This window comes from Scyliorhinus torazame, chromosome 8 (genome assembly GCF_047496885.1).
Source record: "Scyliorhinus torazame isolate Kashiwa2021f chromosome 8, sScyTor2.1, whole genome shotgun sequence".
Taxonomy (NCBI): domain Eukaryota; kingdom Metazoa; phylum Chordata; class Chondrichthyes; order Carcharhiniformes; family Scyliorhinidae; genus Scyliorhinus; species Scyliorhinus torazame.
The window spans coordinates 57,732,290-57,804,378 of record NC_092714.1 but is presented as its reverse complement, the minus strand read 5'-3'; the positions used below and the strand labels follow the sequence as shown (position 1 = coordinate 57,804,378).

The 72,089-nt window shown below is 47.9% G+C and overlaps 1 protein-coding gene across 1 annotated transcript; it reads left to right on the top strand.

Moving 5' to 3' along the window:
* The first annotated feature begins 17,315 nt into the window (after nucleotides 1–17,315).
* Nucleotides 17,316–69,681, top strand: LOC140427867 (cell surface A33 antigen-like). Its single transcript, XM_072513673.1, has 7 exons — nucleotides 17,316–17,498; nucleotides 28,402–28,574; nucleotides 33,804–34,017; nucleotides 53,002–53,166; nucleotides 58,179–58,295; nucleotides 60,508–60,634; nucleotides 67,571–69,681. The coding sequence occupies exons 1-7, from the start codon at nucleotides 17,444–17,446 to the stop codon at nucleotides 67,794–67,796; spliced, it is 1,077 nt and encodes a 358-aa protein (XP_072369774.1). The 5' UTR covers nucleotides 17,316–17,443; the 3' UTR covers nucleotides 67,797–69,681.
* Nucleotides 69,682–72,089: the final 2,408 nt, after the last annotated feature.

The following is a 72,089-nucleotide window of genomic DNA, read 5'->3' as shown; positions in this document are numbered from 1 at the left end:
ACCTAATACAGGTGCAACAGTGGTTTACCACAAAGACTATGAAAGGCAGTCAGTGGGTGTAGGTGGAGAAGTTCATGTGAAGTTTAAGATTAAGTGATATGAAGAGAGGAGAGACAGGGCATCTTATTGAGATGTCACCAAGAGATTTGGTCAGGCAGTAGACAAAACCAAGAGTCTGGAAAAGGATAGTCTGACAGAAAATGTACATGTTGGAATCTATAAAAATGCACCAATAATTGAGTTATTCCTTTTTTTGCCTGTTAGAATAACAATTGAATATTAAATAATATTCTAGTCTTAATATCAAGCAAAGTATCTACCTTCATTAAAACACCATGGGCCAGATTTTTCAATAGATATAATGGAGATTATCAGCACTCGCCGTCATTGAAGAACAGATCAGACACCATTTCCTGTGACTGTACAAACACAGCTAAACACACAAATCAGGAATACACCGTTATATCACAGAAATCCGGAAGATGCAGGGCACAAATTTATGGCCTCGTTATGCTCTCTCTCTCTCTTCAGTGAAAGGAGGCCGGTGAGCGGGAGAGGCCAAAAACGATAACCGTGCCAGGCGGCAAACAGTTTGTGATGCAACCGGCCCGCTCCTGTAGGCGAAATCAGGATCACGCCATAGCGTGGCGAGAAACCAATTATCACCACTTAAGCCCTATTTCCATACAGTTAATGAGAGCCACCCCATACCAACGGCCTCCCGCCATTCAGCGGCCTCCCCAGCAAGTGCTCACACTGGTGCTGATTAGTACTCCTGGCGGAAAACGTGAACCTGGCGGAAGAGGTTCTGCAGGGAGCCAAGGAGATGAGTAGTCATCTTTGGTCACTTTTGTAAGGGCCACGAAGAATCCAGCATGAGTTTAAGGATACAAAGTAATGACATTTATTTACTATAACATATATACATAACAGTAGCAGCAACTTCCCTTGCTACATACTCCTTCCTGCTGGTTCCTGAACTGGCCAGCTTATTTATACTAGGAGTTTACTAGTGGTTTCTCCGCCCCCCTCATTGGGGAAGCTCATACTCCCACAGGATTGTGGGATAGTCATTAGTCCCCAGCCAATGGTAAGTAGGCAGGTTAGAACATCCCTCCCCCCCAAAGTCCAAGGAATCCACCAAAGACCCTGGCGAAGGAGGGCGTCGGACTCGTTTGGCAATAGGCCGGACACCATTTGCACGCGGCGCTGGATCAGGCGGCGTGTAACGAGACGGAGACCGGCGCTTCCGTGATGAACGGCGCGGTTGTACATCCACGGCCCGTAGACCCGAGGATTCCCACTCTGATGCATCCTGTGTCTCCATCTCAGAGTCAGAGTCTGCTGCCTCCGTCATGTCAGCGTCTCTATCTCCATTCGGTCCTGTAACGACCTGCGCAGGCTTCGAGTGAGGCACCAGTGGAAGATTGTGAGGACTACCTTCCCTTGTCTCTGCGGCTGTTGAAATGAGCTCCGGGGGCGGGGAATCTTTTCAGGGGTGGTCTTCTGGACCGAACGTGGTCTACATGTTTTCACTGGAGACGACCCTGGGCTTGCACTTGGTAAGATATAGGGCCCGTTTGGCGAAATATTACACCAGGAACCCATTGGGCACCACCAGCAAAATTCCGCACGAATACTGGGTCACCAGGCGCAAACTGTCGAATCGGCCGATGCTGAGAAAACCCCTGTCCCTGCTGTTCTTGTGTGCGGAGTACTTTTGCGCCAATGTCCGGGAAAACCATACTAAGGCGGGTGCAAAGTCTCCGGCCCATTAGGAGTGCTGTGGGAGCTACCCCAGTCACTGCATGGGGGGGGGGTCCTGTAGGTAAACAAAAAGCGAGCCAGTCTCGTGTCCATTGATCCGGAAGACTGCTTCTTTTGGCCTCTTTTGAATGTCTGCACTGCGCGCTCTGCCAACCCATTTGAAGCCGGGTGGTAAGGGGCAGTGCGGATATGGCGTATGCCGTTCATCTTCGTGAACCTTGCAAACTCCTCACTCGTGAATGGAGTGCCGTTATCCGTGACCAGCACTTTGGGGAGGCCATGTGTACTAAACGATAAACGCATCTTTTAATTGTTGCGCAGGACGTTGTCCCCTACATCTTATGCTCCTCTCGCCATTTGGACTGGGCGTCAATTAGTAGAAGGAACATGGATCCTTGAAAAGGGCCTGCGAAATCTGCATGCAAGCGTGCCCAAGGCCGCCCTGGCCATTCCCAGTGATGTAGGGGCGCGGCCGGCGGAAGCTTCTGATGCTCCTGGCAAATGGAGCAGTTTTGGGCCACCTTCTCAATGTCGGTGTCGAGGCCTGGCCACCAGACATAACTCCGGGCCAACATTTTCATTTTGGTCACGCCTGGATGCCCATTGCGCAAGTCTGATAGTATCAGCTCCTGGCCTTTTTCCGGGACAATCACACGCGTCCCCCACAAGAGGATGCCGTCTTCCACGCTTAATTCTGACAGCTTGGAGGAAAATGCCCGCAACTCGCCTGGGAGCTGTCTATGCTGCCCACCATACAGGACTATGTGCCGAACCTTTGACAGGACTGGCTCCGTCTGGGTCCACTCACGGATCTGTGATGCCGTGACAGGCAAGGTGTCCATAAAATTTAGGGTTGCGACCACCTCACCGGTCGTGGGTGTCGACATGGGGCCGGTCGATAAAGGCAATCGGCTCAGTGCGTCGGCATTTGCTATCTGCGTACCTGGTTTGTGCTCCAGAGAATACTCGTATGCAGCAAGCAACAAAGCCCAGCGCTGGATCCGTGCGGAAGCAATGGGCGGTATTGGCTTATCCTCTCTGAAAAGTCCCAGCAGAGGCTTATGATCAGTCACGATAGTGAAATGGCAGCCATACACGTACTGGTGGAAGCGTTTCACCGCAAAAACCACTGCCAGGCCCTCCTTCTCGATCTGCGCGTACTTTTTCTCCGCTGCAGTCAATGTATCCCAGACGACGACAATTGTTGCTTTACCCGCCGGAAAGCGGTTTCTTGCGGCTGACCCCAAACCCAGGTGTGATTTTTCTTTAGCAGAAGGTGCAAAGGGGCCAGTGTAGTTGCCAGATTGAGGAGGAACTTCCCGTAATAGTTTACGAGACCGAGAAAAGAACAAAGATGCAAAGTGTCAGTCGGGGCGGGGGCATGTTGAATTGCACGCACCTTCTCTGCGACGGGGTGCAGACCTTGGCGGTCCACCCGGTAACCTAGGTAGACTACTTCCTTTGCCTGAAATACGCACTTTGTGCGACGTAAACGGACTCCAGCCTCCGAAAGGCGTCTAAGGACAGCCTCCAGATTTTCCAAATGTTCCTGCTCCGACATCCCTGTAATCAAAATGTCATCTAGGTAGACAGCCACACGTGGTAAACCTCTCAAAATGCCATCCATAACACGTTGAAAAATTGCGCAGGCAGAGGATACTCCAAAGGGCAACCGTGTATATTCATACAGGCCCCAGTGTGTATTAATCGTTACATATGGTCGGGAGGCAGGGTCCAGCTCCAACTGCAGGTAGACGTGACTCATATCTAATTTTGTGAACGAGAGTCCACCTGCAAGTTTCGCGGAGAGAGCCTCTATGCGGTGCATTGGATATCGGTCGAGTTGGGAAACCGTATTCACTGTAAGTTTATAGTCGCCACACAAGCGAACTGTGGCATCTGGCTTCATTACAGGTACAATTGGTGCTGCCCAGTCAGCAAAACGGACGGGCCTGATAATACCCAAACGAGTGAGTTCCCCTTCTACCTTCTCGAGCAAGGCGTAAGGCACTGGGCGCGCCCAGAAATAGCGCGGCGTGGCTCCTGGTTCAACTTGGATACGGGCTACGGCCCCTTTTATTTTCCCCAAACCAGGCTGGAATACATCTGGGTATCGTCCTAGCACCTCAGTGAACCCTTCAGAAACTGTTTGGAGGATGTGCTGCCATTGCAACCGCAAATGGCGCAACCAGTCCCGACCCAACAGGCTGGGCCCATGGCCGCGCACCACGATAAGTGGGAAACGCCCCTCCTGGCGTCCATAGACAACAGGGGTCATTGTAGTTCCTGCAATGTCCAGTGGTTCCCCCGTGTAGGTGGCCAACCTGGCCTGTGAGTCGGTTAATGTAAGGGTCTGTATACCCTGCTTGATGCGGTCGAATGTCCTCTGAGCGATCACGGAGACCACTGCGCCAGTGTCCAACTCCATCTCAAGCGGGTGGCCATTGACTCGTATTGTCACCTTAATGGGGGCCACACGGGGAGCTGCCACACAATGCAGCTGCAGGCAGTCGTCCTCCGTCTCCACGTCCTCAGGAGTAGTCGCCGCAGGTTCATCCACATGGAAGGTACAGCCTCTGGGCTGGTCCCAGTTACGGCCCCTGAGCTGGTCCCAGTTTCGGTCGGAACGACGGCACCTCTGGCACCCCCAGGACTGCCGTCCGCGACGGGGTCGGCGCCTACAAGTCTGACATGGACATGGCTCCTCATCCATTGGCTCTGGAGAAGGCTCCCTTCGGGAAGGAATGTCCGACGGCCACTGGCGTCGGTCCGGACGTTGCCTCGCCCAAGGTACCGCAGGAGTGTGGGGGGACGTTTTCGGACGGAAGGGGTTGCGCCCCAAGGCATGCACTTCCATTCCCTGTAGCTCCTGTACTCCTCGCTCTGCGCTCTCTCGGGACAATACTATTTGAATGGCCTGTTGAAAAGTCAATGTTGGCTCCGCTAACAACTTTCTCTGGGTGGCCGCATTCATAGAATCATAGACGTTTACAGCATGGAAACAGGCCCTTCGGCCCAACCAGTCCATGCCGCCCAGTTTTTTACCATTAAAGCTAGTCCCAGTTGCCCGCACTTGGCCCATAACCCTCTATACCCATCTTACCCATGTAACCATCTAAATGCTTTTTGAAAGTCACAATTGTACCCGCTTCTACTACTACCTCTGGCAGCCCATTCCAGACACTCACGACCCTCTGAGTGAAGAAATTGCCCCTCTGGGCCCTTCTGAATCTCTCCCCTCTCACCTTAAACCTATGCCCTCTAGTTTTAGACTCCCCTACCTTTGGGAAAAGATGTTGACTATCTACCTTATCTATGCCCCTCATTATTTTATAGACCTCTATAAGATCACCCCTAAGCCTCCTACGCTCCAGGGAAAAAAGTCCCAGTCTATCCAGCCTCTCCTTATAACTCAAACCATCAAGTCCCGGCAACATCCTAGTAAATCTTTTCTGCACTCTTTCTAGTTTAATAATATCCTTTCTATAATAGGGTGACCAGAACTGCACACAGTATTCCAAGTGTGGCCGTACCAATGTCTTGTACAACTTCAACAAGACGTCCCAACTCCTATATTCAATGTTCTGACCAATGAAACCAAGCATGCCGAATGCCTTCTTCACCACCCTGTCCACCTGCGACTCCACCTTCAAGGAGCTATGAACCTGTACTCCTAGATCTCTTTGTTCTATAACTCTCCCCAACGCCATACCATTAACTGAGTAGGTCCTGGCCTGATTCGATCTGCCAAAATGCATCACCTCACATTTATCTAAATTAAACTCCATCTGCCATTCGTCGGCCCACTGGCCTAATTGATCAAGATCCCGTTGCAATCCTAGATAACCTTCTTCACTATCCACTATGCCACCAATCTTGGTGTCATCTGCAAACTTACTAACCATGCCTCCTAAATTCTCATCCAAATCATTAATATAAATCACAAATAACAGTGGACCCAGCACCGATCCCTGAGGCACACCACTGGTCACAGGCCTCCAGTTTGAAAAACAACCCTCTACAACCACCCTCTGCCTTCTGTCGTCCAGCCAATTTTGAATCCAATTGGCAACCTCACCCTGGATCCCGTGAGCTTTAACCTTCTGCAACAACCTACCATGCGGTACCTTGTCAAAGGCTTTGCTAAAGTCCATGTAGACAACGTCTACTGCACTACCCTCATCTACCTTCTTGGTCACTCCCTCAAAAAACTCAATCAAATTTGTGAGACATGATTTTCCACGCACAAAGCCATGCTGACTGCCCCGAATCAGTCCTTGCCTCTCTAAATGCTTGTAGATCCTGTCTCTCAGAATACCTTCTAGCAACTTACCTACTACAGACGTTAGGCTCACCGGTCTGTAGTTCCCAGGCTTTTCCCTGCTGCCCTTCTTAAACAAGGGCACAACATTCGCCACTCTCCAATCTTCAGGCACCTCACCTGTGGCTGCCGATGATTCAAATATCTCGGTTAGGGGACCCGCAATTTCCTCCCTAGCCTCCCACAACATCCTGGGATACATTTCATCAGGTCCCGGGGATTTATCTACCTTGATGCGCTTTAAGACTTCCAGCACCTCCTCCTCTGTAATATGCACACTTCTCAAGACATCACTATTTATTTCCCTTAGTTTCCTAACATCCATGCCTTTCTCCACCGTGAATACCGATGAGAAATATTCATTCAGGATCTCACCCAACTCTTGTGGCTCTGCACATAAATGCCCTTGTTGATCCTTAAGAGGCCCTACTCTGTCCCTAGTTACTCTTTTCCCCTTTATGTATCTGTAGAATCTCTTTGGATTCTCCCTTGCATTATTTGCCAAAGCAATTTCATGTCCCCTTTTTGCCCTCCTGATTTCCCTCTTAACTCTATTTCGACAATCTCTATACTCTTCAAGGGATCTACTTGATCCCAGTTGCTTATGTACGTCATATGCCTCCTTCTTCTTTTTGACCAGAGTCTCAATATCTCGAGTCATCCAGGGTTCCCTACTTCTACCAGCCTTGCCCTTCACTCTAAAGGGAATGTGCTTACCCTGCACCCTGGTTAACACATTTTTAAAAGCCTCCCATTTACCAGCCGTCCCTTTGTCTGCCAATAGTCTCCCCCAATCTACCTCTGCAAGTTCCTGTCTGATACCATCAAAATTGGCCTTGCCCCAATTAAGAATTTTAACTCTTGGGCCAGACCTATCATTCTCCATAGCTATCTTAAAACTAATGGAATTATGGTCACTTGTCCCAAAGTGATCCCTCACTAGCACTTCTATCACTTGCCCTTCCTTATTTCCCAAGACGAGGTCAAGTTTTGCCCCCTCTCTAGTCGGTCCATCCACATACTGAATGAGAAATTCCTCCTGAATACACTCAACAAATTTCCCTCCATCCAAGCCCCTAATGCTATGACTGTCCCAGTCAATGTTGGGAAAGTTAAAGTCCCCTACTACTACCACCCTATTATTCTTGCAGCTATCTGTAATCTCCTTACATATTTGCTCCTCAATTTCCCGCTGACTATTTGGGGGCCTGTAGTACAGTCCTACCAAGGTGATCTCTCCCTTCTTATTTTTCAGTTCCACCCATATAGACTCAGTGGGCGAACCCTCGGATATATCCCCTCTAAGTACTGCCGTGATGTTCTCCCTAATCAAAAACGCCACTCCCCCTCCTCTCTTACCTCCTGTTCTATCCTTTCTATAGCATCTGTAGCCCGGAACATTGAGCTGCCAGTCCTGCCCCTCCCTTAGCCATGTTTCAGTCATAGCTATAATATCCCAGTCCCATATGCCCGTCCATGCCCTGAGTTCATCCGCTTTGCCCGTCAGGCCCCTTGCATTGAAATAAATGCAGTTTAATGTAGACCTTCCTTGCTCTCTGCCCTGCTTTCTCTGGTCATGCTTTACACACTCTCCCTTCCTGCCTTTTGTTTCTGTCCCCACTGACTTCCTACATCGGTTCCCATCCCCCTGGCACATTAGTTTAAACCCTCCCCAACTGCACTAGCAAACACCCCCCCGAGAACATTGGTTCCGGTCCCACCCAGATGCAGACCGTCCGATTTGTACAGGTCCCACCTCCCCCAGAATCGGTCCCAATGTCCCAGGAATTTGAAACCCTCCCTCTTGCACCATCTCTCAAGCCACGTATTCATCCTAGCTATCCTGTCATTCCTACTCTGAGTATCACGTGGCACTGGTAGCAATCCTGAGATTACTACCTTTGAGGTCCTACTTTTTAGTTTAACTCCTAACTCCCTAAATTCAGCTTGTAGGACCTCATCCCGTTTTTTACCTATATCGTTGGTGCCTATATGCACCACGACAGCTGGCTGTTCACCCTCCCCCTCCAGAATGCCCTGCAGCCGCTCCGAGACATCCTTGACCCTTGCACCAGGGAGGCAACATACCAACCTGGATTCTCGTTTGCGTCCGCAGAAACGCCTGTCTATTCCCCTTACGATTGAATCCCCTATCACTATAGCTCTGCCACTCTTTTTCCCGCCCTTCTGTGCAGCAGAGCCAGCCACGGTGCCATGAACCTGGCTGCTGCCACCTTCCCCTGGTGAGCCATCTCCCCCAACAGTTTCCAAAACGGTAAATCTGTTTTGGAGGGAGATGACCGCAGGGGATCCCTGCACTGCCTTCCTACTCTTCCTCTGTCTGTTGGTCACCCTTTCCCTATCTGCCTCAGTAATTTTAATCTGCGGTGTGACCAACTCACTGAATGTGCTTTCCACAACTTCCTCAGCATCGCGGATGCTCCAAAGTGAGTCCATCCGCAGCTCCAGAGCCGTCAAGCGGTCTAACAGGAGCTGCAGTTGGACACACTTCTTGCAGATGAAGGAGTCAGGGACACCAGAAGGGTCCCTGACTTGCCACATCTCACAAGAGGAGCATGACACGGGTCTGAGCTCTCCTGCCATGACTTAAACCTGAAGTTAAATTTGAACTACACTACACAGCTAGGAGAAAGTCAAAGAGAGAGAAATCACTTACCAGTTACAAGCCAAACACTTACCTGCTGGCTGTGATGTAGTTGCTCCAGAGACTCCCTCACAGGTCTGCTTCTCTGCACCTCCTTCAGGTGAGCACCAAATTCCCTTAACTAGTTAATTACTTTACTTAATTAACTTGATTTTTTTTTGTCACTCCCCTCTTACCCGAACTCAGCCTTACCCAAACTCAGATACACTCTTGTTAATATACACATTGTTAATACCGCAATCCAAACGGTCGCGTAACATTTCTGACAAGGTCTCACCATAGTCACAGTACTCCGCAATCCTGCATAGCCTGGATAGAAAATCAGCAAGGGATTCGCCAGGTGTCCTCGCAGCGGTATTAAACCGGTAACGCTGGACTATCGTGGACGGGGTTGGGTTAAAATGTTGCCCCACTATATTCACAAGTTCATCAAACGTTTTGGTGTCCGGCGCAGCTGGGTACGTAAGGCTCCTAATCACCCCAAACGTATGCGGGCCGCAGGCGGTGAGCAATATGACCACCCGGCGCTCGTTTTCGGTGATATTGTTTGCCCGGAAATAGTAACGCATCCGTTGTGTGTACTGGTTCCAGCTTTCCAGCGCAGCATCAAAAACATCCAAACGTCCGTACAGAGGCATGGTATAATAGAAAACAACTTCCAACCTGTATCCAACAAAAATCCAGGGAGGTAGCTTCAGCAGTGTAGACGGCTATTCACTTTAACCTTCATCGCCAGTTTTGTAAGGGCCACGAAGAATCCAGCAAGAGTTTAAGGATACAAAGTAATAACATTTATTTACTTTAACATATATACATAACAGTAGCAGTAACTTCCCTTGCTACATACTCCTTCCTGCTGATTCCTGAACTGGCCAGGTTATTTATACAAGGAGTTTACTAGTGGTTTCTCGGCCCCCTCATTGGGGAAGCTCATACTCCCAAAGGATTGTGGGATTGTCATTAGTCCCGAGCCAATGGTAAGTAGGCAGGTTATAACAGTCACAGACTAAAAGCCTGGAGTGCTGGGAATGACACCCCTGGGCTTGGCGGGGGGGGGGGGGGGGGACCCTCGGCTGGGGGTTGGGGACCCTCCGGGGGGGGGGGGGACCCTCGGCTGGGGGTTGGGGACCCTCCGCAGGGGTGGGCCGTTACAGGAGGGAGAGGGGAGGCACTTAGGGGACAACGGGGAGGAGGGGAGGGAACCGCTCACGTCACCGCCATGCCTGGATCGTGTGTACACGTTCCATGGGCAACCCTTGTCCCTGCCCGTCTGCCCCAACGAACATCCATAACCCCCGCCAACTGCTGAGGGGTCTGGCCGTACGGCTGAAGGCTTTTGCTAATAGGGAATTGGCAATCGTGGTTAAGTGAGCACTTCACACATCCCAAGTGGATTCCCGTGGGTGGGCAGTCAATGGAGCATGTGGGACTCATTTTTTCTTTTTTTAAAATATGTTTATTCAAAGTTATTCCAACAAAAATTTTCAACCAATTAAACCCCCCCCCCCGTAACAGAAAAGAAAAAGAGAAAAGAACAGAGCAAAACATAAACATATCTCAAACATAATACAGAACTTATACAATGGGTTTCTCCCGCACATATTAACCCTCCCATATGCTTTTTACAAGTACCCCTGGAGAAAAAACCCTCCCACACCCGCCCAAATACACCCCCCCGAAAGAAACCCCCCCCCTCCCCTCCCCTCCCCCCCCCCCCCCCCCCCCCCCCCCCACTTCCTCCCTGGGTTCCTGCTGCTGCTGACCGACCTCCATCTAACGCTCCGCGAGATAGTCTAGGAACGGTTGCCACCGCCTGAAGAACCCCTGCGCAGACCCTCTCAAGGCAAACTTTATCCTCTCCAGCTTAATGAACCCTGCCATGTCATTTATCCAGGCTTCCACACTGGGGGGCTTCACGTCTTTCCGCATGAGCAAGATCCTCCACCGGGCTACCAGGGGCGCAAAGGCCAGAATACCGGCCTCTTTCGCCTCCTGCACTCCCGGCTCGTCCGCCACTCCAAATAATGCCAGCCCCCAACTTGGTTTGACCTGGACTTTCACCACCTTGGACATAGTCCTCGCGAAACCCCTCCAGAACCCATCCAGTGCCGAGCACGACCAAAACATGTGGACGTGATTCGCCGGGCTTCCCGAGCACCTCCCACATCTGTCCTCCACCCCAAAGAACCTATTCAGCCTCGCCCCTGTCATATGCGCTCTGTGAATAACCTTAAACTGTATCAGGCTGAGCCTGGCACATGAGGAAGAGGAATTAACCCTACTCAGGGTATCCGCCCACAGACCCTCTTCAATCTCCTCCCCCAACTCCTCCTCCCACTTGCCCTTCAGCTCCTCTACCAAAGCCTCCCCCTCTTCTTTCATCTCCTGATATATCGCCGAAACCTTGCCTTCTCTGACCCATACACCCGAAATCACCCTGTCCTGAATCCTCTGTGCAGGGAGCAACGGGAATTCCCTCACCTGCCGCCTCACAAACGCCCTCACTTGCATATACCTGGACGCATTCCCCGGGGGTAACCTGAACTTCTCCTCCAGTGCCCCTAGGCACGCAAACGTCCCGATGCCAGCTCCGAAACCCCCTGTCCATCCTCCCTGGGATGAACCGATGGTTCTCCCGGATCGGGGACAACACCGAGGCTCCCATCTCACCCCTATGTCGTCTCCACTGCCCCCAGATCTTTAGCGTTACTGCCACCACCGGACTCGTGGTGTACCTTGTCGGCGAGAGCGGCAGCGGTGCCGTCACCAGCGCCCTCAGGCTCGTTCCTTTGCAGGACGCCATCTCCAACCTCTTCCATGCCGCCCCTCTCCCTCTATTACCCACTTACGGATCATCACCACGTTGGCTGCCCAATAATAGCCACCCAGATTCGGCAACGCCAGCTCTCATCTGTCCCTACTACGCTCCAGAAACCTCCTCCTTACCCTCAGGGTCTCGTTTGCCCACACAGAACCCATGATGCTCCAACCTACCCGCTTAAAGAAGGCCTTGGTAATCATAATAGGAAGGCACTGGAACACAAAAAGAAACCTCGGGAGGACCACCATTTTAATCGACTGTACCCTGCCCGCTAGCGAGAGTGGCAACACATCCCATCTTTTGAAGTCCTCCACCATCTGCTCCACCAGCCGCGTCAAATTAAGTTTCTGCAGGGCCCCCCAGCTCCCAGCTACCTGGATCCCCAAGTACCGAAAGCTCCTTTCCGCCCTCGTCAACGGTAGGTCGTCTATCCCTCTTGCCTGGTCCCCTGGATGCACCACAAAGAGCTCACTTTTCCCTACATTGAGCTTATAGCCCGAGAAGTCCCCAAACTCCCTTAGGATCCGCATGACCTCCACCATCCCCTCCACTGGATCTGCCACATACAGCAACAGGTCATCCGCATACAGCGACACTCGATGCTCCTCTCCCCCTCGGACCACCCCCCTCCAGTTCCTGGACTCCCTTAATGCAATGGCCAAAGGCTCAATTGCTAATGCAAACAACAGGGGGGACAGGGGGCACCCCTGCCTCGTCCCTCGATACAGCCGAAAATACTCCGACCTCCGCCGATTCGGAGCCACACTCGCCACCGGGGCTCTATATAGGAGCTTAACCCAACTGATAAACCCCTCCCCAAACCCAAACCTCCGCAACACTTCCCAGAGATACTCCCACTCCACCCGGTCAAAGGCCTTCTCCGCGTCCATAGCTGCCACTATCTCCGCCTCACCCTCCACCGATGGCATCATAATCACGTTTAGGAGCCTCCGCACATTGGTGTTTAGCTGCCTGCCCTTTACAAATCCCGTCTGGTCCTCATGAATCCCCCCCGGGACACAGTCCTCAATTTTCGTAGTCAGCACTTTTGCCAGCAACTTAGCATCCAGATTGAGGAGCGAGATCGGTCTATACGACCCACATTGCAGTGGGTCCTTGTCCCGCTTCAGGATCAGAGAGATCAGCACCCCGGACATTGTCGGGGGCAGGGTCCCCCCCCCTCCCGTGCCTCATTGAAAGTCCTCACTAGCAACGGGGCTAACAGGTCCGGATACTTCCTGTAAAACTCAACCGGGAACCCATCTGGCCCCGGGGCCTTCCCCGCCTGCATGCTCCCCAGTCCTTTAACCAGCTCCTCCAACCCAATTGGCGCCCCCAAACCAGCCACCTCCTGCTCCTCCACCCTCGGGAACCTCAGTTGATCTAGAAATCGTCGCATCCCCTCTTCCCCCGCTGGGGGCTGAGATCTGTACAGCTCCTCATAAAAGTCCTTAAATGCCTCATTTACTTTCACCGCACTCCGCACCGTAGTTCCCCTGATATCCTTGACTCCACCTATCTCCCTCGCTGCCATCCTCTTACGGAGCTGACATGCCAGCATCCGGCTCGCCTTCTCCCCATACTCGTACGTCGCCCCCTGTGCTTTCCTCCACTGTGCCTCTGCCTTCCCCGTGGTCAACAGGTCGAATTCCGTCTGGAGACTTCGCCGCTCCCTAAGTAGTCCCTCCTCCGGGGCCTCTGTATATCTCCTGTCTACCCTTACAATCTCCCCCACTAACCTCTCCCTTTCCCTGCCCTCTCGCTTCTCCCTGTGAGCCCTGATGGAGATTAACTCTCCCCTGACCACCGCCTTCAGCGCCTCCCATACTACCCCCACCTGCACCTCCCCGTTGTCATTGGCCTCCAAATACCTTTCAATGCACCCCCCGCACCCTCCCACACACCACCTCATCTGCCAGCAGTCCCACATCCAGACGCCACAGCGGGCGTTGGTCCCTCTCCTCTCCTAACTCCAGCTCCAGCCAGTGCGGGGCGTGGTCTGAGATGGCTATGGCCGAGTACTCCGTTCCTTCCACTTTCGGGATCAGTGCCCTGCTCAAAACAAAAAAATCTATCCGGGAGTAGGCTCTGTGTACGTGAGAAAAAAAAGAAAATTCCCTGGCCAGGGGCCTGCATGTGGGACTCATTGCCTAGCAACCTAATCACACCTCGATGCGTGGACACTGTGCTTGAACACTGCTGGAGGCAACACCACACACGCAGCAGCCAACATCCAAACACCCAGAGGATGGGACACAGCTCCGGGGACATGCCCACAGCCGGAGGGTGGGTGGGCGCTACGGGGAGGGGGAGATGCCTGAGGAGATGAGCCAAGGGTTCGGAGGTTGGCACGCATTATGGAGGAAAGGGACAGGGGAAACATATTGGTTGTGCACAAGGGTGTTTAATGTGTAATACAAGTCCCCACACTCCCGATGGTGCCACCCCCCCAACCCACACCCTCCCTCTCCACCCTCTACCTACCCCCCCCCCCACCACCCCTGACCCCCCACCCCCAATGCCCTCAATGATCCTCAACGTGCTTTGCACTCCCAGCTCAACCACTACGTCTATGTGTCTCCCCAGGATGTACATCTGAGATGGAAGCAGCCAGCTGCTTACCTCGTCCTGTGGCCTTCTATGCCCCCTGGCGGCATCCTCTGAGGGCCCTGGCTCACTGCCGTGCTGCCCTGTTCCGTGTGCTGACTTCGAGACGCGGTCTGATCAGAGGGGTGGAACTCGGGGGAGCTGGTGGCCACCATCCCCACTCCATGGGACAAGTCCAGGTTGGCACTCAGCACCCCCTCCTCCTGCTCGGTGTCCATAAAGCCCTGGGGTTCACCTTAGAATGGAGGGTCAGCTGGTTCGAGCCCCGGCTAATGCTGCATCATTTGGCTCTGCCAGCCCTGGCAATTCCCCCATGGTCTGCACCATTGTGTCGACGCCCTCGACGATGCTCCTCAGAGACAGGGACAAGCTCCGCAGCACCTCGGCCATTCCCATCTGAGAGCAGGAAATGTCCCACAGAACCTCATCAAGGTCAGTCTGCTACTGGGTAACATCCCCCAGCGAGGCAGACATTCTGCTGAGACCCTCAGCCATGGCCGTCACTGACTGCACGACGCCTTGGACACCTTAATTCATGGTGCCGAGATCGTGCACCAGGCTCTCAACTGCGGTCGCCACCCTAGCAGTGTTGGCCTTGGTGCCACACATTGCTGACGACATCTCCTGCACCTGTCGCCTCTGGGACTCCTCCAATCAGCTATGGATCTGCTAGAATGACGCTGACAACTCCCTCTACATGTCCCAGCTGCTCCCTATCATTTCCAGTTCCAGGTAACCCTGTTCCATAGGCTCAGCATTCGGCTGGGACACAGCTGGGGCCTGGGATCCAGCAGCCGACCAACTGCTGTCTTGCCTGAGGGTTCCTGCCTCCACGTGATGTACATCAGTAGCAGTGTGGTGCTCACCAGATTGTGCCCAGAAGACAATCCAGTAACATGTTCCATCGAGGTGTGTGTATCTGCGCTGGTGGACAGATAATCTTTATTATTGTCACAAGTAGGCTTACATTAACACTGCAATGAAGTTACTGTGAAAATCCCCTAGTCGCCACATTCCGGCGCCCGTTTGGGTACACGGAGGGAGAATTTAGAATGTCCAATTCACCTAACAGGCACGTCTTTCAGGACTTGTGGGAGGAAACTGGAGCGCTCGGCGGAAACCCACGCAAACACGGAGAGAACATGCAGACTCTGCACAGACAGTGACCCAAGCCGGGAATCGAACCTGGGTCCCTGGCGCGGTGAAACAACAGTGCTAACCACTGTGCTACCATGCACCTCATAGCTCTTCTCTGAGGTGGTTTCCTGGGAGTCAGGGGAATGGTGCCACCCAAGATGGGCCAGTGCCGTCGGCTGGAGGACCAACGGCGAATGGGCATGTGGTCAGTGGGAGGGATGGCTCAGTCAGTCAGGCAATAGCAACTCATGTTTGACAGGTCCCACGGGTGGAGGCCGGTGGTTCCTCGCGTCTGTAGTATCCGCCAGCCTCTGCTTGGGTGACCGATCTGTCCTCGGCCACCCCGGTCACCTCCAGGATACGGTCCTTGAAGGAGGTGAGGATTCTTAAATCTGCCACCCCTCTGCCCTCTCCCAACGGTTATCGGAGAGTTTTTGCTGGGGAGACACAGAGGGGCATCATTAGCCACACGCATGGTTCACAGTGGTGGGAAGTGTTGGGGTGGGTTGAAGGGGGTGAAGGGTTGGAGGGAGGGTTGGGGTTGCATGGAGAGTTGGGGGATGGATGCTACCTTGGGATGGGGGGGGGGTGGTTGAGGACGTTGGTGTCTACTCAGTCGTGCTGCTCGGTTTAGGTCGTTATCCTTTTTCCAGCATGGAGGCCTGTCCTCCTGGTCACACTCCCCGAGCTGACAGCTGCCGTCACCTCATTCCAGGCAACACCGGCTGCCCTATGGCTCACCCTCTGGGGCCCTCGGGGGAACAGGAAATCCCTGCTGGCCTCCACTGCATCTTGGGACCGGTCTCCTCGCTGCCATTATTAAGAGCTGGCTGGGGTTGGCTGAGCAAGTGCACCTTAAGTGTTGCTCGACCTTGTTCGTGGTGGGCTGGCGAGCGCGGTCCCGGCGAATCAGCTGGTGAGCCCTCATTTGGGGCGAGAAGCCTGTGAGGCCTTGTTAAGTGGACCAATTAACGTTGAATAGCATTGCCGGCCTCGGGGGGCCGAGCGCCGGGAAACTTGCGTCAATTCCGCTCACTATGACACTTAAAATCTTTCCGGAGAATCATGCCCGCTGTCTTTAAGAAGCTTCACTAGTATCTTGCCAAGGAACACCGCAGTGAAGTACATGGAATTGTAGACTTTGAAGTATTAACATAATATATACTAACTAAGTTCTCCAGGAAAATATAGGGATTGTCTATTTAATTAAGTACTTTTGTATTGGCATGTTAAATTTTAATTATTGCCAAACAACCACTCTGGTACTGAAAATTTACATTTGAAGGTGCTGTGTCTCATTCCTTCAGATTTTATTGTTGGAGATTTTGTTAAAAAAAAACTTTTTCCTAGTCTCTTTTATCTGTCCATCTTAATCCCATTTCTTTCACTTCCTGTGCCTGATTTGACATAGAATTAAATATTCTAGTTTACCCTCCCAGGATTCCACACTGCCGATGAACAATTCCTCAATTCGTTTAAGGTGCACAGTTGCTTGTACTATTCAGACTTGTCCCAGGTCTGAAATTGTTCTCTAATTATAGATAACCCCCTCTGCAAAATTCCAACAGAAATTGTTGTGTGGGTAAATGCAACGAATGGGTTGCTGGCTGATAAAAGTCGTCTCATTTACCTGACTTAAAAAGCAAGTCAGGTACCGTACGGTACAGTGGGGACATTCTTCGGCACTTTGATCATTCAATTAGATTAGCTTCGAAACTCCATGAACGCCCACCAGTCAAAAAAAACTGGTTTCAAAGAAACTTGCACCCGAATATTATTAGCTTGTAGGAAATGCAACAATCATTTAGAGGTGAATCATTTTAGGAAACCGTGATTGACGAGGGTACAAAATATTTTGTACGTATTGAAATTAGACTTTTTTTTTGCTGTCACGAATGTTTACTTTTGCTCCCCCAGCACCTAGTCCAACCAAAATCAAGGAGCTGTGGAGTGCTCCAATGAGACACTCCCTTCAATGATTGACATGTCACCAGTCTTCCGGGAGTAATCTATCTGGCAGAGAACAGGCAGGTAACAAGAGCAAGGTGGAAGGTTATCGCTAAACCAAGACCTTCCCTTTACACTTGTTTCGAGGACGGAATCGCCTCTTTTAAACAACTTTGGAATGCTAAAACTTGACAGAAGAATGTTTGTTGAAGTTGGATTGACCCTATTTTCTGGTAGGTGTTTAAATTAATGAGTATTTTCGGAATCATGGCTGCTCGCCACACCTTACACAAGTTGCAAGGGGGGGGAAAACCTGGGTTTCGAATTTACTGGAGTATGGAGTTTGGTCACATAGCGTGCATTGCATTTATCGTATTGGTTAATTGTGAGGGCGGAATAACTGTGCTCCGATCGCTTTGTTTTTGCTCGAATTTGCCTTCCCCACAATAAATGGGGAATTGGATTATTTTTGTTACTATTCAGCGCTTTTTTTTCTTTCACTACTTCCTCATTCGGAGAAGCTGCCAAACCAGCGCAGACTTAATTACTAAACTGCCTGGAGAAAGAGAGAGCGAGCGACAGAGAGCGTTATCCAAATACTTTACTGTTCATTAAGAATGGCTAAGGAAGATCATTAAGGAAGTGTTGCAGTGTAACAGATACAGTAAAAAGGGTATTTCGATAGCTAATATTTAGACATGGCAGTGAGATCAGGTGTTGATGCCAGCTCGGATCTAGTATGTCTCTTATGGGGACCCCGAATTGGATTCCATTTGAATTGGTTTTTGAAGCAGGCAAGGAGATGGATTAAAGGCCTACCCCGTTTGTAACTCTGAGAAAGGAACAACATTAAATTATAAAAATGAGCTTTTGTCTAAATTTGTGCAACAATCTAATTTCTTGCTTGGAGTGGATGTGGGTGACAATCTTGTGTACGAAGTGCCACATTTAAAAAAAAACATACATTTCAAACCATTGCCTCACTGGAGTATCATTCGCAAGATCGCTGAGGCAGGAGTTCCTCTCATGCCCACTTGTCCTTAAAAATTACAACTTCCCTTCGGAAGTTCAATAATTTGATTAACATGCCTGATCGATACATATGAATTAGGAGCAGGAGTAAGCCACTTGGCCCTTTGAGCCTGCTCCGCCATTCAATAAGATCATGGCTGATCTGATTGTAACTTCAAACCCACGTTCCCGCCTACTCCCCGATAACCTTTCATCCCCTTGTTACTCCAGCTCTGCCTCAACAATATTCAAAGACTCTGCTTCCACTGCCTTTTGAGGAAGAGAAGACCAAAGACTCACGACCCTCAAGAGAAAAAAGTTCTCTTCATCTCGGTCTTAAATTAACAATCTTTTATTTTAAAAGTGACCCCGTGTTCTCAATTCTCTGATACAGGAAATATCCTCTCCACATGCACCCTGTCAATACCTCTCAGGATCTTAAAGGATTTTATCAATTCACCTCTTACTCTTCTAAACTCTAGTGGATACAAACCTTACTTCTCCAATCTTTCTTGATAAGACAAACTGCCCATTCCTGGTATTAGTCCAGTAAACCGTCTCTGAACTGCTTCTAACATATTTACATCTTACCTTAAATAAAGTACACAATACCCCAGATGTGGTCTCACCAATGCCCTGTACAACTAAAGCCGAACTTCCATTTGTTGTGAGGGAATTAATCACATTTCATTAGCTTTCCTAATTACTTGCTATACCTGTTTACTATGACTCAATCATGTAATTGTAATAGTAACATAGTTAATCAGATGTTTGTACATTAAGGTTGGGGATGGCAGGGTGAGGCGGACTTGCAACAAAAGGAAGGGCAAACTTGAATTCAAATAATGTCTTTCACCATCTCGCGGCATCCCCAAAACGCTTTGCAATGAGGTTCTATCAAGGTGGAGCCACTGTCATAACATGGGGAAGGTTGGTAATTAATTTCCTCCCAGTAAGGTCCCACAAACCGCAATGAGATAGTTGACCAGAAAATTGGTTCCTTCTGGGGTTAATAGAGGATGAATGTTGGCCTGAACATTGGGAGAACCTTTCTGCTTCACTCAATAGGGCAAAGGAACTATACCCTCCCCTTGAGCAGGTTGATGGGACATTTGTCTCAACTCAAAAATGTCACCTCCCACAATGCAGGACTCCTTCAGCACTCTACAAGAATGTTTCTTTGCAATTTCATTTTGTTCTTGTTGCCACTGACAAGTGTACTACAATGTGTCCGTGGTGGAATGAAATAAGATGATGCCAGAAACTGGGTGTGACTGAAACTTGTGGTATGATTACATAATTGTTTTATATATTTGTTTCCCATAATCTTACACCTAAGAAATTAAAAACCTGGTGACTTAAATACAGCTTATTTTACCACTGTGTCTAAACATTAGTTGACAATTTATTATTTAAGGGGAAAAAATTGTTTAAAATCATAAAATGCCACAGAACAGAAGGAATTGTAGATGGGCTAGCTCCTTGAAATTAACGATCTGATTAGTCTGATATATCTATCTTTCCCTAATAACCATGCGTTTATATTTCTTTTGAAAGTTATTAAATCTGCTTCCATCACCTTTTCGGCAATGCATTCCACATAATATCATTGCCTAAAAAGGGTTTTCTTCATGTCACTTCTGGTTCTTTTGCCAATGACTTTGAATGGGTATCCTCTTGTTACCGATCCTTCAAGCAGAGTGCAAACAACATTTTCCTTAGTTGCTCTATCAAAACTTTTTAAAGACTTTGAACACCTCTATCAGATCTCCCCTTAACTCCCTCTGTTCTAAGCAGAACAATCCCAATTTCTATCGTTACTATTTTAAAATAAATTTAGAGTACCCAATTATTTTTATTCGAATTAAGAGGTAATGGGGCAATTTAGCATGGCCAATCCACCTAACCTGCACATCTTTGGGTTGTGGGGATGAAGCCCACGCAGACATGGGGAGAATGTGCAAACGCCACACGGACAGTGACCTGGGCCAGGATCGAACCTGGGTCCTCGGCTATCTATTACGCCACCCTGCTGCCCAAGTTAGATTTGCAATCGTTAGCACTGCTGCTTCATGACACTGAGGACCAGGTTCGATCCCGGGCCCTGGTGACTATCCATGTGGAGTTGAGAGGGCAGCACGGTAACACCGTGGTTAGCACTGTTGCTTCACAGCGCCAGGGTCCCAGGTTCGATTCCTGGCTTGGGTCACTGTCTGTGCGGAGTCTGCACATTCTCTCCGTGTCTGCATGGGTTTCCTCTGGGTTCTCCAGTTTCCTCCCACTAGTCCTGAAAGACGTGCTTGTTGGGTGAATTGGACATTCTGAATTCTCCCTCAATGTACCCGAACAGGCGCCAGAATGTGGCAACTAGGGGATTTTCACAAGTAACTTCATTGCAGTGTTAATGTAAGCCTACGTGTGACACTAATGAAGATTATTATTATTATTATATTAATAGTTTCCGGGCCTTCACCACAGCTCCACAGGGCTCAGTTCCTTTTATCTCGGGTCAGAATGGTTATAGCACAAAGAGACCATTCAACTCATTGTGTCTGCGTTGGCTTTCCAAAGGTGCATTTACCTAGTGCCACTCCCTGGCCTTCTCCTTATGGCCCTTCCTTTCCAGAAAATAGTTTTAAATACCTTGTTGAATCTGCCACCACATTCTCTGCCAGTGCATTCCGAATCCCAATTATTCCTCAGGCCCATTGTTTCTCTTGCCACTTACCTTAAATCTGTTCCCTCTTGTTCTCAATCCTACCACCAATGGGAACAATTCTTTCCTGTCTACTCTGTCTGGATCTCGTGATTTTGAATACCTTTATCAAGTCTCTTCTCGACCTTCTCGAAGGAAATCCCAACCTCTCCAATCTATCTATGCAATCAAAGTTCCTCAAGCCTGGAACCATTTTTGTGGATCTGTTGGATTGGATTGGATTGGATTTGTTTATTGTCACGTGTACCGAGGTACAGTGAAAAGTATTTTTCTGCGAGCAGCTCAACAGATCATTAAGTACATGAGAAGAAAAGGGAATAAAAGAAAATACATAATAGGGCAACACAACATATACAATGTAACTACATAAACACTGGCATCAGATGAAGCATACAGGGTGTAGTGTTAATGAAGTCAGTCCATAAGGGGGTCTTTTAGGATCTGGTGACAGTGGGGAAGAAGCTGTTTTTGAGTCTGCTCATGCGTGTTCTCAGACTTCTGTATCTCCTGCCCGATGGAAGAAGTTGGAAGAGTGAGTAAGCCGGGTGGGAGGGATCTTTGATTATACTGCCCGCTTTCCCCAGGCAGCGAGAGGTGTAGATGGAGTCAATGGATGGGAGGCAGGTTCGTGTGATGGACTGGGCGGTGTTCACGACTCTGAAGTTTCTTGCGGTCCTGGGCCGTGCAGTTGCCATACCAGGCTGTGAAGCAGCCTGATAGGATGCTTTCTATGGTGCATCTGTAATTCTCTAATACTTTCACACATCTCCTAAAGTGTAGCCACCAGGATTGTTTTTACAGGTTTAACAAGACTTCCTTGCTTTTTTATTCTATGCCTCTATTAATAAATCCAAGAGGCCGCACCCATTATTAACGCTACAAACCTGCCTACCACCTTCAGTGACTTTTCTGCACATAAACCCCAAGCCCCTTTGTTCCCTTTTAGCATTTTACCCATTTTAGAATTCTACACTTTAATTTATAATGCATTTCTATGTTCTTTCTACCAAAATGAATCACCTCACACTTTCTACATTGAATTTCACCTGCCAGTTGCCCACCCATTCCACTAACCCGCCTTTCCTTTTAATGTTTAATGTGATCTTCCTCACTGTCCACAATGCTTCCAACTTTTGTGAATCTGCAAATTTTGAATGGTCAAATTGTCCAAAAGAAAACTAAAACATGTGAAATTGCTGTTTGCAGAAACACAGGTCTGAATCTTGTGCTGTAACAATTCTGTTGTTTGATTATCATTCTTCACATTTCCTTGTGAATTGTGAGCTTACAAATATCAATGAACTCTCTACCTGTTTATTACACGTTAATTAAGAGGCCTCGAACACTAATGTGCAACTTTGAACACTCGAATATTATTTATTATTGTAAGTCACAAAACAACTGTCCGAGTCCTGGATTGTAGTATACTGTAGTGGAACATTTTAAATTAAATAAACCTCATTCTCTACTAATTCCACAGCACTGCAAACGGTTACCTGTATAAATCCAATTCATATATGCAAACCAGCACCGTATGTTTTTAAAAGTCAATTACAGCTGAACTTTGGAAAATTAACTTTCACATTAACTGTCAAGAAATGGTTCTTCAGATAATTCCAATGTTCTTGACTTTTGTCCTTTCAGGAGTTTGTTTAGTGAACTGACCATACTTTCTGAAGAATCGCTCATTGATCTTAAATTTGTCCTTTACTGGTCTGAATCTGGGTAACCTTGATCTTACTTTTGGTTGAAACTCATCTTCTGAGTAATTTTTCTATTCTATTTACTATCATATGCACCTTTAAAATCATAAGATTTAGGAGCTGCAGTAGACCTTTCGGCCCATTGAGTCTGTTCCATCATTCGGTGAAATCATGACTGATCTGATATAAAAATTCTCAACTCCACTTTCCCACTTTATCCCCATAACATATGATTCCCTTACTGATTTGGAAATCTGCCTATTCTCGGCCTTGAACATACTTAATGACCCAGCTTCAACAGCCCTCTGTGGTAAAGAATTCCATAGATTCACTACCCTCGGAAGAAATTCCTCCTCACCGCGGTTTTCAATGGATGACCCTTTATTCTGAGATTATGCCTTTGGTCCTTGACTCTCCCACAAGAGACAACATCCTCTCAGCATCTACCCTTTACAGTCCCCTGAGAATCCTCTATGTCTCAATAAGATCACCTCATTCTTCTGAACTCAAAATGTGTACAGGCCCAACCTACTCAACTCTCCTCATCAGAAAATTCCTCCATACCGGGTATCAACGTAGTGAGCCTTCTCTGGACTGCTTCCAATGTCAGCATATCTTTTCTTGGATACGGAGACCTAAACTATTCACAGTATCCAGGTGTGGTCTAATTAGTACCTTGTATAGTCTTATTCTACATTGTTTACCTGTCTCCTTCCAACTGTAAGGGCCCTTCCTGTTGATTCTTTATTTCCTATTTTATTTTGTTATAATTTTTGATCCATGGATCTTTCATGGATTATACCTTTTAAGTTGAGCAGAGAAAGTGAGGAACTTAAAAGTTTCAAAATAGTACACTGTGCTATGAAGTTTTAGAGTTTGAACAGCAGAACCCAGACTTTATGGCACCCGAAAGATTGGAGAGATTTGGTTTGATTTGTTGGCTGGTGGCCAATGGATTGGCCAGGGACATTACTCTGCCCGGCAACAGACAGCGTTAAGATCCTGACCGGTGGGGTTTTCAGAGGACCCGGGAGAAAGCTTCTGGACTCCAAAAGGGGAAGCTGTGTTGCTCTTTTTCTCTCCAATGTTGGCTCCTTGCTGGTGCTGTGAATTTACAGAGAAGTCGCTGGACCCTCCAGGTGGAAGCAGCTCTCTCTCTCTCTGCTCTGCTGCCTACTGGCTAAAGGAATAAATCTCTAAATCCTGATGAGTCTACAGTGAAAACCATTATAGACTGAAGGCAAAGACATCATCCAACTGGAGGCCTAGACTGAAACAGACTTTTATCATTCTTAATATTTTTTTACACCCCTCTTTCCCCTTGTTTGTTTGTGTGTAGAGCATGGGATGAGTTAAAATGGTGGGATATAAATTAGATGGCAGTTAACCAGTTGTATTTGTTGCCTATTTATTTATAGTTGCTGTTTTTTAAATTTTCTTTTTATAAATTTAGAGTACCCAATTATCTTTTTCCAATTAAGAGGCAATTTAGCATGGCCAATCCACCTACCTTGCACAACATTGCATTGTGGGGGTGAAACCGACGCAGACATGGGGAGAATGTGCAAACTCAACAAGGATAGTGACTTGGGGCCAGGACCAAACCTTGGTCTTCAGTGCTGTGAGGCAGCAGTTCTAATCATTGCGCCACGGTTGCCGCCCAGCTGCTAATAAAAGTTAATTTGCGTTTAAATTTACAAACCTGCTATTGGGCAACCAATGACTTGGGGTATTTAAAAAAAAAATTATAAGTTAATTTCAACTGTGTTGTGACTCTGAGTCAAGTGGGGCTGGAAGTAGCACAGTGGTTAGCACTGTGGCTTCACAGTGCCAGGGTCCCAGGTTCAATTTCTGGCTTGGTCACTGTCTGTGCGGAGTCTGCATGTTCTCCCCGTGTCTGCGTGGGTTTCCTCTGGGTGCTCCAGTTTCCTCCCACTAGTCCAGAAAGACGTGCTGTTAGGTAATTTGGATATTCTAAATTCTCCCTCAGTGCACCCGAACAGGCGCCAGAATGTGGCGAATAGGGGCTTTTCACAATAACTTCATTGCAGTGTTAATGTAAGCCTACTTGTGACAATAAATATTATTATTAAGAATTTATCATGCATTAGCTCAGGGTGTCGTAACACAAGGCTGAGAAAACATTTTCAGTTTTCTCTCAAAGTACAAATAATTGACACTGGCTTTGTGCTGTTCTCGGGCGCTGCCTCCAACATTTTGACGTGTGACTTAGTGATCAGACTGGACACAGGTTTAACCAGACTATGATTACATTTGGTCTTTGACTTGCATTTTACTAATCTTGTTAAGTGGTTCAACATTTTACTGCTTTTGTGGATACCAATCAATGTGCGACATTGAGTCCCGGTGTCCACTTCAACGTCATCCCTGTTTGAGCTAATGCAATATACATAGCTGATGAGCACGGCACACTTGTCCATGTTCAATTTAGTTTATCATTAATCCATCCTCCTCAGTGTTGTTTTTTGGATTGTTTCTTCAGTGTCCATTGTTGCTTCTATTTTGGTTTAATTGGGATTTTATACCAGTTTGCATTAAGTATCCCAATGTAAGCTGGTGAGGTAAATCAGAAACATTACAGGTACCAATAACAAACTTACAGAATACAACCGGTATGTAACTAACTTCAACAGACATCTGTTGCTTCCTGATCTTCTGTCATTTTTAAAGATCCATTCCTACAAATGCCAAATGTGAATAGAGGATTTTAGGAAAATTGGATTATTATAAATGTATTGGGAAATTTAAGGGTTAAAAGCCTGGAGTTAGAGTGTGATTGACTGCAGTGGTCCTGTTTTTTGTTTTTTTTTAAAGGATTCTATTTTGCCTGGGAGCTTTTAGCAGCCAGAAGGTGAAATTGACAGAGGAATGTCAGTCTGGGCTAATGCACTGTGGTTTGATTGGGGATAGTCCCTGCAGAGAGACAGTCCCTGAAGGGTTAATGTGCTTTCAGTCCTTGGAAAGTTGTTTTGTCTTTCAGCTTCAGGGGGGGATGATGTCAGTGCTGGATGGAGCTAAGAGAGAGATTTTTGAGAGCATTTGAAGAGGCTTTATCTGGCTACCATAGAGTCTGCAAGTAAAGACCATTTTCTCCCAGTAGGATAGTTTTTTAAAAGTTATATTTTAAAGCAGAGCAGTCTTGATGAAGACAAGAGCGGTTGAAACAGCCCAGTTGTGCTATTTGAAGACATTTAGCCAGAGTCAGCAGGGCTCTAATCGGGGCCAAATCTGTTTTGCAAAGCAAGCAGCACTCTCTGCCCTGCTGAATTTTAAGCTGGATTGAGAGCTGTATATTGCTTTCCTTATTGTTTAATAGGGAATTGAGTAGTAGTGTTAAGGGGTAATTGTGAGCTATTCTTTTCGGGTGTGAAGTTAGAGTTTAATATTGAGGGTGGCCCAGTGGTTAGCACTGCTGCCTCATGGCACTGAGGACCCTGGTTCGATCCCAGTCCCGGTTCACTGTCCGTGTGGAGTTTGCACATTCTCCCCGAACTGTATGGGTCTCACCCCCAAAACCCAAAGATGTGCAGGCTAGGTGGATTGGCCACAATAAATTGCCCCTTAATTGAGTAGAAACTGAACTGCACTAGCCATATAAACACCGAGGCTCCAAATGCAGGTCAGAGGCTAGGAATTCTGCGGCAAGCAACTCGCCACCTGACTTCCCAGAACCTGTCCTCCATCTGAAAGACACAAATCTGGAGTGAGATGGAATACTCTCCACTTGCCTGGATGAGTAACGTTCCAACAACTCACAGCACGATACCACCCAAGACGAAATAACTGCTTGATCAGCATCCCATCCACCACCTTAACCATTCACTCCCTGCTCATTGGTGCATAATGACAGCTGTGTGTAGCAACTCACCGAGGCTCTCACAAAAGCAACCTCTGTTACAGAAGGACATGCGTAGCAGGTGCATGGGAATGCCACAACCAGCAGTTTCCTCTCTGAACCCACTCCATCTTGACTAGGAGTCATTCCTTCATAATCATTGGGTCAAATCTTGGCGTGCACTCCCAAACAGAACTGACATATATCCCAGATGAGTTGCAGTTGTTCAAGAAGGCAGCTCGCCTCTACCTTGAGGGAAATTAGGAAAGTGTAATAAATGCTGGGCTTGCCAGTGATACACTCATGCCATGAAATAATTAAAAAGATTAATTAACAAAGCTTTAATTTAGAATGTTGTCAAATGCCTTTCAGATTGGATTTGATATCCATGATATTCAATGTCTTTGTGATAGGCTGGCAAGGTCCACTGAGATTTCTATTCTTGATGTTGGAGGAGCACAGGTTCAGCCTTGACTACAATGTGGTCAAATGACCTGCCAATACCACCCACCGGGGCTCATCTGAATAATTGTCACTTGGATGAGGCACCAGGCAATGCTCATGGAATTATGCCCCAGCAAGATAGCAATGCCTTAGAGAGGATGAAAGAGATTGGGGAAAAAAAAACATTTCTTTAATAACTTGAACTAAGAAAAAACATCAGTATTATTTAAACAAATGCAAGTGATGTATTTCAGTGTCATTTAAAAAAATTATTGTATCGTGTATTGTCAAACCTTGTTTTATTCTGTATGAAAATAGTGGCCCAATTTAAAAATGGCCTCTTCCCTATGATGCCTAGTTCAGCTGGTCATTATAATCACAACTACTTTGTAAGGTCAACTAATCGTGTAATCGACTGAAAGCAACATGCAACAAAGTGCTTAACATTTGTTTAGGAGTACAACCTAGTTTTAAAGTGATCTAACTGGTGGAACATTTACATGACTGTCCAATGCACACCCTCTGAAGATAATCTGGAAAGGTTGAACATATCATTGGAGTTTAGAAGAATGAGAGGTGACTTTATTGAAATATATAAAATCCTAAAAGTATCTGAAAAGGATGTTATCTCTAGTGGGGGAGTGAAGAATGAGGAGACGCAGTTTAAAAGTAATGGGTCTCCCATTTAAGATGTGAGGAATTTCTTATGAGGTTCAGTAATCTTTGGAATTCTCTTCCCAGAGAAGAGTGGAGGCTAAGCAATTGAATGTACTCGAGACTTCGAGTTAGACGATTTTTAATTGACAAGGGGATCCAAGATTATGAGGCAAAGAAGAGGAATTAAGATATGGCTGATCTGATTGTGGCTTTATAACAGGCACGATGGGCCGAATGGCCTTGTATTTCCTTTTGTCTTGTGGCTGAATGATTGTGCAATAGCGCCATCTTGGAGCCTTTTCTCTTTATCCATCCAAGATGGATCCCTGCCATCTTGGGGTTGTCTTTCCATCACAAACTACTACATGATCTAATCGAATTTCCAAATATCTCTTAAGTATCCATAATACACAAAGCAAGCTCACACAATTCATCTTTCAGCTCTTCAACTCCAGCTTCTGCCCTGCCTTTGCGCCTCACCTTTTATGTTTACCTGGATGGGAAATGTCTCCTTCCACTTCAGATGTAATTATCTTTAGAAGAGAGATTTTGAAAGGAGCTGCACCCTTGTGGACCAGATCCTTAGCTACCTTGCTGCATGATATTAGTTTATGTTACGTAATGGCAGCAATAATTTGTATTGCATCTGGCCAATTTCTAATCTAGTTGAAGAAAAATAGGCCCGATGTGAGAGATTCACTTGGATGGAACAACATTGACTGTGATTTTCCTCCTTTTTAAATCTACAGTGCTAACAGCTGTGAATGCAATCAAAGTCGTCACCCCTCAGAAGAAAATAGAGGTTGCTAGAGGTGCTAAATTGCCATTACCTTGTCAATATTCTTCAAATGTGGCAGAAAGAACGGGATTTAATGTTGAATGGTATAAACGCCCTGAACCTGGCCAGAAAACTGACGGAATGGTAAGTGGACTAAAGACATCCCCAATTTGAATTGCTTCACTTTTGGTGACTTCAATGCCTAGGTCCTTAAGCTCTGTGATTTCCTTCCTGCACCTCTCTACCTTTTCTATTTTTTTTCTTCATTTCAGATACTCCTTGGGACCAAAGTTTTGGTCAGCTGGCCAAAAATCTCCTCCTGTGGCTCAATGTTATGCTCTGTTTTATGAGAAACACTCTTGCAATGTTTTATTGCATTGGCATTGCAACATAAATACAAGTTGTTTTTGTAGTGGGAAAGCTGTACTTTTGAAATTAGTTCCTAACATTGTTTTTGACTCATTTGAAGTACTGAATTGGAAGAATGCTTATTAATGCAAGTGAACTGGATTAGCATTGGTGATAGTCATAATTTACACTCTGTAACATGCCAATTCAGTTGTTTGATAATAGCCTGGATTTTACAGTCCGCACTGAAGAATATGCTGTTCGCTAAGCTGGCAGGTGCCTACTGAGTTGAGACTCGCCATCACTAGGAGCAGGATTTTTGGGGCTGAATATGGAGGCGGGCAGATGCAAAGCATTGTTGTTGCTGCTGTCAATGTTTTTTCTCCGAGGGAAAGGCGAGACACAGCAACCTGTCATTCAGATATTAGGACTATCGATCATGTTAATAAGCTTGGCAGGTCATCAAGGGCCAATTTGGAAATGTTGTGGGATATCCTGGGTTACATGGTGGACCATTGAAAGGCAGCAGAAACACAGTCAAAATATATGACCGTCCCATGTAATTAGGTGGAGCCATAAAAGGATGCATGGGTGAGACGGCAGTGAGTGGCCTGTGCATTCCTGAGCAATGGAAGCTGCTGGAAACCCTCCCAGGGTCCGTCGGCCATATGAGGTGTGGATGAGGTATATGGCCATGTGGCCTAATGGATAAAGCGTTTCGATAATTCTAGTGAAAATATCAGAAGTTTTCCGTTTCGCGTCCTGCCGCAGTCACTTTATTTACTTAGGGCGGCACAGTGGTTAGCACTGTTGCTTCACAGCGCCAGGATCCCAGGTTCGATTCCTACCTTGGGTGACTGTGCGGAGTCTGCACATTCTCCCTGTGTCTGCGTGGGTTTCCTTTGGGCGCTCCGGTTTAATCCCACAATTCCCGAATGACGTACTTGGTAGGTGAATTGGACATTCTGAATTCTCCCTCCGTGTACCCGAACAGGTGCCGGAATATGGCGACTAGGGCTTTTCACAGTAACTTCATTGCACTGTTAATGTAAGCCTACTTGTGGCACTAATAAAGATTATTATTATTATTGAGGGAGTCCAGTAAGGTTTGGCGCTCAGCTGAACATACATTCAGTATACTGCCAAAGTTATCTGAAAATGTCGGATGATTCTATCTAGGCAAATGGTGTATGAGATTTGAGACCTCCGACCTCACATTACTCTTCACTATGCCCTGTTAATACCCTTTTAAAGTAATTGTTGTCTTGACCTTTTTCACCACTAGCTCATTCCATGAATCCGCCATAGACTTTAGCATCTCTCAACCGTGAGCCCACAATTGCACCTCGAGTGCTTTGAATTACAGGGAGACCAGTGAAAAGAAATTTGAACACCCAGTTATTCAGTGTTGATACCGTCGTAAACGCCGTTGTGTTTTACGACAGCGTCTACAGGCCCCCAGGATCAACGATTCTGCACCAGGCCAGCACGGCACTGGAGCTGCCGATACCTGCACCCTACAGGGGGCCAGCACGGCACTGGAGCTGCCGATACCTGCGTCAAACGGGCGCTGCGGCTGGCGCGAACTCATGCATGCGCGCTAGTTGCCTTCTCCATGCGGCCCCAACGCAACATGGCGTAGAGCTACAGGGGCCTGGCATGGAGTAAAAGGGGCCCCCACCAGGAAAAGCTGGCCCGCCGAAGGGTAGGCTCCGATTGCAGGCAAGGCCACGGTGGAGCCCCCCCCCCCCCCCCCCCCCCCCCCCCCACCTCGGGGTCGGACACTGCTCGCAGCGCCAAACTATAGCAGGAATGAATCCAGAAAAATCACTCGACACTTGGGTATGCTTCACCGTCAAACAGCTTATTACGCTAGTCTGTTGGGAATACCAAACGTCTGTCCGCTTACATTCAAAATCATAAACATTTTATATAATCATGGAAACAGCTACGCTGCCCATGTCAGCTGGGTACAATTCAATAACAATTATTGGTTGCCAGGCAGCAAAGGGTGCGTGGTCTGCTCAACAACAGGTGGAGCCCCCCCCCCCCCTTATCGACTCTCCTTGGGTCTGTGGTTCTGTGCTACCAGCAGCATTCCTCAGAGGCAGTTTCTGATGAGGGATGCCCCACTGCATAAGCCATGTATGTCCATGGGAACCAATAAGGTTTCACAAATGGTCAAGTCCATTAACCATAAAGCCCATGATCATAGAATCATAGAATTTACAGTGCAGAAGGAGGCCATTCAGCTCATCGAATATGCAGCATCCCTTGAAAAAAACACCCCCCTTAATTTCACCCTATCTCCGCAACCCAGTAACCCCATCTAACCTTTTTGGCCACTTAAAGGCAATTTAGTAATCCACCTAACCTACACATGTTTGAACTGTGGGAGGAAACTGCAGCTAACCCACGCAGACACGGGGAGAACATGCAGACTCTGCACAGACAGTGACCCAATTGAACATGGGACCCTGAAGCTGTGCACCAACAAGTACTAACCACTGTGCTACCTTGCCGCCAGTAAAGGGAAGGTTGGGCAACAAGGTGTTGGTTGAACTTTCAATGTCTGAGGAAGCACAGACCGGAATACAGCGAGCGTCAGACGAGTTTTCCCCCTCCAGCCCCACGCTGGTCTTGAACCCCCCCCCCCCCCCCCCCCCCCCCCCCCCCCCGTCGAGGGGGAGTGTACCCCCCAGCAGGGCTGCCCTCATCTGCACTGCCCTTACCTACCCGGCTAGCGCTGCTCCTTTTTTTTTTTCCAAAGTGGAGAATGTGGGCATCGATCCCACTACCTCCCACAGGCAAAGCGAACGCTCTATCATTTGAGCTAATTCCCCCCCAACTAGCCACAAAGAGTCAACCACATTGCTGTGGGTCTGGAGATATAAGGTAAGGATGACAGATTTTCTTCCCTGAAGGGCAGTAGTGAATCCGATCGTTTTCTTCAACAGTCCACAAGCTGCCATTGTGGGATTTGAATCCTTATCCCTAGAGCATTAGCCTGGGTGTTTAGATTACCAGTCCAGTGACAATACCACTACACCACTGTCTCACAACTGCTATGTTTCTCTTTGAAGCAGGTTTTAGGATTATATAGGATTGTTAGTGTGTATTATGGTATGTGTGTTAGTAAGTGTGTATAATTATAGTTGCTGTGCGTGCATTATTACTGTGTATTTGTGATTAGTGTGTGTCTATAGATTGTGCATGGAAATGCACTCAACACACATATATTACAGGTGCCTCTGCTCCGGGCCCCACGCCTACATGACCTCTCAATAACTCGGCCCTCCAGAGAGGTGTAGGCCTTGAAGAGGGTGAGGTGCTAGAGAAATGGTGAGGAAGATGCAGAGCCGAATGGTTTCCATGCTGAGCAGGGAGATGGGCTGGGGAGTCAAAACTGTCGTCAGGATGGCGTCAATACCAGGACATATCTGATCAGTTTCATCGAAACAGTTCTAACCCGGGAGGGCTGAATGCGCTGGCACTCACTTTACCTGCCTACAGAAACACAACCAGAAATAGAAGCAACCCTTAATAGATCCACTCTTATTGGTAGTGCGTGCTGCACATCTGTCCAGCAGTCTCACTGTACCTGTTCAAAGATCACGACTTCCCTTCGTTTCACCCCTCTTTTCCTTCATGATTAGAAGCCCACTTGTCTGGGAGCATGTCCGTGACCTCTGCTCTCTGAACACAAGGTGGTGCTTCTCTTGTGGCCTCCGATGAGATGACGATAGTGTTTTGTCAGCACGTGACGGTCATCCTTTGAGGTGCCAGCTGGGGCAACTCCACGCCCTTGCATGTATTTCAATGGTTAGTCTAATGCAAATTCTATTGTAGTCTCAAAGACAGCCCAACAAATGCAGTGTTACAGTGGAGTGTCGGCCATTATTTTTGTGCTGCCTGGAGTTGGACGTCAACCTGAAGCTGTGTGAGTGCGCTGCCAACTGAGTCATAAATAATACCAGCTGAGAGCAATGTGACATTTCCTGTCCTTTTTTGAGGGGGAGAAAACAAAACCCTTTTGGAATATTTATTTATCGCCTCGAGCAGCCAATTGAATGTGATTGGAATTTTGTACATTACATTGCTTCAGTGGAATGGTATTTGTGTTTGAGAGCTGGAGAAACCCGTCACCATCTTTTTGGAGGTAATTTTGAGATTTGAAAAGAGTTACGGAAATTAAAGGTTGAAGCTGGGAATTCAGCACTTTCCTCTTAATAACATATTTTTAAAAATTAATTCTTGGAGTGTGAGCGGCACTGGCTAGGTCAACAATTATTGCTTATTCCTAAATGCCCTTGGGAAAGTGGATAGAGACTACTGTTGCATGTGACTTGTATTGCATTTAACATTGTAATACGGAAGACGTGCCAGTATCTACAATAATCTGAGAAGGCGAAAGCTATTGTGTTCAATTTGCTAGTAGACGAGGCTTTGGAGGTGAAATTCTTTTTGAGGTCATAGCGGAAACGAGTGAGCACAAATTAGCTACACATTTCACAGGACATGACCTCAATTGGGCATGGTGAGAAGGGGGCTGCCAACATGCTCCTGCCTGTTTCACGCTTTGTCTAAAATCCTATTGTATTGTAAAACAAGTGTTGCATCAGCATTCTCTGACTAACTATAAACTGTTGAAGTAACTGTTGCGATGGGTAATTAGTCTGATTTATCCCAGTTGTTTGTATTTTCCGTTTGTTTTATGTATGTTCTGCCTACTATATGCCACAGGTTTTCTGCTTTGAATCTCTATTCATTATAACTAAATGGGAGTTTCAGTGTTTAATGCACAATAGTTAGATGGGAGTGAAGTAGTGCAGCGTGAGACCTATTTAAATCCACTAAGCATATCACCACAATACATCATTCTTCATCATCAGGATTGTGCAATTCCATGAATGAGATCCTTGAAAAGATTCTGAATGAGGAAGCAGTCCTCTGAATACTGAAGCCCAATAAGCTGTGTGTATGTACCAGTACAGGTATTTGCTGATTTTAACCTTTTCTTCATAGATTGATGTAATTATGTATTTCTATGGTGGAATCTTAAAATCTGGAGACCAATATGTGGACAGAGTGAATTTCACAGGAGACGTTGAGAAGGATGATTGCTCAATCTTGATCTACAAGTCAAGAATGACAGACAGTGGATTCTATGATGTTGAAGTTAGAAATCCTTTCGACTTGGACGGTGACCGGGATGCCGGAATAGATGTGGTTGTATTGGGTAAGAGTGTCTGCTTCTTTCTATAAGTAGTAATATTATTAGCATTTGTGTAAACACTATTCCAGTCATTGAAAGGAAAGGGATTGGTTTGTGATGCATACTTGTGGCTATGAACCATATCCCAGCTCTTCAATACAGCCTGTCAGCTGACATGGGAGAGCTGTTGAGATGCGATGGGCCACAGGGCCTTTTCTGTGCTGTAGACCCCTGACTTTATGCCATACACACATTTCTTCATTTTACATTATCTACTGTTGTTTGATTTGAAATTATATTTTTAATGATTTTCAAATCTCTGCAGCATTTGTGGGTTAAAAATGCTATTTGAACTAACGCTAAACTAAGCCAGTTATTGCTGATTTGTTCTCTGTATATCCTGAGTTTGGAAATTGTGACTGTAGAAGCAGGGTGCTTTACAATATGCTTCAGTGGTCCAAAGAAGGGAAAGGCTTTGTAGTCAGAATTGCATGTATTGTACCTGGTTTGTGTGTATTAGTAATACTGGAGAATAACTAACACTCATAGAACTTTACTTTTTTTGCAGGGGTGGCACTAGAAAAGATGCAATCAACTCCTTTAAGTTTCTTTCATAATTTTAGTTTACTGGATATGTTTAGCTAGGGTCTGTTATAAAATGCAATGTAAATTTGTGTAAAATCTTTTATAGGTCATTGGTCATTTAATCCACCTGTTTCAGTTTATTCAATCATGAAATGTGGGCTAGGCCAACATTTATTGACCATCCTTAACTGCCCTTGAGAAGTTGGCGAAAGCCACTTTTTTGAACTGCCGCAGCCCACATGGTACATTTGTATCAACAATGCTTTTAGGACAGGGGTGTCTGCTGTCGTCATTGTAGTTCACGCTAGCAATTGAGCCCTTGGCGCAGTGGCCCTTCCGGGGGCTCAATGGCGTGCTAGGGGATTGTGAGGGGGAGGAGGAAGCACCGGGTGTCATTGTACATGGGTGACTTCTTGTTTGTGTTGGACCCGCTGGAGAGTATGAGTAGGATCATGGGAATATTGGAGAGGTTTGGAGGCCTCTCTGGGTATAAGATGAATGTCAGGAAGAATGAGGCGTTTCCGGTGAATGGCGTGGGGGACGAACTTGGAGTTGTTGCCATTCAAGGTAGCTCGGGAAAGGTTCAAGTATTTGGGGATTCAGGTGACGAGAGAATGGACTATGATGCTCAGGTGAAATTTGACAACGTTGGTGGAGGAGATTAGGGAGGATTTTAAAAGATGGGATATGTTACACCTGACACTGACAGGGAAGGTGCAGGTGGTAAAGATGAATGTGCTGCCAAGGTTCCGGTTTGTTTTCCAGACGTTCCCAATCTTTATCCCTAGGATTTGGACGACACAGTAGCACATAGTTAGGACAGTTGCTTCATGTAGCATTGTGGATAGCACAATTGCTTCACAGCTCCAGGGTCCCAGGTTCGATTCCGGCTTGGGTCACTGTCTGTGCGGAGTCTGCACGTCCTCCCCGTGTCTGCGTGGGTTTCCTCCGGGTGCTCCGGTTTCCTCCCACAGTCCAAAGATGTGCAGGGTAGGTGGATTGGCCATGATAAATTGCCCTTAGTGTCCAAAATTGCCCTTTGTGTTGGGTGGAGGTGTTGAGTTTGGGTGGGGTGTTCTTTCCAAGAGCCGGTGCAGACTCAGGGGGCCGAATGGCCTCCTTCTGCACTGTAAATTCAATGATAATCTATGATTAATCAAGGACAAAGGTTCGGCACAACATTGTGGGCCGAAGGGCCTGTTCTGTGCTGTATTTTCTATGTTCTATGTTCTATAGCTCCAGGGTCCCAGGTTTGATTCTCAACTTGGGTTACTATCTGTGTGGAGTCTGCACATTTTCCCTGTGTCTGCGTGGGTTTCCTCCGGGTGCTCCGGTTTCCTCTCACGGTCCAAAGATGTGTAGGTTAGGTGGATTGGCCATGATAAATTGCCCTTGCTGTCCAAAAAGGTTGGATGGGGTTACGGGTCACAGGGATAGGGTGGTGGTGTGGGCTTAGGTAGGGTGCTCTTTCCAAGGGCCTGTGCAGACTCGATGAGCCGAATGGCCTCCTTTTGCACTGTAAATTCTATATTGGAGACCGTGATTTCGGAGTTTATGTGGGCAGGCAAGGTGCCGAGGCAGAAAGGGGGTTTGCCGCTCCTGAACTTTCTGCACTACTATTGTGCAGCGAATGTGGAGAAGGTGAGGCCATGGATGAGTTGTGGGCACTTCCGGGTGCGGCGATGACCAGCTGAGTCGCACATTTCGGCAGCTCCCAGTCAAACTGACTTTTGGGCTCTTGATAGGAGCCCCAACGGCAATTTTGACGGCTAAAAACACTGTGCGGTAAACCAGAAGGGAATCCCCCCTGGATACGGATGGAAAAAGGAGGGAAGTGGCCAGATTGCAGTGGATCCTTTAGAACAGCGGCAAGGAAGGCAAGCAAAAACCAAGATGGCGTCGGAAGGTGGCAGTTTAACATGGGGCCCTGAACAACAAGAGTTCTTGAAATGCTGTGTGGAAGAGATCAAAAAGGAAATGAAGAAAGAGCTGTTGGCCCCGATACTACAGGCGATCGAAGGGCTAAAGGAGGAACAAAAGACCCAGGAGCGGGAGCTTCGGGTCGTGAAGGCAAAGGCAGCCGAGAATGAGGACGATATACAGGGCCTGGTGGTGAAGACGGAGACGCAGGAGGCACATCAGAAACGATGTGTGGAAAGGTTGGAGGCACTGGAAAACAACGCAAGGAGGAACAACCTGAGGATTCTTGGTCTTCCTGAAGGTGTGGAGGGAGCGGACGTCGGGGCATATGTGAGCACGATGCTGCACTCGTTAATGGGAGCGGAGGCCCCGGCAGGTCCGTTGGAGGTGGAGGGAGCATACCGAGTGATGGCGCGAGGACCGAGAGCAGGAGAAATTCCCAGAGCCATAGTGGTGAGATTCCTCCGTTTTAAGGATAGAGAAATGGTCCTTAGATGGGCGAAGAAAACTCGGAGTAGTAAATGGGAGAACGCGGTGATCCGCGTTTATCAAGACTGGAGTGCAGAGGTGGCGAGAAGGAGGGCGAGCTTTAATCGGGCCAAGGCGGTGCTTCATAAAAAGAAGATAAAATTTGGAATGCTGCAACCGGCAAGACTGTGGGTCACATATCGAGAGAGGCACCACTACTTTGAGACGGCGGATGAAGCGTGGACTTTTATTGTGGAAGAAAAACTGGAATGAGCGGGTTATTAAAAAGAACGTTCGAACAAAGTGGTGGGGCGAATGTGGGGGGCAAAGAGGGGTTTTATGTACTAATCCTGCGATGCGGTAACTTTTCTCTCTCCCACAGGTGGTGATGGGGGGGAGGAGGGGAGGAGGGGAGGTGGAGGAGATGGGGCGTTGGCCATTGGGGGCGGGGCCAAGGGAGAAGCGCGGGCTTGGTTCCCGCGCTATGATAATCATGGCGGGAATAGAGAAGCAGGAAGGAGGGGGCGTCGCACGGTGCGAGCCGAGGTCACGGGGGGAAGCCGAGGTCAGCCAGAGTTTGCTGACTTCTGGGAGCAACATGGGGGGAGTAATTACGCTAGCGGGTGATCTAGCGGGGGGGGGTGGGGGGGGGGGGAATTACTGGGTTGCTGCTGCTGGGGAGAGGGGGGAGCTGGTATGGGAGAGGATGGGCGGGGGGGCACCGCCTGGGGGAGATACAGCTGCGTGGGAACCGGGTGAGGAGCTGGAAAAAGGTGATGGCTAATCGACAACGGGGGGGGGGGGGGTAGGAAGCCCCCCAAATCGGCTGATCACGTGGAACGTGAGAGGGCTGAACGGGCCGATAAAGAGGGCACGGGTACTCGCACACCTTAAGAAACTTAAGGCAGATGTGGTTATGTTACAGGAAACGCACCTGAAACTGATAGACCAGGTTAGGCTACGCAAAGGATGGGTGGGGCAGGTGTTCCATTCGGGGCTAGATGCGAAAAACAGGGGGGTGGCTATATTAGTGGGGAAGCGGGTAATGTTCGAGGCAAAGACTATAGTGGCGGATAACGGGGGCAGATACGTGATGGTGAGTGGCAAACTACAGGGGGAGACGGTGGTTTTGGTAAACGTATATGCCCCGAACTGGGATGATGCCAATTTTATGAGGCGGATGCTAGGACGCATTCCGGACCTAGAGATGGGAAAGCTGATAATGGGGGGAGATTTTAATACGGTGTTGGAACCAGGGCTGGATAGGTCGAAGTCCAGGACTGGAAGGAGGCCGGCAGCAGCCAAGGTACCTAAAGATTTTATGGAGCAGATGGGAGGTGTAGACCCGTGGAGATTTAGCTGACCTAGGAGTCAGGGCAGCATGGTAGCATTGTGGATAGCACAATTGCTTCACAGCTCCAGGGTCCCAGGTTCGATTCCGGCTTGGGTCACTGTCTGTGCGGAGTCTGCACATCCTCCCCGTGTGTGCGTGGGTTTCCTCCGGGTGCTCCGGTTTCCTCCCACAGTCCAAAGATGTGCGGGTTAGGTGGATTGGCCATGATAAATTGCCCTTAGTGTCCAAAATTGCCCGTAGTGTTGGGTGGGGTTGCTGGGTTATGGTGATAGGGTGGAGGTGTGGACCTTGGGTAGGGTGCTCTTTCCAAGAGCCGGTGCAGACTCGATGGGCCGAATGGCCTCCTTCTGCACTGTAAATTCTATGAACTCTATGAAGTTCTCGTTTTTCTCCAATGTCCATAAAGTCTACTCGCGAATAGACTTTTTTGTGCTGGGTAGGGCATTGATCCCGAAGGTGAGGGGAACGGAGTATACGGCTATAGCCATTTCGGATCACGCTCCACACTGGGTGGACTTGGAGATAGGGGAGGAAACAGGAGGGCGCCCACCCTGGAGAATGGACATGGGACTAATGGCAGATGAGGGGGTGTGTTTAAGGGTGAGGGGGTGCATTGAAAAGTACTTGGAACTCAATGATAATGGGGAGGTCCAGGTGGGAGTGGTCTGGGAGGCGTTGAAGGCAGTGGTTAGAGGGGAGCTGATATCAATAAGGGCACATAAAGGGAAGCAGGAGAGTAAGGAACGGGAGCGGTTGCTGCAAGAACTTTTGAGGGTGGACAGACAATATGCGGAAGCACCGGAGGAGGGACTGTACAGGGAAAGGCAAAGGCTACATGTAGAATTTGACTTGCTGACTACAGGCACTGCAGAGGCACAATGGAGGAAGGCACAGGGTGTACAGTACGAATATGGGGAGAAGGCGAGCAGGTTGCTGGCACACCAATTGAGGAAAAGGGGAGCAGCGAGGGAAATAGGGGGAGTGAGGGATGAGGAAGGAGAGATGGAGTGGGGAGCGGAGAGAGTGAATGGAGTGTTCAAGACATTTTATAAAAAATTATATGAAGCTCAACCCCCGGATGGGAGGGAGAGAATGATGGGCTTCTTGGATCGGCTGGAATTTCCCAAGGTGGAAGAGCAGGAAAGGGTGGGACTGGGAGCACAGATCGAGGTAGAAGAAGTGGTGAAAGGAATTAGGAGCATGCAGGCGGGAAAGGCCCCGGGACCGGATGGATTCCCAGTCGAATTCTATAGAAAATATGTGGACTTGCTCGCCCCGGTACTGACGAGGACCTTTAATGAGGCAAAGGAAAGGGGACAACTGCCCCTGACTATGTCTGAAGCAACAATATCGCTTCTCTTAAAGAAGGAAAAGGACCCGCTACAATGCGGGTCCTATAGACCTATTTCCCTCCTAAATGTAGATGCCAAGGTCCTGGCCAAGGTAATGGCAATGAGAATAGAGGAATGTGTCCCGGGGGTGGTCCACGAGGACCAAACTGGGTTTGTGAAGGGGAGACAGCTGAACACGAATATACGGAGGTTGTTAGGGGTAATGATGATGGCCCCACCAGAGGGAGAAACGGAGATAGTAGTGGCGATGGATGCCGAGAAAGCATTTGATAGAGTGGAGTGGGATTATTTGTGGGAGGTGTTGAGGAGATTTGGTTTTGGAGAGGGGTATGTTAGATGGGTGCAGCTGTTGTATAGGGCCCCAGTGGCGAGCGTGGTCACGAATGGACGGGGATCTGCATATTTTCGGCTCCATAGAGGGACAAGGCAGGGATGCCCTCTGTCCCCATTATTGTTTGCACTGGCGATTGAGCCCCTGGCGATAGCGTTGAGGGGTTCCAAGAAGTGGAGGGGCGTACTTAGGGGAGGAGAAGAGCACTGGGTATCTTTGTATGCGGACGATTTGCTACTATACGTGGCGGACCCGGCGGAGGGGATGCCAGAAATAATGCGGATACTTGGGGAGTTTGGGGATTTTTCAGGGTATAAATTGAACATGGGGAAAAGTGAGTTGTTTGTGATGCATCCAGGGGAGCAGAGTAGAGAAATAGAGGACCTACCGTTGAGGAAGGTAACAAGGGACTTTCGTTACCTGGGGATCCAGATAGCTAAGAATTGGGGCACATTGCATAGGTTAAATTTAACGCGGTTGGTGGAACAGATGGAGGAGGATTTCAAGAGATGGGATATGGTATCCCTGTCAATGGCAGGGAGGGTGCAGGCGGTTAAGATGGTGGTCCTCCCGAGATTCCTCTTTGTGTTTCAGTGCCTCCCGGTGGTGATTACGAAGGCTTTTTTTAAAAGGATTGAAAAGAGCATCATGGGTTTTGTGTGGGCCGGGAAGACCCCGAGAGTGAGGAAGGGATTCTTACAGCGTAGCAGGGATAGGGGGGGGCTGGCACTACCGAGCCTAAGTGAGTATTATTGGGCCGCTAATATTTCAATGGTGAGTAAGTGGATGGGAGAGGAGGAGGGAGCGGCGTGGAAGAGATTAGAGAGGGCGTCCTGTAGGGGGACTAGCCTACAGGCTATGGTGACAGCCCCATTGCCGTTCTCACCGAGCAACTACACCACAAGCCCGGTGGTGGTGGCTACACTGAAGATTTGGGGACAGTGGAGACGGCATAGGGGAAAGACTGGAGCCTTGGGGGGGTCCCCGATAAGAAACAACCATAGGTTTGCCCCGGGGGGAATGGATGGGGGATATGGAATGTGGCAAAGAGCAGGAATAACGCAACTGAAAGATTTGTTTGTGGATGGGAAGTTCGCGAGTCTGGGAGCGCTGACCGAGAAATATGGGTTGCCCCAAGGGAATGCATTCAGGTATATGCAACTGAGGGCTTTTGCGAGGCAACAGGTGAGGGAATTCCCGCAGCTCCCGACACAAGAGGTGCAGGACAGAGTGATCTCAAAGACATGGGTGGGGGATGGTAAGGTGTCAGATATATATAGGGAAATGAGGGACGAAGGGGAGACTATGGTAGATGAACTAAAAGGGAAATGGGAAGAAGAGCTGGGGGAGGAGATCGAGGAGGGGCTGTGGGCAGATGCCCTAAGCAGGGTAAACTCGTCGTCCTCGTGTGCCAGGCTAAGCCTGATTCAGTTTAAGGTATTACACAGGGCACATATGACTGGAGCACGGCTCAGTAAATTTTTTGGGGTGGAGGATAGGTGTGCGAGGTGCTCGAGAAGCCCAGCGAATCATACCCATATGTTTTGGTCATGCCCGGCACTACAGGGGTTTTGGATGGGGGTGACAAAGGTGCTTTCAAAAGTAGTAGGAGTCCGGGTCGAACCAAGCTGGGGGTTGGCTATATTTGGGGTTGCACAAGAGCCGGGAGTGCAGGAGGCGAGAGAGGCCGATGTTTTGGCCTTTGCGTCCCTAGTAGCCCGGCGCAGGATATTGCTCATGTGGAAAGAAGCCAAGCCCCCGGGGGTGGAGACCTGGATAAATGACATGGCGGGGTTTATAAAGCTAGAGCGGATTAAGTTCGTCCTAAGGGGGTCGGCTCAAGGGTTCACCAGGCGGTGGCAACCGTTCGTCGAATACCTCGCAGAAAGATAGACGGAATGGGAAAAAGAAGGCAGCAGCAGCAGCCCAGGATCGGGGGGGGGGGGGGGGGGGGGAGGAGGAACCAGAAGGACTCTCAGGGTTGTTAATATATACTGTATAGTATGTATAGGTCGTTGCTACAGATAATTATATATTGGACTGTTAAATTATATTTTTGGAGAGTGTTACTTGTGACAAGGCAGTTGCTAATTAGGGCTAGTTTTCATTTTTGTTATTTATTATTTATTCATTTTTTGTTTATAAAATAGGTCATTGTTATTTGTGTTGTTATAATATTGTGTAAAGGATGCACAATGTACTGTGTTGGTTGACCAAAAATTTTCAATAAAATATTTAATAATAAAAAAAAATGGATGAGTTGTGGGAAAGGTGTGAGTTGCTGAGGGAGAGTGAGTTTAGATAAAGGAAGGTGAAGGACTTTGCACGGGTGGAGTGGAGGATGTTTCCCAGGTTGCTGGAATACACCTTATTGGACCAACTGCTGCTCCCAGATGAGTTGGGAGAGCATAGGATTGGGGATAATATGGGTGTTTGGGGGTGCGGGGGGGTGATTTTTAAAAACAATTATTTTTTTTGGGGGGGGAAATAGGCTGGGGACTGTAGCACAAGGCGATACGTTGGATGATTCAACCTTCTCTTGCACAAGGATTAGCTTGTTTCAGTTGGTGGTGCATCGGTTGCAAATGACCCAGGTGAGGATGAGTGGGTTCTTCCAGGGGGTGGCCGATGAGGGCCGGTGAATCATGCACGCATGTTCTGTGGTTGCGACGAGCTGGCGAGGTACTGGGAAGCGGTGTTTGGGACATTATCTAAGATTGTGGGGGTGGAGGTCAGGCCGGACCCAATGGTGGCATTATTTGGATTATCAGAAGTGCTGGAGCTGCTGGAGGGGAAGAGGGTCGATGCTGTGGCCGTCACCTCTCTAATTACCCGGTAAAGGATCTTGCTAAATTGGAGGTTGGATACTCCGCTGGGGTTGGTGGCCTGGCTGGGGGACTTGTACAATTTTCTCTGGTTGGAAAAGATTAAATTTGAGTTGAGGGGGTCAGCACAGAGCATTGAGACAGGGTGGGGCTTGTTCATGACAATGTTTGAGGAACTCTGTCTTGGGGGCGAGGGGGTAAAATGGGAAAAATTGTACGAACGTGGACTGTGAGTTTGTGGAATGTGTTTTTGTATATAATGCTGTTTTTTTACAGGTTTGGAATAAAATACAATTTTTAAAAACAGTGCTTTTAGGAAGTTCCAGGATTTTGAGCAAGCAACAATGAAGGAATGGCAATATAGTTCCAAGTCAGCATGTGTGGCTTGGAAGGGAACATGCAGGTGGTGGTGTTACCTCGCATCTGCCACTCTTGTTCTTCTAGGTGGCAGTGGTAATGGATTTGGAATGTGCTGATGGAGGCCGGATATCTTGTAGGTGAATGTTTAAAGTGGTGGAAGGGGTGCTAACCAAGCAAACTGCTTTGTCCTGGATGGTGTTTAACATCTTCATTAGTAGGTGGCATGGTGGCGCAGTGGTTAGCACTGCTGCCTCATGATGCCGAGGACCCAAGTTTGTTCCCGGTCCACCATGTGGAGTTTGGTCAAGAGTACGCACATTCTCCCAATGTCTGTGTGGGTCACACCCCCACAACCCAAAGATGTGCAGGGTAGGTGGATTGGCCATGCTAAATTGTCTCTTAATTGGGGAAAAAATAATTGGAATTCTAAATTTTTTTTTTAACTCTTACAGTATTGGGGCTGCACTCATCCAGGCAACTGGAGAGTATTCCATCACTCTCCTGACCTGTGCCTTGTAGATACAATAGTAATGCCATATTCTCAAGCAGATACAGTTGGATTCTCTCTTATTGGAAAAGATCATTGCCTGGTACTGTTGTGGTACCTAATGTTACATTGCACTTATTAGCCCAGTGTTATCCAGACCTTGCTGCATGCAGGCACAGACTGCTTCAGTTTCAAAAGAGTTGGTTAATGGTGCTGAACATTGTGCAATCGTCAGTGGACATCCCAACTTCTGACCATATGATGGAAGGAAGGTCAATGGTGAAGCAGTTGAAGATGGTTGCCTAGGACACTCTCCTGAGGAACTCCTCAGTGATGTCCTAAACCTGAGCTTGGCGTCCAACAACCAAAACCTTTTTCTTTGTGTTAGGTATGACCTCTGCTTGAGAGGAGTTTCTCGTTTGATTCTCATTGACTTCAATTTTTCAAGGCCTCCTTTATATCACACTTGGTCAAATGCTGTATTGATGTCAAGAGTATTCATTCCCCTTCACCCCTCAAGAGTCCCGTTCTTTTGTCCATAATTGGAGCCACAGGGCCCTGGTGGAACTCAGACCAAACATCAGAACTTTGTTCGTGAATAACAAAATGTTAATCTGCAGGTACAGCAAATAATTAGGCAGGAAAATGGAATGTTCTTTATTGCGAGGGGGGATGGAGCAAAAAACGAGAAGTCTTGGCACAAATGTGCATGCACCGGAGAGACCGCACCCGGAGTACTGTGTACAGTTTAAATTTCCTTAAGCGGGTTATATTTGCATTGGAAGGGGTTCAGAGAAGGTTCATTAGGCTGATTCCTGGGAGGAAGGGGTTGTCTTCCGAGGAAAGATTGATCATTTGGGTCTATACTCATTGGGAGATTAGAAGAATGAGTGATCTTATTGAAACATCAGGGGCGGGATTCTCCGTGAACCGGCGAGATGGCCCAACGCCGGCGCCAAAAATGGAGCGAAACACTCCGTCGTCGGGCTCCCTGGAACGGCGCAAATTCTCCAGCCGAGAATGAGCTAGCAGCGGCGTGACTCCATTCGCGACCGCGTCACCCGTCACGGACGCGCGCAGCGTCGTAGTGCAGAAGACAGCCTTCCCCCCCCCCCCCCGGAAACCCGGTGCCAAGGTTCCAGGAGGGGGACATCAAGGCATCTTGGACGCAGAGGAGAGAGGCCCTGTACCCTGGACACGGCCGCAGGGTCACATCATGCCTCAGGCGGCGCCTGTGGAGGGAGGTGGCAGAGGCCGTCAGTGCCGTGGCCGTAACAGCCAGGACAGGCATCCAGTGTCACAAGAAGGTCAGTGACCTTGTCAGGGCAGCCAGGGTGAGTACCCCCCCCCCCCCCCCCCCCGATGGGCGGCACAGCCCTAGGTGCAACTGACATGGCAGCATGGCACCCATGCCGGCTGCATTGGCAGGATGGGTTGTGAACCTCTGCCAACATACACACAACCGCTGGTCCGCATGTATATGTCTGCCTAACACTGTTGCCCTTTATCCCTGCCACCTTCCCGACGACTATACTAAACTGATGGAACAGGTTAGTGACCGCTGTGAAGTTTGTAGGATGTACAGAAGGACACCAGCACGACCGATAGCAACCCTACCTTTGGCCAGGGATTTTAACAACATTGTGGCCATGGACCTTAAGATCTAGGATAAAGTAAATAATATATCTATTTTGCATTTTGTAGATTTAGCAACCAGATTTAGTCAATCAGCGATTGTACGAAGTAAAGAAAAGAGAGTAATTCTGGATCAAATCGTGGAAAAATGGATAGGGACAGAAAGGGTCCACTGGCAAAATTCCTTACGGACAATGGGGGAGAATTTGCTAATAATGAGTTCGGGGATATGTGTGAAAACATGAATATCAGAATACGGCTGCAGAAAGCCCATTTAGTAATGGTGTCTGTGAAAGAAATCATGCTGTCATCGATGACATGCTTCGGAAAATTTTGGCAGATCGACCAAATTGCAGGCTAAATTCAGCTTTAGCATGGGCAGTACATGCAAAGAATTAATTGCAGATGGTTGGAGGCTACAGTCCTTATCAATAAGTGTTTGGTAGAAATCCTAAAATTCCGTCCATTTTGGATGACCAGCCTCCAGCTTGGGAGGGGACTATGATTAGTTCTGGTTTTCCTGAACATTTAAATGCATTACATCGCAGTAGAAAAGCTTTTTTGGAAGCAGAAGTCTCTGAAAGAATTCGCAAAGCTTTAAGACATAACGTACGGCCATCAGATGCCGTTTTTCAGCAAGGAGGCATGGTATACTATAAGAGAGACAATTCTAATGAATGGAAAGGCCCAGGGAAGATCATAGGCATAGATGGCAAAACAATTATTTTGCAACATGGTAATCAAACTGTTAGGGTACATTCATCAAGGATACTGGGTACAGATTACAAATTTTCAAATTTAGACAGAGCAGACAGACATGACGAGGAACCAGAGTCATCTGATACGCATGTGTTACAGAACTATGAGGACCAATTAACTGATCTAGACAGGGTTTCTGTGGAGGAACACAACACTTCTGATGAATTAGAACAGGCCATTTTTCCGAAAGGGCAACTGCCAAAGGTTGGTACAAAATTGACATACTTGCCTGAAGGGTCTAGTCAATGGAAGGATGCAACTGTTATTAGTAGAGCAGGGAAGGCCACTGGAAAGTATAGAAATTAGTTGAATGTACAGCATTCAGGGGCAGGAGTCCAGACAATGGATTGGGAAAACGAAGTTCAAAAATGGAGGGCACAGAAACGCTGTGCCAGTTCAGATAGTACATCGGATAGTGAACAGGTCCGCAGGAAAAGGTCGAACTATTGAAAGGTCATCCCACAGGAGCAGAGAAAGATCAAGCAGTAGCAGTACAGAATGAGATACCAGGCGGGAGAGGGGATGTAGTTTATCAAGATCTCGGAACATGAGTAAGACTACGATACTAATAGGAGTAGAAGCCCACATGCACGTGAGATTTTGGTGGCTTCAAATAAATTAGATGAAAAAGTTATCAAAGAAGCTAAACAGCAAGAATTGCATAGTTGGAGTGAATTTGGGGTATACACAGAAGTACCGGATAGGGGACAAAGAGCTCTATCCCACAGATGGATTTGCACGGAAAAGGTCCTTCCGGATGGAACTTATAAGGCAAAGGCCAGGCTCGTGGCAAGGGGATTTGAAGAAAACTTAGAAGATCAGGATTTAAGGGTAGATTCACCTACAGCAGGAAAGGTTATTTTAAAGATCTTCTTGGCTCTATTAGCCACAAAGGCATGGGAATGTAAATCTATAGATATAAAAGCTGCCTTTTTGCAGGGACATCAGCTCCAGAGAGACATTTTTCTCCGTCCTCCTAAAGAAGCAGCTAACACAGAAGGTGTACTCTGGAAGTTGAACAAATGTGTATATGGATTAAATGATGCATGTAGAGTCTGGTATTTTTTGGTAAAGTCAGTTTTGTTAAAGTTAGGCTGTTGCCAGTTGAAAGCAGATCCTGCAATGTTTTACTGGCACTATAAAGGAAATCGTTCTGGCATTTTTATGATGCATGTCGATGATTTTTTGTGGGGTGGGACTAGTGATTTTGAAGCTATTGTAATCTCTGGTTTGAGGAAAGAATTCATGGGTTGGAAGTCAGGCTTCCGGTGCATTTAAATATATTGGACTGGAAATTGGACAGACTAAGTTAGGGGCAACTTTACGTCAGCAATCTTATTTGGAAAGCATCACCCCAATAGCAATTAGTAGTGGTCGAGTTTCACAAAAAGACGCAATGGTTTCAAAGATAGAAAAAGAGCAACTGCAAAGTTTAATTGGGCAACTGAACTGGTTAGGTAGACAGACTAGACCGGACGTGAGTTTTGATGTCTTAGAGTTGAGTACAAAAATGAATGATCCCAAAGTGGAAGATATAATAAGAGCAAATAAAGCGTTGGCCAAACTAAAAATGCAGGAGTGTGTTTTGAAGTTCCCGGTTTTAGGTGACTGTAGGCACTTGAAACTCATAGTTTATAGTGATGCGTCCTACACAAATTTATGTGATGGGGTTTCAAGCGCAGGAGGTTTTATAATTTTCCTTTTGGGGAACAATGGTAAATATTGCCCGCTTGTGTGGGAAACAAAGAAAATAAGGAGAGTGGTAAAAAGCACTTTGGCTGCTGAGACGTTAAGCCTTGTAGAGGCAGTGGATATGGACTTTTATATAAGTATGATATTGACAGAAATTTTGGGATTAGGGGATTTGGGTAATATACCTATTGACTGTCACATTGACAATAAATCTCTGGGAAAATGTGCACTCTACAAAAAGTGTCAATGAAAAGAGGTTACGGATAAACATCGTAAGTTTGAAGCAGATGTTGGACAGAGGGGAAATGACAAAAATTAAATGGGTCGACGGGAGCTATCAACTGTCAGACTGTTTTACGAAAAGTGGGGCGAGTTCACAGAAACTTTTGGATATTAATGAAGGGTGCTTGTTTCTGTGACTTTTTTTTTTCTTTCTCGTCCAAACAAAACAAAAAGGGGGGGAAATCATGTGTGTGTTTTTGAGTTTCTTGAAATTTTGTTTTCACCTAATTATTTTTTTTCTCCAAGTAAGGGAAGACTGTTAAGTAATGGGTTAAGAGACATTGCAATTAGTTGTCTCATTTATGTTAAGTATCCATTAATTGACACACATGTAAAGGGGCTTCAGGTGGCCTCTGTCAGGTGATGTATAGTGAGAGTTTTGTGCAAAGGCTGTTGGAAGGAAATAAATGTGTGTTTGTGAAAAAGGAACAGAACTTTAGATTCTTCATATCACAGCAACTTAAACGTCTACGTTTAAACCTCTCGCAGGCAGCCATGAGCCAGAGCCAGCAGCAGATCGCAGAGGCGCTCAACGCCGTGGCCCAGTCTCAGCATGCCATGGCTGAGGGCATCAGCGCCATTGCCCAGGTGCTGTCCGGTGTCGCCCAGACACAGACAGGGATGGCCAACGCCTTGAGCTCCATGGCTACAAACTTGCAGACCCTTGTTGATACCAGGGCGGGCCTCCAGGATTGGCAGGGTCAGGTGTCGGGGGGGATGTTGGATGGTCGGTCCGTTTGCATCCCCGAACCATGTAGAGGCCAGGGGCCCATCGGGCACCCCGAGGGAGGCGGAGGTGCTGGGGCCTGTTCCGAATCCCCCGTAGGGGAGGTGCCGGAACACCGCGACACCTCGGACCCCCCCCCCACCCCCTTCCGTCCCAGGTGCATCTGGTGGGCAACGGACAGGCTGGCAGCTCGCCATCCCAGTCGCCCGAGCCGCAGCTTGGCCCATATAGGCCGGGCCGCCCCAGGAAACGGCCCCCAAAAGGGTCCCTAGTCACAGGGCAGGAATCACAGGGGTCCACCTCCAGTTCTGCTGTACCGTCTGGGGAACCACCTCGACATAGTCATAGGGCCCATAAAGCCAGAAAATTAGACACTAAGTAAGTTGGCACAGGTGCAGGTCACAGATTAGTTCTAGGGGCTAGGGCACGTGCATGAACTGTTTGTTATTAAAATCACTTTCACAGCGACAGAAGCTGCCTTTGTGCTCTGTCCGATGCGTGCGGGGGTGTGGTGTGAGGTGAGTGCCAGTGTGTGTGTGAGGGGTGATAGGACGTCGGCTTTAGGCGAGTGTGCCCCCCCCCACCTCCCCCCGGTCCGTCCTCGCCATCCCCCCGGGCAGACGACTGGACCGTGCGCTGCAGTGTCACAGCCGCATGCAGGGACAATCTGGGTGGTACTGTGGCCATGGGTCAGACATTGTCCAATGATGTAGAGCCCAGAACTCATCGCAGAGCGGGTTGTCATCATCCTCCGTGGCCTGCAATAGACACTCTTCCACCGGCGACCGTGTGAGCCCGGCCCGTTGTGCCGCAGGTGGATGTGCAATGGAGGGGTGGTGTGCATGCGGGTGGGGTGTGGGTGGTAGGCTGGTGCCGTAGTGTGCAGTCTGTGCCCATCTGTGATTCCGATGCCCCCGCCCCCCCTAGTCCGTAAACCGGGCGGCTATCAGCCTGCCCCATGACCGCTGGCCTAGCCGGTAACGGTGGGCAGCCTCCCGTCATGTCCAGCCTGTCTGTCCTGACCATTGCCTCCATCCTCCTCATCTGGGGAGGTCTGCGCCTCGTCTTGCTGCTTCTCCCCCTCCAGCCCCTCTCCCCTCTGCTGGGTTATGTTGTGCAGGACGCAGCAGACCCCAACGATGTGGCCGACTCTATCTGACGGGTACTGGAGGGTCCTCCAGAGCGGTCCAGGCACCGGAAGCGCATCTTCAGCAGCCCAAAACACCTCTCTGTCACACCCCTGGTCGCTGCATGGGCATCATTGTAGCAGTTCTCCGCGTCAGTCTGTGGCGTCCGTATAGGCGTCATCAGCCACGACCGCAATGGGTAATCCCTGTCGCCCAGCCCCTCAGCCGTGGGGGGAGGGAGAGGGGGGGGGGCGTCCCTCGAACATGGTGGGGATGAAAGATTGCACCAATACGAATGAACACTGCCAGGGTACCGGGTGCAGATGTGCAGGATCCTCATGCGGTGGTCACAGACCACCTGGATGTTCATGGAATAGGCCCCCTTCCTATTCGTGAACATGGCCCTGTTATCCGCAGGTGGCCGCACGGCGACGTGCATCCCATCGATCGTCCCCTGGACCATGGGCATCCTGGCCACGGCAGCGAATCCCGCTGCCCAGGCATCCTGGTGGGCGCGGTCCACAGGGAACTGAATATAGCGGTCTGCAATGGCATACAGGGAGTCTGTCACTGCACGGATGCACCGGTGCACCGATATCTGCGAGATGCCGGACAGGTCCCCACTCGGCGACTGGAATGACCCCGTGGCATAAAAGTTCAGGGTCACCATAACCTTGACGACCACTGGGAGAGGGTGTCCTCCCCCAGTGCCACACGGTGCCATGAGATGGCAGATATGGACGACGGTCTCCCGGCTCATCCTGAGTCTCTTCCTGCATGCCTGGTCCGTGAGGTCCTGGTACAACGAGCGGGGCCAGTACACACGGGGCCTCATCGAGCGTCTCCGCTGCCATGGCACCACCACCTCCTCATCCTGTCGAGCGGGCGGCCCTCCAGCCTGGGCGGCTGCCACCTGCCTCTCTGCGGCAGCCTCCACCGCCTCCCTGGCACGCTCCTGCTCCAGCTCCCCCAGGGCAACATGTAGAAGTGCGGCTCCCGCCACGGCAGCCAACATCGCTGGGTGATCGCCAAACATAACAGCCTGCAGGGGGTTGGGGGATAGACGACATATCATAATTTCCCATACCCCCCCCCCCCCCCCCCCCCCCCCCACAGCCAGGTGCCATGGGCTGCATGGTCGTGACTGTTGCCAGCTGGTACCTGATCAGGCGAACATCCCCCTCCTACCTGGCACACACCCTCGCCCTCCACGGCCCCCCCCCCACCAACTGTGGCCGTGCCGTCACTTCTCCGGAGTGCTGGTTGACTCTGTTAAATAGGCGGTTTGATTCACGCCAACGGGGCTTTGGCCAATCCGGCCCGGAGCATTCGGGCGACCCCGGGTCCTATTGCGTCGCGCCGGTCCTCGCCATTCTGCGAGGTGGACGGCGCGATTCACGTCGACGGGACTTTTGGGGTGCCAGAGAATATCGCGGGTGGCGTCGGCATGGCGTGGCAGGATTTACCCTGCCTCCCACGATTCTCTGATCCGGGGGGGGGAGAATCCCGCTCCAGATTCTTGACAGATAGATGCTGAGAGGAAATTTGCGAGTCAATCCTAGAACTAGGCGGCACAGTTTACAGATACAACATTTTTTAGATGGAGATGAGTTTTTTCTCTGATGGTCATTGGTCTTTGGAATGCTAAGGAGTGGAGGCTGGGCCATTGAACATATTGAAGGCTGAGTTGGACAGACTTTGATCCACAAGGGAGTCGAAGGTTACAGGAGACGGTCAAGAAAGTGGAGTTAAAGTCACAATGAAATAGGCACCGATCGTGTTGAATGGTGGAGCAGGCTCAACGGGCCAGATCGTCTACTCCTGCTCCTCTTTCCTCTGTTCAGTTTTTATCAGGTCTGGTACTACTGCACAATACTACTTTTAGTAATTTCAAGAGATTAAGATTAAACCAAACAATGATTTCTTCTTTTTCCCCTTTCTCTCTTCCTAACCATCTTCCACAGACAAATGCAATTTCTTTCTGGTGCCTGATCTTGGAGATAATAACCAGAATATTGAGCAATAAAATAAAGCAATTTGGATTTTGGACATTCGTGTGGTACATGGGAATCATAAATGCTGCGAGGGTGTCAACAATGATATCAAATTAAACCCTTGCAGTTTATTTGTTAGTCACTTATGGACTTTAACGTTCAAATCACACTGTGTGGCATTGTTACTCTCCACCTATGAAACCTCCTCCAACCCTTCTACATGATCTATGCCCTCATCCAACCCTGTCCTCTTGTGCATCCCTAATTTGTGTGTTATTGTGTCTAGCAGCTGTTTGTGACACAAGCACTGGAATTCCGCCCCTATAGATCCACCCACTCGCTCGCATGCATGCACTTGTGCACTCATTCCCACCCTGTTGATTGCCAGTTTTGATTGAATACATCAATAACTGGTGTGCTGTGACATGTTGAAACATGAGCCCAGATCTTCCATTCTCCAGAGTCCGTGTCTATATGCGCGATCTTCCTGGAGATCCTCTCCACTTTGAGCCGGCAGTTTGCGGTGTCGATGGTAGCCATGATGTGGAGATGCCGACGTTGGACTGGGGTGAGTATTTGACTTTGGAGGTACCCTAGAAGATGTATTGGCAGGATCCCCACCCCCCATCCTGAACGTCCCCACATAAGGATTACGTGGGAATTGCCCAGGATGTTTCAGCTTGCATTGGTCAACCCTCCAAAACTCTGATTAACCGGAGACTTTGAATGGCCCTGGCTCTCTTAGAAGAATGGTTTCCAGGAAAGGTCAGGAACAAAATTCTTGGATAATTACTGACTATCACTCCTAGTGCTATAAGGGGGAGGGGGGAACGACACATGGCTTCACTTCCCCAACGCAACTACACTGCCTCAGCGGACGTGGGTCAGAAGTCCAGGTGAGAAATATGTAGCTCCAGTCCAAGGTAAGTAATAATGAGCAGTGTGGCAATCCAGCGGTAAACGGCAGATTTGGCCCGCTCAGATAAATGCAACTTGTTGTATAATGCACCTCAAATTTATTTTGCATTAATATATCGACTGTTTCGCTTTGAGAGGGAAATGGGTGGGGGAGAAAATTCCTGACTAATTTATACTGACTTTGAATTGCAGTTCCTCCATCAAAACCAATTTGTACAATTGAAGGAAAAGCTGAATTGGGACAAGATGTTAAACTGACCTGTCACTCCGAGGAAGGATCTCCAAAACCAACCTATACATGGGAGAGTTTCAATATTCAGAATCAGATCAGACAAATGCCAGTGAAGTCTTCTGTGGGTTAGTAGCACTTGCTGTAACTTATGTCTGAACTTCACTATCTTACTGCTATTCCAAAATTGCTTCTCCTGTTAACTAGGTGTTAACTCACAATCTTATCCTATAAGAGCAAGGAGGTTATGTTGGAGCTGTACAAAACCTTGGTTAGGCCACAGCTGGAGTACTGTGTTCAGTTCTGGTCACCGCACTGTAGGAAGGAGATGATTGCACTACAGGGAGTACAGAGGAGATTCACCAGGATGTTCCCTGGTATGGAGCATCTGAGTTATAAGGAGAGACTGGGTAGGCTTGGATTGTTTTCTTCAGAACAGAGAAGACTGAGGGGGGTTATTAACGGGTTTGGACAGGGTACAGAAGAAGCAGCTGTACCCCTTGGTTGAGGGGGTCAATCAGAAGGGGCCATAGTTTTAGGGTGAGGGGGAGAAAAATAAATTCGCTCAGAGGGTGGTGTCTGGGAAGATGGTGGAGGCTGGAACCTGACAACCGTTAAAGCACTTGGATGAGCACTTGAAGCATCATCACATTCATGGAGGCTGGAGAGGAAATTGCTGAGGCCTTGACAGAAATCTTTGGATTCTCACTGTCTTCAGGTGATGGCCCGGAGGACTGGAGAATAGCCAATGTTGTTCCTTGGTTTAAGAAGGGTAGCAAGGATAATCCAGGGAACTACAGGTCGGTGAGCCTTGCGTTAGTGGTAGGGAAATTACCGGAGAGAATTCTTTGAGACAGGATCTACTCCCATTTGGAAGCAAGTGGACGTATTAGCGAGAGGCAGCACGGTTTTGTGAAGGGGAGGTCGTGTCTCACTAACTTGATAGAGTTTTTCGAAGATGTCACAAAGATGATTGATGCAGGTAGGGCAGTGGATGTTGTCTATATGGCCTTCAGTAAGGCCTTTGACAAGGTCCCTCATGGCAGACTGGTACAAAAGGTGAAGTCACACGGGATCAGAGGTGAGCTGGCAAGATGGATACAGAACTGGCTAGGTCATAGAAGGCAGAGAGTAGCAATGGAAGGGTGCTTTTCTGATTTGCGGGCTGTGACTAGTGATGTTCCGCAGTGATCAGTGTTGGGACCTTTGCTGTTCATAGTATATATAAATGATTTGGAGGAAAATGTAACTGGTCTCATCAGCGAGTTTGCGGACGACCAAAGGTTGGTGGAACTGCGGATAGCGATGAGGTGTCAGAGAATACAGCAGGATTTAGATTGTTTGGCGACTTGGGCGGAGAGATGGAATTTAATCCGGACAAATGTGAGGTAATGCATTTTGGAAGGTCTAATGCAGGTAGGGAATATACAGTGAATGGTAAAACGCTTGAGTATTGACAGTCAGAGAGATCTTGGTGTACAGGTCCATAGGTCACTGAAAGGGGCAACACAGGTGGAGAAGGTAGTCAAGAAGGCATACGGCATGCTTGCCTTCATTGGCCGGGGCATTGAGTATAAAAATTGGCAAGTCATGTTGAAGATGTATAGAACCTTAGTTAGGCCACACTTGGAGTATAGTGTTCAATTCTGGTCACCAGACTACCAGAAGGATGTGGAGGCTTTAGAGAGGTGCAGAAGAGATTTACCAGAATGTTGCCTGGTATGGAGGGCATTAGCTATGAGGAGCGATTGAATAAACTCGGTTTGTTCTCACTGGAACGACGGAGGTTGAGGGGCGACCTGATAGAGGTCTACAAAATTATGAGGGGCATAGACAGAGTGGATAGTCCGAGACCTTTTCCCAGGGTAGAGGGGTCAATTACTAGGGGGCATAGGTTTAAGGTGCGAGGGGAAAGGTTTAGAGTAGATGTACGAGGCAAGTTTTTACACAGAGGGTAGTGGGTGCCTGGAACACGCTGTCGGAGGAGGTGGTGGAAGGGACGATAGTGACGTTTAAGGGGCATCTTGACAAATACATGAATAGGATGGGAATAGAGGGATACGGACCCCGGAAGTGTAGAAGATTTTAGTTTAGACGGGCCGCATGGTCGGCGCAGGCTTCGAGGGTCGAAGGGCCTGTTCCTGTGCTGTACTTTTCTTTCTTCTTTGTTCGTTGATATGGGACAAGTGCTGGTAAATGCGATTGGCGCAAGATTCGGAGTAGTTATTGTTGGTGCAGACTTGATGGGCCGAAGGACCTTTTCTGCGTTGTAGGACTCTGACTCTAATTCAATGCCAGTGTTTTCGAGTTATTTTAGCCAGTTAAAATCTGTCTATTGTTATAAATTAGATCTATTTTGTGGCCACTCATCTGTGCAATGAATATTATCATCATTGGCATTTTAAAAACTAACTTCTGGTTCTTTGTCAAAATTGTTTTTTATACTGCTAGCTATCACACATTTATGTGTTGTCTTTATATCTACAGGTCGATTTTATGTTAAAACGTGATGGGCAATTTCCACATTGGGTGTAATGGGTGGCCTAGGTGCCATAATTGTGCTCAAATCATTTGCATATTTCCAACTTGTAAAATCTTTCATGAACCAGCACAATTGAGCAGTGTTTTAGGATGGAATGTTTTTAAAAGTTTAAAATTCTGCATGTATTTTAGTGTGGTAACTCGGTGCTGTTTGATTAAAAACACTTTTTTGTTGTTGTGGTAAACCCATTTAAAGCTGTTTTAATCAGTGGCCGGTCCACCACCTGAGAGTAAGCTCATTTTAACTGAGCTGACATTTTATAAAATCCAGATGGAACAATTTGCTATTTATTCTGGTGCACAGTGGTCTGTATCTTAGTATGTCTCCCTTTTAAATTTGGTTGATTGTAATCTTTCTATTTATCCATGAATCTCCATACTTTGGAATATATTTATTTTGTGCACTCCCCAGGCACAAGTCAGTGGGCAAGTCTGATTTGGGCGAATTTAGCAAGCAGGATGCTTCTGGGCGGCTACAGCACCAAGGAACACCCCGCTATTCAATGGCATTTTGCCTTTCTTTTGACCTCGGGGAATTTCTCCCCGTCATGGCAGTATCGGAGATTTTCTGCTGACGAGCTGATCTCGCCAGCAAGAACAGCTGATCCAAGATTGGGGTGCCACTGTGATCAGTAGCCCTGATCTTTGCCCCCCCCCCCCCCCCCAAATCTTGTGGGAACCCCCCCTGCAATTGGCAAAGCCTGACATCCGAGCACCTTGGCACTGCCAGGCTAGCAGTGCCAAGGTTCACAGGTGCCATGGTGTGTGCCAGGATACCACCCTGCCCAGCCCCGACCACCTATGGGTCTCCAATACCCTGCGAGACCCCTCCGAGGTGCCGTCATGTCTTGTCCACATTTGTGTGGACTAGTACTAAACAGCCATTAGACTAATTTTAAATATGCAGATCCGGATCTCGCCCAGCGAGGGCGATATCCAGGTTGCACAAGGCAGAGCGAGTCGAGTGACTCGCAATAGGCCCGGCATAGCCTAGCAACAAATTGATCCAGGAAGTGCTCTGAATACATTCTAAGATGTATTATTAATTTTGGCCATGTGAATTTACTTAATTCTGTCTGATATGGTTGAAATCACCCTGTATTGCTACTGCCTCTGGATCTCTACTTTTAGCTCAATTCCCACTATTTACATAGATCTAGAACATACAGTGCAGAAGGAGGACATTCGGCCCATCGAGTCTGCATCGACCCACTTAAGCCCTCACTTCCACCCTATCCCCCTAACCCAACAACCGCTCCTAACATTTTGGGCACGGGTAATTTAGCATGGCCAATCCACCTAACCTGCACGTCTTTGGACTGTGGGAGGAAACCGGAGCACCCGCAGGAAACCCACGCAGACACCTGGATTGGTGAATTTTATCTGTACTCCACTACCTCTGTAATGGCCAGCCACTCTTTCTAGCTCCCATATTCCGAACTGCCTCTTGGGTGACCCCAGAGAAAAAAACCTCTTTCTCAATTGCACCACAAAACTGAATTCCCTCTCGAGTATCAAACAACATGCTCCTGTGGCTTCTCAATCCAGACTTCTCCGACATTAAGAATTTAAAGGCCGAGCCATCTTCCTGGTCATCAATATGAAGTTTATCAAGAGATCAGCCATGATCTGATTGAATAGCGGAGCAGGCTCGAAGGGCTGAATTGCCTAATTGCTATGTTCCTATCAATCAATTGCCAACTTCTACATTTTCTAACATTTCTCTTCCTTGCGTGAGACTGTTACCTTGGGCACGATTCATCCTGGCGCGGATCTGGGCGCAATGGGTGAATCGCACATGAGCCCCTAATTGGGCTCCTGGCTGTGCCGATCGTGAGTCACCCGATCTGGCGCGAGTCACCCGACCTGGTGCGATCTGGATCTTGCCCTTGCTGGACGAGATCCAGATCTGAATATTTATATGAGCCTAATGGCTCATTTAAATATCCAGAAGCCGGATTTACCCAGCACCTGGTACCACCAACCGTGCCTGGGAGACCTCGCCACGGTGCCGTTTAGTACTGGTTTCCACAAATGCGGTGGGGGGGGGGTGCGGTGCGGTTCTTCTAGGCTATTGGAGGACCCCCCCCCCCCCCCGGGGTGGTTGGGGTCAAGGCAGCCTGGCACCCTGACACAGCTGCCAGAGGTCAGACCGGAGGCGGCCTTGCCAAGCCGGAGGCTGAGGTGATGGATGGGAAGGATCCCGGGGGCCTCCCCAATGTTAAGGGGGAACTTGGGGCTAACGGACAAAATGGTGCCCTGATCTAGGAAGCACGCCAGTAGAAAATCCCTCAGTGGGGAGAAACTCCCCGAGGGCAAAAATAAATGGCAAAGTGTCATTGGATAGCAGGATGTTTGCCTCCGAGAAACAACCCGCTAAATGTGCTGTAACTTTAGTCTGCTGAATTGTGCAACTTGGAAACAAATCGTGTTTCGTTCGTTCGTCTATCTGAGTATTGTCAAAGCTCATCAAGCATAACAAATTTATTTGGTGGGGGTCACCAAATACTCTAATACTTTTGGTACCTTTTTTATTTAAGTTCAGTGGGAACACAACTGAAGCTTCCATAACATAGATTACATTTTTTCCCCCCCTCAGAACCAGATGGGTTATCACTAAAAAATCTTACAGCTGCTACATCTGGCTACTTCTTATGCACAGCTCGTAATAAAATCCAATCAGCCGTCTGTAACATAACCTTAGCAGTAACGTATCGTAAGTACCATGGCTAAGATAAGCCAATATAATTTTGTTTAATTTTGATTGTATTGCAATTGCCAGAAGTTTTTGTCATGTAAAATGAAGTGTGGCGTTCCTCTTTTCATTTCAGATTTCATTTCCTGTACCTAATAAAATTATTGGGCTAGACAATTACTGTGACCTACAAAAGCAATAAGCCATAGTAGAATAGAGTTCCCATTGCACTGCTCACTGTTAACTCAGAGCATGAACAGGAAAGTGGAGGGTCTATGTGGGAAATGCTGTCCATGGCAATGGAGTTGAGAAGTTGAGCATTGATGAGAGTTGGAATGTGATCAACATCCACTTGCTTCAATATTCCTGCATTCCACTATTGATCACTAATACTGAGGGAAGCACGATTCGGCAAGAGTTCACATGTACACTCTATTTACTTTTGCAATGAGGAAAGGGTAGGCTTTGACAGAAATTCCACATCACCAATTAATGTTCCCAAATTGCTGCAGTTTTGAAAATGCAATGCTGAGGAAGGCAACCAGTTAACAAATAATACCATAAAATGTAAGTTTGGACAGCACTCGAACAGGTGAAAGAATGATACGACAAGATTTCAGGTTTTACTGTACCAAAAGACGAAAGGCACTATTGACTGAACACTACTTTGTAGGGAACTTGTAGTTTAAAATACAAAGAGGAACATTCCCTTTCTGCACTTGTCACACACTCACTCCCCATTCAATTAATCATGACAGCAAACAGTCCACAGTTTTGGTGAGTTCCTGAATCCCTATTTCGCCGAGCAGTAACTTTAGTGACCATTTCTAGGCACTTCCTTCCATTGTGTGAGAGCTTTCTAAATCCCCTACCAGTAATATAGATTGATTCACCTTCATCCTGTTGACCAAGGGCAGAATCATTAGATGGCAGTAAGGTATGTCTCTTCAACTAGAGACCGTCCCTCTCACATCCAACTGTGGAAGTCCACAAAGCCAAAATAGCCACTTTCCTGTGACCTACTGCTGTCTGATATTCATTGCTTTATTGGGAAACCTGGGGCGAGATTCTCCGACCTCCCGCCGGGTCGGAGAATCGTCGGGGACTGGCGTGAATCCCGCCCCCGCCGGTTGCCGAATTCTCCACCACGGATATTCGGCGGGGGCGGGAATCGCGCCGCGCCGGTTGGCGGGCCCCCACCCCCGCGATTCTCCGGCCCGGATGGGCCGAAGTCCCGCCACTAAAATGCCTGTCCCGCCGGCGTAGATTAAACCACCTACCTTACCGGCGGGACAAGGCGGCGCGGGCGGGCTCCAGGGTCCTGGGGAGGGGGGGGCGATCTGGCCCCGGGGGGTGCCCCCACGGTGGCCTGGCCCGCGATCGGGGCCCACCGATCCGCGGGCGGGCCTGTGCCGTGGGGGCACTCTTTCCCTTCCGCCTTCGCCACGGTCTCCACCATGGCGGAGGCGGAAGAGACTCCCTCCACTGCGTATGCGCGGGAATGCCATCAGCTGACGCTCCCGCGCATGCGCCGCCCGGGGATGTCATTTCCGCGCCAGCTGGCGGGGCACCAAAGGTCTTTTCCGCCAGCTGGCGGGGCGGAAATTCGTCCGCCGCTGGCCTAGCCCCTTAAGGTTGGGGCTCGGTCCCCAAAGATGTGGAGCATTCCGCACCTTTGGGCGGCGCGATGCCCGACTGATTTGCACCATTTTGGGCGCCAGTCGGCGGACATCGCGCCGATACCGGAGAATTTTGCCCCTGATCTTTATAATGGCTTCCTCTACATCTTTCCCCATGGCAAGATGAATCACATGAGCATTGTATGTAGAAATAATTGCTATTAGCTACCCTTGAGATTAATCTTGAGACTAAAAGTGGCCAGTTTAAAGGACAACTGTTTACAGCCTGACATTGTCAACACCTTTCTGGGAATTTGGGAGACTGAGTCTACCCATTGTGAATTCCAAGACTGCTGCTATTGTCTCCAACCGTGAATACCTTCCACCATCACCCCAGTAACACGATTTGGACCACCCTTGGGCCCAGCCTGTTGTTGAGCAGGCTACAGAATGGGTCACATGACAGCCTCTGTTTTTGTCTTCAATTAAATACACAGTTCCAAAACATTGTAACAAGAAGGGATCTTTGCATATACACTTGTGTTAAAAAAAAATGTATGAAATCTTTAAAGTAAAATTATAATCTGTGTGCCAATCTTTTTCTTTTATTTTAGCCTCCATGGACATTGGCTTTTATGGTGGAATTATTGGGGGTATAATAGCTGCCTTAATAATTCTTGGCATCATTGTTTACTGTTGCTGTTGCCGTAATGGAAAGGAACCTGAAGATTACGAAATGGAGTAAGTAGAAATTACAATAGGTAACGGTAACACTCCTTGTTCTCAAAAGGAAGTGACATGGAATCTCGAACATTGGCCTGGATAGCCAATTAGAACCTCAGTTTAACATTTCAATTAGAGGAATGGGGGGGGGGGGAACCAAATTGTTGGACATCTGCTTGAATATACTTTTTAAGCCTTCGAGAAATGGCAACAGCATTTCAGAAATAAACTGACTGAAGTTGAATGCTGCCAATCTGAGGGACTACGTGGCTGAGTTGTTCCTGATGGACTTCCATATAGTTAAGTTGTTCCAAAGTCATGTCTGTTAGATTTGTTTTCAGGTCCTCATATAATCTTAAACTTCACAAATTTGTATTGGAGTCTCGGGCAAGGTTAGAAGCGTTGATAGCCATGTACACCTTATCACTCTCTCCCTGTCCCCAATCAAAAGCAAAATACTGTGCACACAGGAAATCTCAAGACAAAAAGGCCATCAATTGAAATATTCGCTGGTTCTCGCTAGGTGACAGTCATGCCTGATGCTCTGGTTCAAATTTGCTAGTTATATGGCCTCCTGCATGTTTTCCAGAATTTTCTGTTTTTATCCCTGTCCTCATTGTTGTTAGCAGTGTGGCTCTAAAATGAAATACTAGATACAAACCAAAGGAACATGAAATAGAAATGTCTAATCATCTATCAGACCTACCAATATCCTTACTTAAGAGGGACATGTCCAGTTACCATCCCTCCAGGATAGTTCTGGAATCTCGGGAGCAGCCAATGAGTACATTTTTAAAATTAATTTACAGGATGTGGGCATCATTGACTAAACCAGCATTTGATGGCCAACCCTAACTGCCCTTGAGAAGGTGATGATGAACTGCCTTCTTGAACTGGTGCAGTCCATGTGTTGTAGATACACACACACACACACACACACACACACACACACTGCTTGTAAGGAGTGAGTTCCAAGATTCTATCCCAGTGATACTGAAGGAAAGGAAATCAAGTTTCAAGTCAAGATAGTGGGTGATTTGGAGAAGTTTGTGGTGCTGGTGCTCCCAGGCATCAGTGCTTGTCCTTCTAGCTGGTAGTGGTCGTGGGCTTGGAAGGTGCTATCTAAGGATCCTTGGTGAGTTTTTTCAGTGCATCCTGTAGATGGTATAAACTGTTGGCCACTGTGCATTGGTGGTCGAGGGAGTGGATGTTTGTGGACGCGGTGCCTTTCAAGCAGGCTGCTTTTATCTTGTACGGTGTCAAGCTTCTTGAGTGTTGTTGGTGTTTCACTCATCCAGGCAAGTGCAGAGCATTCCTTCTCACTTCTAACTTGTGCCTTGTGAATGGTGGACATGCTTTGGAGAGTCAGGAAGCGTTCCTCGCTGCAGAATTCCTCATCTCTGACTTGCTCTTGTAGCCACAGTATTCATATGCTGATTCAATGCAGTTTCTGATCAATGGAAATCTCCCCAGCCTGTCATTGTGGGGTTTAGTGATTGTGGCCATTGAGTGCCAATGGGTGATGGTTAGATCCTCACTTATTGGAAATGGTCATTACCTGGCTTTTGTGTAGTGCAAATGTTATTTGTCACTTGTCATCCTAAGCCTGGATATTGTCCAGGTCATGCTGCAGTTGGACCTTTTATTTGAGAAAAATTTTAATTCAAATTTTCAACATCTAAACAACTCACAACCCTGCTCCCCTTACCCCTTAACAGCAACCAGGTCACCACAATGTAAAACAACATGCCCCCTATCTCTGGTGGAACCCCTCATCCACCCCTTTCAGAGCAACTTTCACTTTCTCCAACTACAGGAACTCAATTAGATCTCCCAGCCGCACCTGCAAGCAATCAACGAGGTGAAGGCTAAAACCTGTGCCCCCGCTCCCGTCTGCAGCTCCGGCAGGTCTGACACCCTGAATAAGGCCTCTAGGGACCTGTCTCCAATTCCACATGCAGAACCTAGGGCATTGTGTTGAACAACGACCCCCAATATTTCTCCAACTTCAGGCAGGACCAGAACAAATAGACATGCTTGGCTGGGGCCCTCCTCTTTCCCCCCACCCACCCCCAAACAGCCAGCTCATCCTTTCCTTCATTAAGTACACCCGATACGGGACTTAATTGAATCAACCCTAGCCTCGCACGAGATCGAGGCATTGACCCTTCACGGCACTTTGCACCATAATCCTTCATCCAGCCCCATTCCCAACTTTTCCTCCCACTTGGTCTTAATCCCTTCCATGGACTCCTTATCCTCCTCCATAATCCTGCTGTAGATCGCTGAGACGATTCCACTCTCCAGCACCCCTCACCGACAGCACTTCCTCCAACAACGAGGAGGACGGTGCCACCGGAAAGCTCTGGAAAACCTTCCTTGCAAAATTCTGCACCTGCATATACCTGAAGCCCCTCTCGCACTGCAGCTCATACTTCACACCCAGCTCCTCCAAATCTCCCCTCCAGAAACAAATCCTTCAGATCTTTTACCCCATTCACCTCTTCGGCAGCACGGTAGCACAGTGGTTAGCACTGCTGCCTCACCGCTCCAGGGTCCTAGGTTTGATACCCGGCTTGAGTCACTGTCTGTGTAGAGTTTGCACTTCCTCCCTATATCTACGTGATTTCCTCCGGGTGCTCCAGTTTCCTCCCACAATCCAAAGATGTGCAAGTTAGATGGATTGGACATGCTAAATTGCCCTTATCCGAAAGTGCTTAGTTCACAGTGGTGGGGGTGGTGGTGGTGAAGGAAGGGTTGGCTGGGGGGTGGAATTGAAGGGAGGGTTGGGGCCACATGGAGGTTGGGGCGGGATGCTCGCATGAGTGTGGAAATGTTTGGGGGATGGCGCAGTGAGGAGGGGGGTGGTTGGTGGCAACTCGCCCGTGCTACCCGGTGTAGGTCATTGACCTCTTGCAGCACTGGAGGCTAGTCCTCCTGGTCACGCGTCCTGAGCTGATGGCCACTGCCACATTGTCCCAGGCAGTACATTCTGGGACCCTCGGGAGAACAGGACATCTAGGAGCCTCCCTAGGTCCGTCTCCAAATCGTGGGCCCGGTCGTCTTGTTGGCATGGCTGCGAGCGGAGTGGGGTTGGCTTTGCAAATGCTGCACGACCTTGTTAGCGAGGGGCTGGTGAGCGAGGTCCCGCCGAATCAGTTGGCGAGCTTTCACTTGCGGCGTGAAGCCCTTGGGGCCTTGTTAAGTGGACCAATTAACGTTGAATCGCGTTGTGCCCCCTCCCAGCCGAAGGGACCAGCAAGCGCACAAACCCAGCGTCATCCCGTATAGGCTAAACAACACCACTAGCCTCCCTTCCAACACACCCGTCACTATCACTTACCTACCTCCTGGAACTTCACCCATTTACTCACCAGTATCGCCACCTCATGGACCTTACTGTCAAACTCCAATGCCCCCCGCACCAACCCCTTCCATATTCTGCGTCCTAACAAAACCCCCCCAAAACTCTACAACCATAAAACCCAAACCACCCCGACCCAAAACCCTATTGCACCAAAAACGTTAACCATATCACCCATACAAGGGACAACAAGGAAAAACTCAGTCAAAAACCAGAGTGCAAATTTAGTCCAGTCCCAGGCCTTCTGCCTTCATAAATGTCTCCGCCGAAGTCTCAAAATAATAGTCCCTGCCATTGTGCGTGACCCGCAGCTTCGCTGGGTAGACCACGCCAAACCACACGTTACCTTTGTACAACACCGCCTTGGCTCGACCGAAGGCTGCCCACCTCCTTGCCAGCTCCGGCGTCATGTCCTGGTATATGTGTATACTGTTGCCGTCCACTCCACCTCTCGCTTCTGCTTCACCCACCTCAGCACTTTCTCCTTCACTTGAAAATTGTGAAAACAGACAATCACCACCCTTGTGGTTCATTTGTTCTCAGTTTTGGCCGGAGAGACCAGTGGGCCCTGTCCAATTCATACTAGGAAGCCCCCCCCACCCCCCTCCCCACCCCTGCCCCCATCAACTTCGCTAGCATACCAGCAAAGTATTCTGTAGGTCTCCAGCCCTTCTTCCCCACAGCTACAAGACTCCTAAACTACTCCCCCTCGGTCTGATCTGTTCCCTGTAAGAACACTATTCACAAACACTATGCTGCTCTTGCTCATGTGTTTGCTTTGTTTGGCCCTTGTTCCGCACTGTAACTAATCACTGTCGATGTACCATTTGTCAATGTTCTCTGTTGATTATTCTTTTGTCTACTATGTAGTACTGTGTATGTTCCCTCGGCCGCTGAAAGATACTTTTCACTGTACTTCGGTACATGTGACAATAAATCAAATCAATCCTCAGATTATGTCTTCGCAACCTGTTCTCCAGGTCTTCTACCTTGGCTCTCAGCCCTCTATTAATCTCTGCCACCCTCCGCAGCTCCTCATCCATCGTGGTGAACTGGTCACTGTGCTGCGACAATGCCTCCTCCACCCCTTTCATTTTCTCCTCTTGCTCCTGCACCGCCGTCTAAGTTCTCATCAACCCCTCTCTCATTGGGTAAGGGGCTAACCCATCCATGTCTTAAGGGAGGCCATCTCCATTTGATGCCTTTCAAAATGCTTGAAAAACAACCGCTCGAATTCTCCTGCCATCACTTCAGCCATCTTTTCCACCCTGATGGGTGCAGCATCACCTGACGCGCTCTCTCCGGCCAACCTTCCTCCTACTGCTCCCCTCACCATGCTCAGCGGCGGACCATCGCTCGCTACCTTTTTCCCCCAGAGATTTCTTTCCGGTTTTTGACATTCTATAATGTCACAGCTTCCCACAGCTTCTCTCAAACAAATTTTCCCCAAAACTTGGCGAGAAGGGCTTAAAAAAGATTGCTATGTCAGGAGCCACCAAACAAGCAACCTTCACCTACATGCCGCAACCGGAGGTCCGCTGCATTTGGACATTGATTGCTTGAATATCTTGAGGAGCCGTGAATGGAGCTGAACACTGTCCAATCATCTGTAAACCACTGACCTTATGATGGAAGGATGATCATTAATGAAACGATGGCCTAGACTAATGATCAAGAGTAGACTGATGGGATAGTAATTGGCCAGGTTGGATTTGTCCTGTTTCTTGTGTACAGGGCGTACCTGGACAATATTCCACATTGCTCGGTAGATACCAGTGTTGTAACTGTACTGGAACAGCTCATCTAGATGCAGCAGGTTCTGGAGCACTAATATTCAGTACTATTTCCAGAATATTGATAGGACCCATAGCCCTTGCAACATCCAGTGCCTTCAGCCATTTCCTGATATCGTGCGGAATGAATCAAATTGACTGATGTTCAGGCATCACAGCTGCTGGACCATCATAAGGCTTTTTTTTTTAAATGTGTTTTCTTTGAACAATTTAATTTATTCCTATTTTTTAAATGTTTGACCAATTGGAACAGATGGAGGTAAGAATACATTTTGCCTGCCTCACGGCACCGAGGACCCGGGTTTGATCCCGACCCCGGGTCACAGTCCGTGTGCAGTTTGCACATTCTCCCCACGTTTGTGTGGGTCTCACTTCCACAACCCAAAGATGTGCAGGGTAGGTGGATGGGCCACGCTAAATTGCCCCTTAATTGGAAAAAAATAATTGGGTCCTCTAAATTTATTTTTTAAAAGAGAAAATATTTTGCCAGAGTTGGCCACCCAGGGACATAAATAGCTGAAATCCTTCAAGGGCTCAACTATTGTAAAATGGTTTTCAAACTGTTGAGTTAGATATCCCTTGCTGTCTGAGTGAATAGCACTAAAATATTCTGTCTCCAACTAAAGGTTGGGGGCTAAGGTATCCATTGTGGAGTGGAGCTCATCCCTATCAGTCGGCTCTTGTACCAGGAACTGGGGTTAGTTGTGAGGGGACTGGCAGCTGTTTTAGCCGTAATATTGGTCGAGTAATAGTCTGCTGTCAGCATAGGCACTAATTTTGTTATGGCCTAAGGAACTGAAACTGCAGGTAGAGTTTCTAAGAGTGTTGGCTATTCCTTGTTTGCTTCTTTATGTGAGTGACAGCTCTTATTTAAGTGCTGAAAGAAGTGCCTTTTGTTTCTCGGTGGGGGAGTGGGTGCGTCATGGCTCCTTTTTGTTTTCCTCTGCTTAGGCTGTTTTTAAAAAGAAATGTAAATTGAGCTTGACTTTGCTATAGCTTTCTGTACTACTGTGGCTTCTTCCACTGCCTCAGTTCAAATATTTTTTTTAATGTTTTTGTTTCTTGTTTTCACTTCTTCTTGGCAGTAGCGAAGTGCGGTAAATTGGAGATAGAAGCTTCAGAGTTTTATTTTAAATACTGGAAGGTTCCTGGGACCCTGAGTAGTTGGGAGATTGTTGAAGTAAAGGCTAGCCCCCCCTGTCTAGCAATTTGCACAAGACTCAGCAGGTTGGGAAAGCATTGTGCTTGTCTTGGGGAAATGACACCAATAGCCACTGATCCATTGGAAAGATAAAAAGGAATTGTAAATTCCCCTAAAAGTGGCACCATCACCTGAAGTCCCAAGCTGCTACGTTGCAACTCGGAAGATGCCAAAACAAAAAGGAGATGGGGCGTAGTGGTAATGTCACTGGGTTTGTATTCAAGAGGCCCAAGCTAATGCTCTGGGAACATGGGTGCAAATCCCACCAGGACAGTGGGTTGATTAATGAAATCTGGAATTAAAAAGCTATCGTCTGCAATGGGGACTGTGAAACTATTGGTTCTGGTTCACAAATGTGTCAAATCTGAAAGTCTGGCTTGCATGTGACTCCACACCCACAACAATGTAGCTGACACTTAGCTGCCTAGCATGCCACTTTGTTCAAGGGCAATTAGGGATGGACAACAAATGGGGACGTTGCCAGTGACGCCCATATCCCTATGAAAGAATAAAAAGAATGCAAACCAGGAACATGAAAAGTTTTTTTGTTTACCATTGTTTTTTCCTGATAACGTTCCTTATGTGGCGTTTTATAGTGATCCACGCGACAGGGAGGAATACGAGGAGGAGAACAGGGAGGAATACGAGGAGAACAATGAAGAGAAAATTCCTGGGCGAGATTCTGCAAATCGTGAATACCATGGAGCCTATGATGATGCTCTTTCTGGGAATAGTGACAAGAACTCTCCCCGTTCTGCTGTAAGAATGCCATTGGTACCTCCCAATAAACCTCCATACGCACCAGAAAATCATGATGTGTAAAAAGAGCCACTTTCTAAAAGTAGCTTTAGTCCAATGGGTGAAGTAATTTGGGTCTTAAAATTGCAAAATTAAGTAGGGAGCTATTGGGATGGTTTCAAGAGTATATATAAGTAGATAAAAGATTAATTTTCTTAAATGTACCTTTCCTAGGCTTTGTTACAGGTTTCCGAGTATCTCTTTGAATTTCCGTTCCCTTTTGAAAGTGGAAGTTCTCTATAATTTTTACTATTTCAACCTTAGTACTTGTTACTTTTTGTTTTGGCCTTTTTATTTTCAGGAAAGTTGTTTGTTTAAAATTAAATGAAATGTGGCAAATTGAATAGTTCCAGTCAAATAACTTAGAATATCTCGTAAGAAAGAATGGCTAAATCGAAAATAGTCAGTACCCTTGAGAATCCATACAGTGTTAATGAATTAGAACATAGCTATGTTTTTAATAGTGAGTTGATTACTTTGGTTATAATTAAAATGCATCTGCTCTTTTTAAAATACGAGGTGGGGAACTTGCAAGGCTTATCAGAGAAACACTTTAGAGTTTAAATTGTTAAATTAGATCAGAGAAGTTGAGGGGTGTTTAAAATCATGATGGATTTAGATAACGCTGCTGCTTCTCAGTGCCAGGGACCCGGGTTCAATTCTGGCTTTGGGTGACTGTGTGGGAGTTTGCACGTTCTTCCCGGGTCTGCGTGAGTTTCCTCTGGGTGCTCTGGTTTCCACCCACAGTCCAAAAGATGTGCAGGTTAGGTGTATTGGCCATGCTAAATTGCTCCAAGTGTGTCGGCTAGGTTAAAGGGACAGAGCAGGGGAGTGGACCTGAGTAGAGACCCTCTTTCGGAGGGTTGGTGCAGATTCGATGGGACTAATGGTCTCCTCCTGCACAGGAAAGATTTATGAAGGGCAGCACGGTGGCACACTGCTGTCTCACAGCACCGAGGTCCCAGGTTCGATCCAGGAAATGTCATTTGCTGTTTTTTCTATCATGGTTGCTACATTGAGGGGCCTTCTTGACAATGAGACATTGTGCATTTATTGTGGCCTTTAAGTGTTCTGCCATTCTTAAACATCTTGTTATAAATAACTATTTGTACAACTACCTTTTTACCATTTGCCAATTGTAAAAATGCCATTCTAACTGACTTCACAGCCAGTTTGTGATCTAGTTTTTAAAAGTGTCTATGAAATTACAGTAGCAATGTTGAAAATTGCTTTCTTTTTATCGATAGCTACAGAAAATTTGAAGTTCACTTTTTATATTTGGCTTCTGAATAGTATTCAAAAGATGTCATCTTAATCATTAAATAAGAAAATTAGTTCAGCGATTTGAGACTTGTTAATGTTATCTAAAGTTTGAGCTAAATGTGGGAAATGCCATTTTTAACAGCAAAATTTGCACCTGGAACCATTTGAGGAAATGAAAATGAAATGAAAATCACTTATTGTCACAAGTAGGCTTCAAATGAAGTTACTGTGAAAAGCCCCTAGTCGCCACATTCCGGCGCCTGTTCGAGGAGGCTGGTACGGGAATTGAACCGTGCTGCTGGCCTGCCTTGGTCTGCTTTCAAAGCCAGCGATTTAGCCCTGTGCTAAACCAGCCTCCGGATACAGCAATAATTCAGTTAACATCGAACCTTAAACTTTTACAAAATTCGGTGCTGTACACTCCAGCAGAAGAAATCCAGGTGTGAAATCACTCCGCAACATCAATACTGAATCTGGAAATTTGTTTTCCAAGCACAGCAATTCACAAAATTGTGCCAAGTTCAAAAGTAATTTCATATTTTCAATGTTCCGCAGTTTCACAAAATATTATGCATTTATAGTGATACATGACCTGACTTCTTGCCTTCATTTTATTGAATGCAATGTATAAAGATCTTTTAATAAATTTATGCCTGCACTTGTCATTTTTAAGGCATTAGGCATCAGAATTTGATGAAGTCTGAAGACGTCTGCATTTTCAGGAGAGGCGGAGATGTAGTGGTATTGTCACTGGACTAGTAATCCACAGACTCAGGGGAGCAAGGTTCAAATCCCACCTTGGCAGATAGTAAAATTTGAACTCAATAAAAATCTGGAATTAAAAGTCTAATGATGACCATGAAACCATGTCAATTGTCATAAAAACCCATCTACGTCACTAATGTCCTTTTAGGGAAGGAAATCTGTCGTCCTTACCTGGTCTGGCCTACATGTGATTCTAGATCCACAGCAATATGGTTGACTTTTAAATGCCCTCGAGGATGGGCAAAATAAATGCTGGCCCAACCGGTGACACCGCATGACCGCATGAGAAAATAAATTCTGCCATCAAGACCAGTTGGTGTCAGCTGTCTGCTGCCTATTCCAAATCAAGCTGAAGTTTCATTCATTCATGCCTCTGAAATTCTATTGGTTTAGATATTGTTGCAATTGTGCCCATCGTAGGCAGGTGGAAAATATTCCCTGAAACTTTTGTAAACTGCAGGTGGTGGAGACAGCTTCCTCTGTGTTACTTGGTATTCTCCGAAGAGCCCAATAAGGCACTCGTCACTTTATCCCTAAAACCACAGCAGCTCAATCCTCCTTCCTCTTGACCCTAGCATCCATGAGGTAGAGGCAAGCCTTTAAATTAGATATACAAAGCTACACTGTATACTTCATAATCCTACAATTTATAGCAAAAAAGGTTTGTAGCTGTTCTCGCAATAAATGAATTGGCTTAAAACTGGTTGCAATACCCTGTTGTGGGCTTGAGTGCACTAGCTGCAGCTGGCACTGATTTGCAGAAGATTAACTGACCCCAGAAAACCCAAAGCCTCTGTCTCTATACAAACAGGGGTTTATTTTTGATTTAATAAAACCTAAAAGATACGAGTACAAGGCTGAACCTGACCTGAGGGCTGATACTGTTAGACTAATTTTTAGACAGCGGCATCTGAAATATTTAATTAAATTGGTCGGGCAACCACATGAGTTGCTGTATTATAACAAGAACAATAAAAAGCCACAATTACTTTAGAACAGCAAATCCTCTCATTGTGTGCAAAACCCTAATGATGTAGCTGTGATTTCTTTCGAGAATTAGGAGGGTGACTTGAGTCAAGTTGTGTTTTTACAAGATGGTATTCTGGACTTTTTAAATTCCATGATTCAATTCTGATCCGTTGCTTTGCCATGAATAAATCAACAGCCTCAATTGACAGCTGTAGCTTTACATAGAAAAACAATTTAAGCTTACCTTTTTGGTTATACATATATGGGGCTGGACTCTCCACTGTCGGGATGCTCCGTTTTGCTGGCAGCCCGGGGGGTTCCTGGCGGCGTGGGGCTTCCCCATAATGGGAAACCCCATTGATCAGCCGGAAAAACGGAGCATCCCGCTGGCGGGTTGAACCAGAAATCTGGCAGAGCGGGATGGAGAACCCAGCCCTATATAGGCCGGTGTCAACGGGCCTCCAGGCCCAGGCATTCACCCCTTCTTCGGGGGCTAGCACAGTGCGGGAGTGCTGTGCACTCGAAGGCCGGCGCGGGTCCGCACAGGTTGCTGTCTCCACGCCGGCCACCGGGCAATATGGCGGGGCCCGGCACAGAGGTACAAAGGCCCCCCCCCCCGGAATTAGCCCGCCCGCCGATCAGTAGCCCCCATCGCGGGCCTGGCCACCATGGAGGCCTTTCGCGGAGTCGGATCTCCACCCCCCCCACACACACCAGGACGACCCCAGCAACCAGAACTCTGAGGTCCCGCCGGGTAGGATTATACGTAGCCCATGCCGGGGGCTCAGCGGGCATCGGCCCGTCGAGTGCGGAGAATCGCCAAAATGGCCCCCGACCAGCGCGGCGCCGAACGCATGGGCGCGATACTCCAACCCCTCGTGGGATTGGAGAATCCCGGCCACAGTGTTTGAAATCATTCATCGTATTATTGCCAAAGCAAGCATTTAATGCCCATCCTTAATTGAGCTGCCTTCTTGACCACCTACAGTCCATGCTGTGTAGATACAGATGCAGTACTGTTAGGAAAAGAGTTCCTGGATTCTGACTCAGAGCAGGAGCAATAATATATTTCCACATCCATCTGCAAGTTGCAGAGAGATTGCAGGTGGTGGTGTTTTCATGTGCCTGCTCCCCTTCTAGGTGGTGAAGGTCATAGGTTTAGGATATGTTGTCATGTACTGGTTGTGGTGGAAATGGCTGTTAAATGAATAGGGTACTAATCAAGTGGACTTGTTCACTTTAGATGGTCTCGAGCTTCTGGTGTTGTTGGAATAGCGATCATTAAAGCAAGTGGCGTGTACTCCACCTGAGCCTCATATG

Bases quoted from the DNA above. Each gene is read 5' to 3' on its own strand.
- LOC140427867 (XM_072513673.1), top strand. From the start codon at position 17,444: ATGCTAAAACTTGACAGAAGAATGTTTGTTGAAGTTGGATTGACCCTA. The intron at 34,018-53,001 runs GTAAGAGTGTCT...TTTGAATTGCAG, and splicing joins AATAGATGTGGTTGTATTGG to TTCCTCCATCAAAACCAATT. The intron at 60,635-67,570 runs GTAAGTAGAAAT...GGCGTTTTATAG, and splicing joins CCTGAAGATTACGAAATGGA to TGATCCACGCGACAGGGAGG.